At 42.0% G+C, this 72,089-nt stretch overlaps 1 protein-coding gene across 1 annotated transcript; it reads right to left on the bottom strand.

Moving 5' to 3' along the window:
• Nucleotides 1-13,643: 13,643 nt before the first annotated feature.
• Nucleotides 13,644-45,817, bottom strand: LOC307049971 (aromatase-like; the record flags this gene model as incomplete). The annotated part of the gene is made up of 9 exons (XM_079699712.1): nucleotides 45,641-45,817; nucleotides 39,447-39,597; nucleotides 28,852-29,006; nucleotides 26,031-26,207; nucleotides 22,141-22,255; nucleotides 18,341-18,455; nucleotides 17,739-17,901; nucleotides 15,068-15,309; nucleotides 13,644-13,892 (listed from the first exon to the last, which is right to left on the bottom strand). Exons 1-9 carry the CDS (start codon nucleotides 45,783-45,785, stop codon nucleotides 13,644-13,646), a joined length of 1,512 nt encoding a protein of 503 aa, XP_079555838.1. The 5' UTR covers nucleotides 45,786-45,817.
• Nucleotides 45,818-72,089: the final 26,272 nt, after the last annotated feature.

The following is a 72,089-nucleotide window of genomic DNA, read 5'->3' as shown; positions in this document are numbered from 1 at the left end:
GGGCTAAGGGACTTGTGTTCCGGTTATCCACTTTAAATATAGCATTGTGTACATGTCAATTCCAAATTCCCTGACTATCCCTTCCCCCCACCATTCCTTGCTGGTAACCGTAAGTTCGTTCTGAGTCCCTGAGTCTGTTTTTGTTTTGTAAATAAGTTAATTTGTATCATTTCTTTTTAGATTCTGCATTTAAGCGATATCATATGATATTTCTTTTTCTCTGTCTTACTTCACTTAGTATGACAGTCTCTAGGTCGATTCACGTTGCTGCAAATGGCATTATTTCATTCTTTTTAATGGCTCAGTAATATTCCATTGTATATATGTAAGACATCTTTATCCATTCCTCTCTCGCTGGACATTTAGGTTGCTTCCATGTCTTGGCTACTGTAAACAGTGCTGCAATGAACATTGGGGTGCATGTATCCTTTTGGACCATGTTTTTCTCCAGAAATATGCCCAAGAGTGGATTTTCAGGATTATATGGTAGCTCTATTTTTAGGTTTCTAAGGAACCTCCATACTGTTTTCCGTAGTGGCTGTACAAATTTACATTCTCACCAACTGTGTAGGAGGGTTCCCTTCTCTCCACACCCTCTCCAGCAGTTATTATTTGTGGATTTTTTGATGATAGCCATTTTGACTGGTGTGAGGTGATATCTCACTGTAGTTTTGATTTGTATTTCTCTAATAATTAGCGATATTGAATATCTTTTCATGTGCCTCTTGGCCATCTGTATGTCTTCTTTGGAGAAATATCTATTTAGGTCTTCTGCCCTTTTTTTTTTTTTTTTCCTGGTACGCTGGCCTCTCATTGTTGTGGCCTCTCCCGTTGCGGAGCACAGGCTCCGGACGCGCAGGCTCAGTGGCCGTGGCTCACGGGCCCAGCCGCTCCACGGCATGTAGGATCTTCCCGGACCGGGGCACGAACCCGTGTCCCCTGCATTGGCAGGCGGACTCTCAACCACTGCGCCACTAGGGAAGCCCCTGCCCATTTTTTGATTGGGTTGTTTGTTTTGATGATATTCAGCCTCATGAGCTGTTTGTAAATTTTGGAGACTAATCCCTTGTCAGTCACATCATTTGCAAATATTTTCTCCCAATCTGTGGGTTGTCTTTTTGTTTTGTTTATGGATTCCTTTGCTTTGCAAAAGCTTTTGAGTTTAATTAGGTCCCATTTGTTTGTGTTTTTTTGGCTGCATTGAGTCTTTGTTGCTGCGCGTGGGCTTTCTCTAGTTGCAGCGAGTGGGGGCTACTCTTCGTTGAGGTGCGCGCACTTCTCATTGTGGTGGCTTCTCTTGTTGGGGAGCATGGGCTGTAGGTGCTCAGGCTTCAGTAGTTGCAGTACGCAGGTTCAGTAGTTGCGGCATGCGGGCCCTAGAGCACATGGGTTTCAGTAGTTGCGGCGTGTGAGCTCAGTAGTTGCTGTGCGTGGGCTCTAGGGCATGTGGGCTTCAGTAGTTTTGGCATGCAGACTCAGTAGTTGTTGCTCATGGGCTCTAGAGCGGAGGCTCAGTACTTGTGGCACACGGGCCTAGTTGCTCCGCGGCATGTGGGATCTTCCTAGACTAGGGATCAAACCTGTGTCCCCAGCACTTACAGGCAGATTCCCAACCACTGCGCCACCAGGGAAGTCCCTCCATTTGTTTATTTTTGTTTTTATTTCCATTATTCTGGGAGACGGATCAAAAAGATGTTGCTGTGATTTATGTCAGAGAGTGTTCTGCCTCTCTGACAGTTTTATAGTGTCCAGTCTCACATTTAGGTCTTTAATCCTTTTTGAGCTTATTTTTGTGTATGGTGTTAAAGAATGATCTAATTTCATTTTTTTTACATGTACCTGTCCAGTTTTCCCAGCACCATTTGTTGAAGAGGCTGCCTTTCTACCATTGTGTAGTCTTGCCTCCTTTGTTGTAGATTAATTGACCATAGGTGTGTGGATTTATTTCTGGGCTTTCTATCCTGTTCCATTGATCTATGTGTTGGTTTTTGTGCCAGTACCATACTGTTTTGATGGCTATACCTTTGTAGTATAGTCTGAAGTCAGGTAGCCTGATTCCTCCAGCCCTGTTTTTCTTTCTCAAGATTGCTTTGGCTATTCGAGGTCTTTTGTGTCTCCATACAAATTTTAAGATTTTTTGTTCTAGTTCTGTGAAAAATGCCATTGGTAACTTGATAGGGATTGCATTGAATCTGTAGACTGCCTTGGGTACTATAGTCACTTTGAGAATATTGATTCTTCCTATCTGCAAACGTGGTATATCTTTCCATCTGTTGTGGGTTTTTTTGATTTCTTTCATCAGCATCTTACAGTTTTCTGAGTACAGGTTTTTTTACCTCCTTAGGTAGGTTTATTTGTAGGTATTTTATTCTTTTTCATGCAGTGGTAAATGTGATTGTTTTTTGAATTTCTCTTTCTGATCTTTAGTTGTTGGTGTATAGAAGTGCCACAGATTTCTGTGTATTAATTTTGTAACCTGCAACTTCACCAAATTCATTGATGACCTCTAGTAGTTTCCTGGTAGCATCTTTAGGATCTTCTACGTATAGTATCATGTCACCTGCAAACAGTGACAGGTTTACGTCTTCTTTTCCATTTTGGATTCCTTTTATTTCCTTTTCTTCTCTGATTGCCATAGCTAGGAATTCCAAAACTATGTTGAATAAAAGTGGCAAGAGTGGGCATCCTTGTCTTGTTCCTCATCTTAGAGGAAATGCTTTCAGCTTTTAATTTCTTCTTTTTTTATTTTACAGTTATATTTTATTTATTGATAGAATAATGAATATAATTGAAATGGGAAGATAAGAAAATCACACTAATGACATCAAAGAAGAAATTTATAGAATATTGGAAATTAGAAAGAAGTTGTAAAATTTATATTATTTTTTATAAACAGAAAGTAAAAAGTGTCAAGTGGCAGCACTGTCAATCCAATCATGTTCAGTTGTTCTTTGTTGTTCCTGATACCACATGTTATTCACTTTGACACTAAAACTCACCACTGGAGTTATAATGACTTGGCCCAACCAAAGTTCTTTTGTTAAGAGTGCAGAGTAACAGTAAGACAACTAGACAGTGATCAGTTAAATGGCATTTTTCTATATGCCAAGAGTTGTGAGACTTGGCACTTAAATCTTAGTTACAAAAAAAAATCATTGTCAGATACTACAGCTCTATAGGGAAATTGAATCACAGAAGAGAATCCCGGTCTTAGAAATGTGGTTCACATAAATTTAATTGATTCATATAATACAAACAGTCCAGAATTGACTCATATAATATAAATAGTCCAAGAGAAAATCATATCTGTAAGAGATTTCAACCATTCATTTGAAAGAAAAGGACTCTTCTATTGAAAAGAAAATATATTATAGATTGGGCAGGGAGAAAGGTGATCACTTAATAATAGAATACTTTGACTAAGAAGCTGAATTAAACAAAACTGTAGTTGTTGAGAGTTTCTTCAGTGTTGAGGATAATTAAGATATATGGCCAACTCTGAATTCCTCCACAAAATAAGATTATCTCAAATTTACAACTTATGTATATTTTGAAAAAGAAAACAAATAGTAAATGAAAGAATTAATTAGCTAAGGAAGTTGAAGAAGATATTACCACGTGAGAGGTTGATGATATTATTCCCTGTAGGGGCGCATCTGCCTGTCTCTCAGTGATGAACATCATTGCCGCGGTGAACAGTAATGGAAACGAGAAGCCAATTTACAGAGAAGCGTTTCCTTGTTAAATAGAGACCAATTTCAGATTTGGGAGAGCAATAAAATTTGTCACACATGATTGACATAACAAGCAGTGACAGTTTTCCTTTGTTACTTGCAAACTGTTCCAGCTGTACAGCACATGACTGATCTACTGGAGATAAGGGGTATCAGTAAAGGTGGTCAGAGACAAAAAAGGAAAACCAAGATATTTTGAACCCCTTGCATAAGTGAGTCTATTAAATTGTGAGTCTGTTGAACTCTCACATGACCAGTGGGGAAAAAATACATTATCTTAGAATATATGATTATGTGTGTTTGTGGGTATGTATATCCACACACCTCACCTCACTCAGTGGCCCTAGGAGAAAAATAACCGGCTTTATTTCATTTATCCCAAAATGATGGATTCTCCAGGAGACAGTGATGAACAATATGGGTTTTCTTGTTTTGTTTGTTTGTTGACAAAGACAACTCTAATAAGCCCAAATCAATAAAATGTGTCAAAATGTTTTATACAACTTACACCTATGGAATCAGAGTGTATGTTACTTGAATATCACAAGTTTTCTCCTGCTTTCTGACATCATCCTTCCCTTTACTAGTCAAATTAAACAGCTCAAATACTCATTCTATACATAAGAGGGTCATGACCCTCCCTCACCAATCCCTCCACTACCAGTGTCAGTGGCCACTTGTGATACTGGGTGTGGTTGGTTTAATGCTTACTTCTGATTCACTTCTCTCTGCATCTCACTTATCCATGATGGCTGATCTCGGAACCATGTCCCAGCTCTACCACAGGCCTCTCTGCTCCCTTTATCCCTGGCCGTTGCCTGGATCACCAGGATGCTCTTCCTTTTCCCTTCATTTGTTGAAGGACAGTGTACATAAAGTTAATGTGTAATAGACCTTTACCAATCATTTTATGTATAAAAGAGAGGGTTTAATAGTTAAACAATATTCAATCTAATCTCACACATCACTGTTCTTAGAAATATACAAGCCTTCTTCTCCATATGGAATCCCTCACCATTTCCACTTGAAGATCTAAGCCTCCTACTTGCATGTCTGCTTCTTATGAAATCCATAAAAAAAACCCAAACAAATCCCACAAAACAAAACAAAACCTAAAATAAAACAAGCAAACCAACCCTACAAGACAAAACAATGTCCCTGCTAATGCCATCAATATGTCACATACTTATCACTTTAGTATGTAGTCATTTAAATCTATGCCTAAAATATCTCTGATTTATGTTATACTTATCTTTTACAACTTTACAATCTATCAATTTTTTTCTCCCTTTTCAAAAGGAAATTCAGCTTTCCCTTTAGGCCCATAAGTTCATATAGCAACAGATTTTAATATATCATTTCTCCCTAAATAGATGTAAAATATAGAGGATAATGGAGATTTTTAAAAGTAAATTTTAGACTACATTAAAATTATAATAAAATATAATAATGCTAAGGCTACAAAAATGAAAACAGTAATCCAGAAAAAGAATTGTGTTTGCTATACTAATTCGGTGCTTATCAAGTACCTATTTTGAGATAAGCAGGGGATTCCCAATGGAAGAAATGTCATAAACAAGTTGAAAAGGGAAAATTTTGGATCATCCTTGATTTTTTCTGAATATCAATTAATTTCTTAAGGAATACCTACAAATGTGTTCCTTTGATTTTCACAGATCAGGCATAGCTCCTCCTTTTTTTTTTTTTTTTTAAACATCTTTACTGGAGTATAATTGCTTTACAGTGTTGTGTTAGTTTCTGCTGTATAACAAAGTGAATCAGCTATACATATACATATATCCCCTTATCCCCTCCTTCTTGCATCTTCCTCCCACCCTCCCTATCCCACCCCTCTAGGTGGTCACAGAACACTGAGCTGATCTTCCTGTGCTATGTGGCTGCTTCCCACTAGCTATTTGTTTTACATTTGGTAGTGTATATAGTCCATGCCACTCTCTCACTTCGTCCCAGCTTACCCTTCCCCCTCCCCATGTCCTCAAGTCCATTCTCTACATCTGCGTCTTTATTCCTGTCCTGCCCCTAGGTTCTTCAGAACCAGTTTTTTTTTTCTTTTTTTTTTTAGTTTCCATATATATGTGTTAGCATACAGTATTTGTTTTTCTCTTTCTGACTTACTTCACTCTGTGTGACAGACTCTAGGTCCATCCACCTCACTGCAGATAACTCAGTTTCGTTTCTTTTTATGGCTGAGTATTCCATTGTATATATGTGCCACATCTTCTTTATCCATTCATCTGTCGATGGACACTTAGGTTGCTTCCATGTCCTGGCTATTGTAAATAGAGCTGCAGTGAACATTGTGGTACATGACTCTTTTTGAATTATGGTTTTTTCAGGGTGTATGCCCAGTAGTGGGATTGCTGGGTCATATGGTAGTTCTAGTTTTAGTTTTTTTAAGGAACCTCCATACTCTTCTCCATAGTGGCTGTATCAATTTACATTCCCGCAAACAGTGCAAGAGGGTTCCCTCTTCTCCACACCCTCTCACATATTTATTGTTTGTAGACTTTTTGATGATGGCCATTCTGACTGGTGTGAGGTGATACCTCATTGTAGGTTTGATTTGCATTTCTCTAATTATTAGTGATATTGAGCATCCTTTCATGTGTTTGTTGGCAATCTCTATATGTTCTTTGGAGAAATGTCTCTTTAGGTCTTCTGCCCATTTTTGGATTGGGTTTTTTTTTTATATTGAGCTGCATGAGCTGCTTGTATATTTTGGAGAATAAATCCTTTGTTGTTTCATTTGCAAATATTTTCTGCCATTCTGAGGGTTGTCTTTTCATCTTGTTTATGGTTTCCTTTGCTGTGCAAAACCTTTTAAGTTTCATTAGGTCCCATTTTTTAATTTTTGTTTTTATTTCCATTTCTCTAGGAGGTGTGTCAAAAAGGATCTTGCTGTGATTTATGTCATAGAGTGTTCTGCCTATGTTTTCCTCTAAGAGTTTGATAGTGTCTGGCCTTACATTTAGATCTTTAATCCATTTTGAGTTTATTTTTGTGTATGGTGTTAGGGAGTGTTCTAATTTCATTGTTTTACATGTAGCTGTCCAGTTTTCCCAGCACCACTTATTGAAGAGGCTGTCTTTTCTTCACTGTATATTCTTCCCTCCTTTATCAAAGATAAGGTGACCATACGTGCATGGGTTTATCTCTCGGCTTTCTATCCTGTTCCATTGATCTATATTTCTGTTTTAGTGTCAGTACCATACTTTCTTGATTACTGTAGCTTTGTAGTATAGTCTGAAGTCCTGGAACCTGATTCTTCCAGCTCCATTTTTCTTTCTTAAGATTGCTTTGGCTATTCGGGGTCTTTTTTGTTTCCATACAGATTGTGAAATTTTTTGTTCTAGTTCTGTGAAAAACGCCATTGGTATTTTGATAGGGATTGCATTGAATCTGTAGATTGCTTTGGGTAGTGTAGTCATTTGCATAATAGTGATTCTTCCAATCCAAGAACATGGTATATCTCTCCATCTGTTGGTATCATCTTTAATTACTTTTATCAGTGTCTTACACTTTTCTGCCTACAGGTCTTTTGTCTCCTTAGGTAGATTTACTGCTAGGTATTTTATCTTTTTGTTGCAGTGGTAAATGAGAGTGTTTCCTTAATTTCTCTTTCAGATTTTTCATCATTAGTGTATAGGAATGCAAGAGATTTCTGTGCATTAATTTTGTATCCTGCTACTTTATCAAATTCATTGATTAGCTCTAGTAGTTTTCTGGTAGCATCTTTAGGATTCTCTGTGTTTAGTATCATGTCATCTGCATACAGTGACAGTTATACTTCTTCTTTTCCGGTTTGGATTCCTTTTATTTCTTTTTCTTCTATGATTGCTGTGGCTAAAACTTCCAAAACTATGTTGAATAGTAGTGGTGAGAGCATGCAACCTTGTCTTGTTCCTGATCTTAGTGGAAGTGGTTTCAGTTTTTCACCACTGAGAACGATGTTGGCTCTGCATTTGTTATAAATGGCCTCTATTATGTTGAGGTAAGTTCCCTGTATGTCTACTTTCTGAAGGGTTTTTATCATAAATGGGCGTTGAATTTTGTCAGAAGCTTTTTCTGCATTTATTGAGATGATCATACTATTTTTACCCTTCAGTTTGTTAATATGGTTTATCACATTGATTGATTTGCGTATACTGAAGAATCCTTGCATTTCTGGGATAAACCCTGTTTGATCATGGTGTATGGTCCTTTTTTTTTTTTTTTTTTGCGGTATGCGGGCCTCTCACTGTTGTGGTCTCTCCTGTTGCGGAGCACAGGCTCCAGATGCGCAGGCTCAGCAGCCATGGCTCACGGGCCTAGCAGCTCCGCAGCATGTGGGATCTTCCCGGACCGGGGCATGAACCCATGTCCCCTACATCGGCAGGTGGACTCTCAACCACTGCGCCACCAGGGAAGCCCTGGTCCTTTTAATGTGCTATTGGATTCTGTTTGCTAGTATTTTGTTGAGGATTTTTGCATGTATGTTCATCAGTGATATTGGCCTATAGTTTTCTTTTTTTGTGACATCTTTGTCTGGTTTTGGTATCAGGGTAATGGTGGCCTCGTAGAAAGAGTTTCGGAGTGTTCCTCCCTCTGCTATATTTTGGAAGAGTTTGCAAAGGATGGGTGTTAGCTCTTCTCTAAATGTTTGATAGAATTTGCCTGTGAGGCCATCTGGTCCTGGGCTTTTGTTTGTTGGAAGATTTTTTTTTTTTTTGTGGTACGCGGGCCTCTCACTGTTGTGGCCTCTCCCGTTGCGGAGCACAGGCTCCGGATGCCCAGGCTTATCGGCCATGGCTCACAGGCTCAGCCGCTCAGCAGTGTGTGGGATCCTCTCAGACCGGGGCATGAACCCGTGTCCCCTGCATCGGCAGGCGGACTCTCAACCACTGCGCCACCAGGGAAGCCCGGGTCATCATGTTTTTATTGTCATTTGTTTCTAGGTATTTTTTGATTTCCTCTTTGATTTCTTCAGTGATCCCTTGGTTCTTTCGTAGTATATTGTTTAGCCTCCATGTGTTTGTATTTTTTATAGTTTTTTCCAGTAATTGATATCTAGTCTTATAGTGTTGTGATCGGAAAAGATACTTGATTCAATTTCAGTTTTCTTAAATTTACCAAGGCTTGATTTGTGACCCAAGATATTATCTATCCTGGAGAATGTTCCATGAGTACTTGAGAAGAAAATATATTCTATTGTTTTTGGATGGAATGTCCTATAAGTATCAATGAAGTCCATCTTGTTTACTGTATCATTTAAAGCTTGTGTTTCCTTATTTACTTTCATTTTGGATGATCTGTCCATTGGTGAAAGTGGGGTGTTAAAGTCCTCTACTGTGATTGTGTTACTGTCAATTTCCCCTTTTATGGCTGTTAGCATTTGCCTTATGTATCGAGGTGCTCCTATGTTGGGTGCATAAATATTTACAATTGTTATATCTTCTTCTTGGGTGGATCCCTTGATGATTATGTAGTGTCCTTCCTTGTCTCTTGTAATAGTCTTTATTTTAAAGTCTGTTTTGTCTGATATGAGAATTGCTACTCCATCTTTCTTTTGATTTCCATTTGCATGGAATATCTTTTTTCATTTCCTTACTTTCAGGCTGTATGTGTCCCTAGGTCTGAAGTGGGTCTCTTGTAGACAGCATATGTATGGGTGTTATTTTTGTATCCATTCAGCCAGTCTATGTCTTTTGGTTGGAGCGTTTAAGCCATTTACATGTAAGGTATTTATTGATGTGTATGTTCCTATTACCATTTTCTTCATTGTTTTGGGTTTGTTATTTTAGCTCTTTTCCTTCTCTTGTGTTTCCTGCCTAGAGAAGTTTCTTTAGCATTTGTTGTAAAGCTGGTTTGGTGGTGCTGAGTTCTCTTAACTTTTGCTTATCTGTAAAAGTTTTAATTTCTCCATCGAATCTGAATGAGATCCTTGCTGGGTAGAGTAATCATGATTGTAGGTTTTTCCATTTCATCACTTTCAATATGTCCTGCCACTCCCTCTGGCTTGCAGAGTTTCTGCTGAAAGATCAGGTGTTAACCTTATGGGGATTTCCTTGTATGTTGTTTGTTGCTTTTCCCTTGCTGCTTTTAATATGTTTTCTTTGTATTTAATTTTTGACAGTTTGATTAATATCTGTCTTGGCGTATTCCTCCTTGGATTTATTCTGTATGGGACTCTCTGTGCCTCCTGGACTTGATTAACTATTTCCTTTCCCATATTAGGGAAGTTTTCAACTATAATCTCTTCAAATATTTTCTCAGTCCCTTTCTTTTTCTCTTCTTCTTCTGCAACCCCTATAATTCGAATTTTGGTGCGTTTAATGTTGTCCCAGAAGTCTCTGAGACTGTCCTCTGTTCTTTTCATTCTTTTTTCTTTATTCTGCTCTGCAGTAGTTATTTCCACTATTTTATCTTCCACGTCACTTATCCGTTCTTCTGCCTCAGTTTTTCTGCTATTGATCCCATCTAGAGTATTTTTAATTTCATTTATTGTGTTGTTCATCGTTACTTGTTTCATCTTTAGTTCTTCTAGGTCCTTGTTAAATATTTCTTGCATTTTGTCTATTCTATTTCCAAGATTTTGGATTATCTTTACTATCATTATTCTGAATTCTTTTTCAGGTAGACTGCCAATTTCCTCTTCCTTTGTTAGGTCTGGTGGGTTTTTATCTTGCTCCTTCACCTGCTGTGTGTTTCTCTGTCTTCTCATTTTGCTTAACTTACTGTGTTCGTGGTCTCCTATTCTCAGGTTGTAGGTTCATAGTTCCCCTTGTTTTTGGTGTCTTCCCCCAGTGGATAAGGATGGTTCAGTGGATTGTGTAGGCTTCCTGGTGTAGGGGACTGTTGCCTGTGTTCTGGTGTATGAGGCTGGATCTTGTCTCTCTGGTGGGCAGGACTGCGTCCAGTGTTGTGTTTGGGGGTGTCTGTGACCTTATTATGATTTTAGGCAGCCTCTCTGGTAACGGGTGTGGTTGTGTTCCTGTCTTGCTAGTTGTTTGGCATAGCGGGTCCAGCACTGTAGCTTACTGGTCGTTGAGTGGAGCTGGGTCTTAGTGTTGAGACGGAGATGTCTGGGAGAGCTCACACTGATTGAAATTATGAGGGGCCGGGAGGTCTCTGGTGGACCAATATCCTGAACTCGGCTCTCACACCTCAGAGGCGCAGGCCTGACACCTGGCTGGAGCACCAAGACCCTCTCGGCCCCAGTTCATGCCCTTCCCATCACTCTTCCAGCTCCTGCCTCCAGCCTCCCTCCCTTTGGGTTTGATCTTTACTTCCCACGCTGGGTGGGGGGGGGCAGAGGGCAGTGCAGAGGATGCCAACGGGCAGCTTCCCCACTGCGTCCTCATCCACACCCCACGCCAGGCTTGCTGCGTCTCTCCCAGTCACAGGACAGGGTCCTCAAAGACAGCCCGGCTGCCGGAGAGATCCACAGATCTGGCAAGGAACCTTGCCTGCATTCTTTTTCTGCGATCATGGACCATCTTCACTATCATTATTCTGATTTTTTTTTCTGGAAGGTTGCCTATCTCCACTTCACTTAGTGTTTTTCTGGGTTTTTTAATCTTGTTCCTTCATCTGGGACATAATCCTCTGCTGTTTCATTTTGTGTAACTTTCTGGGATTGTGGTTTTTGTTCTGCAGCCTGCAGGACTGTATTTCTTCCTGCTTCTGTCTGCCCTCTGGTGGATGAGGCTGTCTAAGAGGCTTTTGCAAGCTTCCTGATGGGAGGGACTGATGGTGGGTAGAGCTGGGTTTTTTCCCTCTGGTGGGCTGGGCTGTGCTCAGTAAAACTTCAATCTGCTTGTCTGCTGATGGGTGAGGCTCTTTTTCCTTGTGTTGTTGGTTTAGCCTGAGGCAACCAAGCACTGGAGTTTACAGGCTGTTTGGTGGGGTTAATGGTGGCCTCTGGGAAGCCTCACACCAATGAGTACTTCCCAGGACTGCTGCTTCCAGTGTCTGTGTCCCCACAGCAAGCCACAGCTGCTCCCTGCCTCTGCAGGAGATCCTCCAATACTAGCAGGTAAGTCTGGCCCAGTCTCTTACGGGGTCACTGCTTTTTTCCCCTGTGTCTTGGTACACAAAAAGTTTTGAGAGTGCCCTCTCAGAGTGGAGTTTCTGTTTCCCCCAGTCCTGTGGAAGTCCTGCAGTCAAATCCCACTGACCTTCAAAGCCAGATTCTCTGGAGACTCCTCCTCCCATTGCTGGACCCACCAGCTGGGAAGCCAGACATGGGCCTCAGAACTTTCACTCCAGTGGGAGAGCTTCTGCTGTATAATTGTTTTCTAGTTTGTGGGTCACCCACCTTGCAGGTATGGGATTTGATTTTATCGTGATTGCGCTCCTCCTACTGTCTCGTTGTGGCTTCTCCTTTGTCTTTGGATGTAGGGTGTCTTTTTTGGTAGGATCCAGCGTTTTTTTTGGTCAGTGGTTGTTTAGCAGTTAGTTGTGATTTTGGTTTTCTCTTAAGAAGAGATGAGTGCCTGTCCTTCTACTCTGCTATCTTGAGGTAATCCTCAGTACTGATCTTGAAAGTAAGAATGGGGGACAGGCATGGATTCCAAAAGAAAGAAAAGAGCTCCCACTTGGAGGAGCTTACACTCTCATTTTACACTCAGCTGTTGCCCTATTGCCAAGCAGCAGGATGAGAAGAATATTCAGATTGACATACTGGCAAACATTTACATGTTTTTAAGTGAATTTAATTTTTCAGTTTTTAACTGGCCTTCAGTAGATACGTTCCTATTGGTGACATAACACAAGGAAGCTGGTATTTGGAAAATTCACTCATCTATTTCAGTTCCTCTCAAGAGCTAATTCCGAGGTATACATTTTACTCATGGCTACATGTAGTGATTAGATAAACTAGATAAGTGTTAAATCTCTAAGGTAACTGTTAAATCTGAGTTAGTTTAAAATGTGATTGCAGGGGTTCTATCCTAGCCACGTTCTCTACTGATCTGTTGCTCTTTGGTTTTGGGATCATGGAAAGAAAGAGAGGGGGAGAAATGTTGAGGGAGAAGGATAATGGTATATGAGGAGCACTCCTTAGAAGTTTGAACTCACTGGGTTGTAGAATTAGATACAGATTCAGAGACTTCCCTTCCCCCAAATCATTGAAGCTGCGGTAAGAGCTAATAGGTGCTACTACCTAAAGTATTCTCTTTCTTAGTCCACTCATGGAGCTAAGCAAAAATGTAGACATGAAAAAAGATCTATTATTTGAATTTGAAGCACATCGTATGAATTTTTTTCCTATAGCACATATATGGTCTGGCTGAGGCATAAATTGAGAGATTCGGAAAGGATAGTCTTTGATTTAACTTTTGCCACCAACAAATCACATGTGAATAAACAAGAGTTAATTGAATACAATACATAGCAAAAGTCAAATGCTGAATTTGTAAGCATTTCTCCAAAGGTGTGAATATTGCAGTCCCCAACCCACCGAAAACAAAATCAAAAGCCCTTTATTCACACTAGTGAGTGTGTTTAGCCCTAGGTACCCAGTGTTGGCCTGGCCTTTGTAATTGATTTGAGTGCTTCTGCCCCAGTCATTACAAAGCTCCCATCTCAGGGCAGGACAGTGAGGAGTCGGGCGTGAGTCTTGCTGATGGCTTGTCTTTTCCAAAGCATGTTTTGGGGAACTGGGCCTTTAGGGCTGCCGTTTCCTGCACAAATCTTGGCCTCTCTATTTTCTCTTGCAGTCTGGTTTCTGGTTTGGATGCGCTCAGATGACTGGCATCTCCCGGCTCGCTGACACCCCACAGGAGGTAAGTGTATAAAAGGCCAGAGGCCATGGTTGTTCATGGGAGGAGGATTACGTGGCAAAGGTGGGTGGTTTCCATGTGAAATACTGTTGAGAAGTGCTCCAGGGCAGGGACTGACCAAACTTTTTTAGTGGTCGAGGCACTTATCAGAATTTCTTGGGATGAAAATCATTCCCAGCAGGTCGCTGGTCTCATCCGGGTGCAAGGATAAGTCATGTTTCTTCTGCATCTTTTCAACACATCGACCTTGCAATGTCTGCACGTGGAAGCGTCTCAGAAGTGTGACCAGGGTGACCTTCATCATCACCATGGCAATGTATTTTCCCGCACAGGCCCGGGGCCCAAAGCCAAATGGCTGAAAGTACCTGTAAGGAACCTAGGAAAATGATCAGACAATTAGCCAGAGAAGTAAAGGCTAGAGTCATGCATATCTGTTTGATTCACCCTGAAAACACTGTGAATCAGAATGCTCGGTTTCGGCGAGTTGACCATACTGCTCCTTCACGGAGAGAAATGACTGTAACTCAGATAAGCCTCTTCTTCCTGTTTGATTCACGCTTTGTGATACAGGCACAACTTCAAACAATCCCCAGTGTTGCTTTTCATGTAAATACTCAACTAGCTCTGTGGGAAGGCCATGGCTTTACTGCTGTTCTGCCAGTCATTGAGGCAAAGATTTTTTTTGTGCCAGGCCATATAACATGATGAAAAGGACTAATTTAGGCAAACTTGTGGATTCCCCACCTATTGATGCCAAGGATCTAAATATTTTTAGTCCCTTTTGGACTCATATCGTGCCTGGCACTTAATAGATGCTCAGTAAATTATTTTTGACCAATTACCAACATGGCATGGGTTGCTTATATAGAAATGGAATGAATTAGAGAACTGGTTTAACTAAGACCATATCTCTTCCCCATATGCAAATGGAAAAAGGGGGCACAGAGGGAACTATTTGGATAATTCAGGTAAAAAAAAATCATTGCCTAGAATTTGACATAATGGAGGCAGAATCACCAGTACACTTCAATTATAGAAAAAGAACAATATGAGGCTCTTCTAATTACCAAGTCCTATTTAGAATGGGGCCTAGTGCTTGTGGGGCCATTTGGGAAACCAAAGGCCCACTGCAAAAACCAAATCTTTTCTTCTCATTTGATTTCCATCTGAAGCGGAAGTGGATTTCCTTGACTTAGATGATGCTACGGCTGAATCTACATGATGACAAGGTGATAACTTTAAATGGAAATATGGGTTGGTTAAACAAAATTCGCCTCATTTTAGGCAAATTAAGGGCCTGAATTTTTCACCTTTTGACCTATTTTGTGGCCTCCATGAAGACATTTCTGAGAGCTGGAGTACCAGCCTCCTTGGCTTGAGGACAGACATGGTGGTCGTGTTCCAAGCTAGGTGAAATGTGTTTTCCTGGTGAGGTATGAAGAGAATGAGTAAATAGAATGAAATATACATGGTGCAAACACAGAAACAGAGAGGATTTAACAGTTGACATTTTCAAGAGTGGCACACTCAGTTTTAAGGAAGGGTTCTTACATTCTTGGCAGAGTTCTCAAGAGTAAATTCATTGGGCTTGGGGAGAAACTCGAGTCTATGCATTCTTCCAATATTCAGGATAATGTTAGTCCCCTTCTTCACTGGGTAGCCGTCGATGACATCATCCTCTAAGGCTTTGCGCATGACCAGGTCCATGACAGGCTGGTACCGCATGCTCTCATAAATAAAGTTCTCTATCACTTTTAGTTTTTGAATACCATCATTCCTTATGTCTCTTTCACCTGTAGAAGAAGATAAAATAGTCAAAGCTCATGTTAGTTTCAGTATACGATTGGTATTAAAAATCCTGCACTTTCCATAGAACAGTTTGCTCTTGGTTGAAAAAAATGTATATCTATAATTCTAATGTAAACCAGCAACCTGGGTAAAATATCTTATGTTTGGTCCACAAAGTATCTTATGAAAATTCAGATTTGAAGTCGATTTTCTTAATACCTGGGGTTTTCATATTAAAGTCTAAATTTCTAGAAAAAAAAAAAAACAGGTAAAATTGGACCCACATCCCCACATGGCAACAGTGAGCTGAGGTTGAATGGCTGATGAGCCCTTTAGAGGGACACCCTCTCTGCAGCATCATGTAGACCTACCCAAACTGCTTCAAACATTTACTTGCTGCCTTTGGGGTTCTTGAGTTTTGTCCCCTACTCTAAATTCTAGAAGACATTCATTCCTTCTCTAGTCAAAGTGAGATGGTAAGTTTAATCAGGTTCAAAGAAATTTTCTCTTCTGGTATCCTGTGCAGTCATTTGTCAGAAAATATCACTGATAGTCTCTCCTCCTCATCTCATCAAGAACAACCTGGTGTGGTAGTGTGGCAAGAACCCCCTCTCCCCACCACAACAAAAGGGGTGCCTCAGATCAGCCCTGGGTGAACTGGGGATTGACGGATCCCCCGATGTCTCAGCTTGGCCTCACACTCGTCAGAGAGGTTCAGATTACTCTCAGAATTGGCAAAACTTCAAAGCATCCTCAAATGGGGTACCACTTCTGCAGAATCAAAATCAACCCAGGGTCCTGAGGCAGCTCTGTCTCCTGTGCAACTATGTTATTCAGGAGTGGTCTTACTTAGAGAACTCTAACCACCCAGCCCCTCACATACTGCTCTGTGTACACTTAAGAGTTTAATGGGCTGTGTTTATCTCGGGTGGGGGGAGGTAGAGGGTAGATGATGGAGTAGGTAACCAAAGGTGTACCCTTGGAAGTAATTACCAGGCATGCAGGTCTAGAGGGAACATGTACACATGTGCTAGTGGTTGTTTGGGCTTTCCATCTGTGCAGAGGTCTGTTGAAGCATCAAGGGAACATCATGGGGCACAAGCACTTTTCACCTCTCAAGGAAATTGTATTAAAGGTTTATGATCTCAAGAGCAATTTCCCCTGTGTTGCCTGTACCCTCATCATTCTGTGACTCTCTCTCTCACTCCACTGAGCTGTTTCTTGAATTCTGTTTTTCTCACGAGATTGAGAGCCCCAGGACTTCAGGAATGGCACTGGCTTGTTCACCGTGATGCCCCTGCACCTGGCACAAGATCCATAACCTGAAAAGGGTGCTTGAGAAAACATTTCAGAATTTGAAACCCGGATGTCATTCTGGCTCCTTGGTATCTACCTTCCTAGGCAGTGGCCGTCCTACGGCAACGCGTCTGCAGAACCCTTTCACATATTTAATCCTTGTATGAAACTTCCGCTATTTCAAGCAGCACTCAAATGGTTTTAAAGATTAATAAGATAAAAAGTTTAAAAAATGCATAGTGCCTTTTAACAACAAAATAGGTTGTTTCACAGAGACCTGTAAAGTCAAGAAAGAAAAATCTGTATCATTCCTGATACCCCTTCGCATGTGTCTGAAATGTGTCCTAAAGAGATTACTTATGTGAAGCACATTCCAAATAAGGGATTCTGTTTTCTCCAGAAAGCAATTCTGACTTCTTCTCAACGTGGCAGTGTCTCCAGGGAAGGGTGGGGATATCCGAAGCAGTGGCAGAGTGATGCTGAAGCGGAGGCAGAGCAGGGAGGGGGCAGAGTTGGGAAGAGCTGAGCAGGGACCTGGAGGCTCTCCTGCAGAGGAGGAGGAGAGGGTGAGGGAGGGAAACTGATCGCTCCCCTGCCTCTGCTATCATCACCCTTTCCTCCTCCCTCTGCCACCACCTGGAAGAACGGGCTGCTTGAAACCCAGAAACACTGCAAAAAATGATAGCCATTTCCCTGGGTGGACCCTCAAAAGCCTTTTGTCACTGATAAGGTAGTAAATCCTTGTGGATGATCCCGTGTTTTTTTAAACACAGACAAATAGAACCGCATATATGTGTTTATGTGCCCATCAAAAAAGACCTTGAAGAATATACATCAAAATATTAACAGTGATTCCCCCTGGGGAATGGGAAGGAGAGTGGAAGGGATCAGGAAATAATACTTTCTGCTTTATACATGTCTCTAGTATTTGGATTTTTTCCAATGAGCGTGTATTTTTTTATATTAGGAAAACACAGAAACCTGTTTAGCATAATGAAAATATGACACAATGACTTGGTTCATTGTTCTCTGCGTGGATTCCAGAAAAGATTTTTGACATAAGAATTTTAGGACTTAGTAGCAGATATTCAAAAGGAATTATTTTCTAATCTCTACTATTTGTTTGATAAATTCTTACCAACAACAGTCTGGATTTCCTTCAGTATTGCTTTTTCAACGTGGGGGTGCTTTGCAATGAGAAGCAGCATGAAGAATACAGAGACGGACATGGTGTCTGGCGCTGCGGTCAGCATTTCCAGTATGCACTGGTTCACATTCTCTCTTGTCAGGTCACCACGTTTCTGAACAATTGAAAGTGGGGAGAAACTTTGGAAAAGTGAATGAACGGTTCAGAACAGGAGGGGAGGTGGCACTCAAGGATTAATAACCTCAACAAAATGAAATCATGGAAATTATGTGTCTCTGGGACTGATGATGGACATTTGCATTAACAATCTTCAGCTCAAAGCTGAAGAACTTAACCAAATGCCTATGTGTTTAGTGTCTTTGATCTCCCCAGTTTTCAGATTTTGTATTGTGCAGAAACACAGAAGTTTCAGTCTTAAAGGTCAATTTTACCTGATGTCTAATTGGGGGCTATTGGATTAGGCATTATAGAAATACTGGAGCATAAAGTCAGAAGCAGAAACATGCAACTATTAACAAGAGAGAATTTTTAGACACTGATAAACAGTCATACACATATGTTGTATGGGAACTATGGGTAGTTCAGGTCTGTACCTCAGCCAAAATCAACTCAGTGGCGAAATCCATAGAGCCTTCCAGCTTCTCTGCTGTGAAAATCCTGTGTCTTTTTTTTTCTACCAGAATTTCCATTTCATCTTTCAGCTCCTTGCTGGAAAAAGCAGTGTAAATATTATCTACTTGTACACAGATATGCCATCTAGATAAATGGATTTGTTTGCCATGCTTAAAAATGAAATGATCTGCTTTAGTGGAATCCATTAGTGCTCATGAATAACTGAATTTATATTTAATTCTTCACAGATATCTTTAAATTACATATACATTATATCATGTTAAGGAACCAGAGTTAGCCCAGATATCTCATTAGTGGTAGCAAAATCAAGGCTGTAACTGTAGTTAAGGGTTGAAAACTGGTACCAAATGGCTAAATCCAATTATGTTTTCTGCTATTTGATTGGGCCAGCACAGTGCTTAAATTAAACATCAAAAACCAAAGCCAGTGAATGCCTTTAGTGGGAGCATGCACTCTGTAGTCTGCCATGGGCACCTCCATTTCCTGTGTCTTATATCCACCCAGCCTACTTTTATCTGCATAGTCCCGAAGACTATTGAGTTTGAGGTTCCTCTTCTACACAGGAAGTATTCTTCCTGGTATTTATCTCATACCTTGCAGTTTCTGCCTCATAGTAACACTAAGTAAATATTTGTTGAACGAATGACTGGCTGCATCAATATGCATATGCATTTTGACAGTGTGGAGAAGGGAAAAGCACCTTGGATAAAGGGTCAGGTTCTGGTCTGGGTTGTTGTCGTTCCACATAACCTAGATTAAGCCTCTGAGTCTTATGTCTCTTTTAAAGTGAAGGGATCAGGCTAGATGAACAATAAGGCCACCTTGAGATCTCAGTTCTGTTGTCTTTGACTTAGACTTTAAGTGTATGCATTCACATATAATTGTATTGTTCCCACCAATCTCAGGGAACAGTATTCTGTATTATGTTAAATGTACAATAAATCTTTCTTTCAAATTCTTGTTGGCACGGTTGCCTACATGCTTAAACACTCTGTTGACCTAAATAGCCTCTATGTTTACTCTAGTTCAGCAGGAAAAGTAAGGGAGGATTCTTTAAGATTCCTCCTATTTTTAAAAGTTTTTTGGGGCATCTCAAGGAAGATGTTTAAACATTCTGAGAGATATTCTTCAGGGTAGTATTTTCATTGTGTCATTCTAAATAAGGATGCCTACTGTTGTGTATCTCTGTGAGTATGCTTATAGGCCCACACACACACCATTCCAAATATACAGCAGGGATATATTCACATTCATTCATTCATCTACCCATCCATTTGTTCTGCAAATATTTGTTGAGTATCTCCTACACTTATTCAGTTGGGGGCTAGAATGCTCATAGCATTTCTACCTGAGCAGTGGCCCCCAAATGGTCTGGGATGTATTGAAATGCCCCTAGACTTTGAATTCATAGGGAATTTCTTGATAGAGCTGCATCCATTTCTAAGCATCTACTTCCTCCCTGGGCCAGATTCAGGGCCTGTGAATATCCACTGGGTCCTCCTATTCAGGTTAAAAGTTGCTTCTGCTTAAATGTATGCATTTGAATATGTATGCCATTAAAAACTAGGAGAATTGAGATCAAGGGCAGTTTCTACAAAATAGGAAGTCTCTGACTTACAAACTTATATTACATGAATGTCTCTGTGAGTCTGTTGTTTGGAACTCTGAATGTACTTTATACCAAAATAATGGTGGCTAGGTTACTAGTCCAGGCCACAAACACCTATTTAATGTATTCTGAGGCCGAAAAGCCTTACACTTGACAAAATAAAAAGTAGAAAATAATACTGCTCTAATATTGGGAATTCAAAGAGGCATAAATATACAATTGAATAAATAAGGAAGGAAGCTGATGTCACATAATCCTTTCCATAACTATATTTTTAAAAAGTATTGGTATGATAGAGAAAGACAAATACTCCATGATCTCACTTATATGTGGAATCTTATAAAAACAATAACAAAAACAAAAGCAAAAATCCCAACCTCATTGTTACAGGGGACAGATTGGTGGTTACCATGGGGGTTGGGGGTTGGGGTGGATATGAAATGGGTGAAGGGGGTCAAAGGTACAAACTTCCTTCTAGTTATATGCTCAGTAAGTCATGGGGATGTAATGTACAGCATGGTGACTACAGTTAATAATACTGTGTTGCATATTTAAACGTTGCTAAGAGAGTAGATCTTAAAAGTTCTCATCACAAGGAACAAATTTTGTAACTATGTATGGTGAAAGATGTTAACTAGAGTTAATGTGATGATCATTTCTCAGTATATTCAAATATTGAATCATTATGCTGTACACCTGAAACTACCATAATGTTATATGTCAATTATGCCTCAGTGAAGAAAGAATTGACGTTATTGCAGGAAAGAGATTTTTCCGTTTTCTGCGGAAAGAGATTAAAAGCTTTCTCTAGGTCTTTACCGTACTAGGAGATAGAAGATACAAACTAGTTCACTAACCATGGGCAAATATTATGTAGAGATGGAATGTTGCTGAGCTAAATTTAAAGAAATCAAAGAGAAACTGTTTTACAGTTAAACTGTTACACATAAATTTATATGGGCCTTCTGACCATAACAAAGCTAAACTAACTTCCAAGAACTATACAGTGAGACTCTTCAGACTACCACCAAACCTGACCACAGTGAAGGGATGAATCGTTTATCTTATTGATTCAGATCACAATAAGCTAAGTGAAATGTATTCAATATAAAGAACCAAGTGTCTAAATCATCCACTTGATACTCACCAACCACTTGAGAATATATAAAGCAAAATCAAGTTGACGTCCTCCCTGGAGACTAATATTACTGAATTTCAAAATACACAAACAGGATAAAGTTGGGCCTTTAAACAAGTTTGGGAAATTTTAGAAATGGAGAATTTAAGATAGTCGGGTACATCTGGAGAAGATATGAACTGTGGGATGGGGAAAGCTACCATATTTATTGCCTATTATATGTCATGCTCTTTGCTAATTGCCCTACATATAGGATCTCATTAACCTATATCCCCACCCCAGAAGGTGGGTTATATTTTACTTTAAATAATTTCCCAAGGCCATATGGTTACTAAGTGGGAGAGACAGGATGCAAACCAGGTCTGTCTACCTCTAGATCCCTTGGACTTTACACTGGTGTTTAGAGGTGGCACGTATAGTGGCCGGCTACTTACAGTCTAAAAACCCATTGATTATCCAATAGGCCATTAGACATTTGTCCGGTCTTCTGCTAGACTAGTCTGAGACCAAAGCAAAGCCACTCATTGACAATTTTAGGGTCCCCGAAGATACATAACTAAATAAACAACACATCTCGTGAACGTTAATCATGAAAAAATTCTTTTGCAACTACTGTCAGTTCCTACAAGTTGAATTAAGTTAAATTCATTCAGAAGCAGCACAACAATATGATTTCATGTTTCAATTTTTCTAGACATGTAGAGAGAATTTTGACAAATAATAATGATAGATACAGCCAACCTTTCTCTTCAACTCAAAAAACACTGCAGTTTCCTAGTTCCAGAGATGGAGCTCTCAGCCTCCTAGGGGAAAACTACCCTGGGCCAAAGGCTTCCTTTCCTCTGTGGTCTGGCCACATGCTGCCAAATTGCTGTAAGAAGTGTTTCATCAGCAACTTAATCAACAGCTCCCTGTGGTTCTGGAGAGGAGAAAGCTTGCCGAAGGGGCCAGCAATAGCTAAGACACCACACAAATCAATCTCACCAATAAATTTTCCAAAATGTGTTACTTACACAGACTTTTCATACTTTCTGCATAGCCAAGAAATCTTAAAGAAGATCTCTGGTTTGAGAAGGAGAGCTTGCCATGCATCAAAATAACCCTGGATTTTAACCACGATGGCTCTTTCTGGAAAAACAGAAAAAGATCAGAACAGATGAGCAAAAATGTGAGCCCAAGAACTGTACACTGATCAGAGAAAATCCCCTGTAGACTCTTCTACCATCTGGGACTCTAAGCAAGGCAAGGTTCCACCTTCACTGGGTGTTTCAGCCACATGAATGCCACCAAACAAATCAAGACCAATTTATTCTGCTTGGCATCTAAATTGGCCAAGTTAGAGATTTGCCAGTTTTCAAGTCTGTTAGAGACACAGCCTAGAATCTCACATGCTTCTCCTTGGCTGAGCCTCCAACTCCCTCCTATTTTCCTGACCATAGGAAATAAGAAGGGTACTAGTAATTATGGCCATTATGTCCTCAATTCTGGTACCTGGAAAGGCAAAATGCCTCACCACTCTGCTATTTATATTTCAGTCCAGAGTGTAGAATTCTTCTTGAAATCTTCAGTACCTTGTCCTGAGTCTCGGGCACAGTCAGCTCTTAATGGATGTTCTTGAACTAAATTGAATACTAGAGAAAAGAAACCCCCTGCTTTTTTCAAATTATAAACAAGGGAAGGGAAGAGGCATTTATTTTCAACTGCTAAATACCATGATCAGGGTAAGGTGCTTTACAAAAGAGATTTCATTTAATCCTTACAGTCTTGCTAGGGGAGTGAGAATGTTATCATTGTGCAGCTGCAGAAGCTGCAGTTCATAGAAATAAAACAGCTTGCCCTACACCATAGAGCCAGTGTGGCCGGAAGTCCCTAGGCTGGAGCCTGGTTCTATCTGACCTCAGGGCCATGTCCTTTTCTCTTTGGTGCACTGGGTCCCTCAGGCCAAATGAGAGTTTAACAAGGACCTGGTGAGCAGAGGGAAATACACATAAGTCTGTATGGGTTATTCAGGTTCTTAGACTGTAGTCCATAAGTTAACAGAGAGCTGTACAATTCCCTTTACTTGATCCCTCCTAAGAATCAAGGCCAGTGGGGAACCAAAGAGCAGGGACGTCTAAAATAGGTACCTGCCATATCTTAGGAGAGATGTATGTGGAACAGGCAAACAGGACTTTCAGAGTCCCTGTGTGAAAGGGGATGAGGCAAGAGGCTGTGACTAATGTCCTCAGAGTGAATGGGGCTCCCATCCTAATGTCAATCAGATGGGGTTCCTATGACTCTGGTAAGGAATCATTAAAGAGCCGGGGAGATGAGGCGAGGAGAGTGGAGCAGAGAAAGGGAGGGCTTGTCGCTTGTCTGCTTGTCCAGACGTGGTCAATCAGGGAGCAGGTGTGATAGCTCAGTTGGTCTGGGCAAGTGTGAAACTCGTGCCTTGTTCTTATGCCTGTGATGTTCTTCCCTCAGATCTGCACGTGGCTCATGGTCACACTTCATTTAGGGCTATTTTCAGACATCCTCTCCACAGAGGCCTTCCTGACCACCCTTCCTCTCCACAAGAGCTTCGGCCTCCCTCTGACTTCCCCCTTTACTTTTTAGACTTTTGCCCTGCTTTGTTTTTTCTTCAAGGCACTTATTATTGCCTAAAATATTACTAGATAGTTACTTGTTTACCATACATATCTCTACTGGGATGTAAACTCTTTGAAGGCAAGGACGTTGTCTTGTCCACTGCTCTGTCCCCAGAACTTAAGCCTAGCAGAAAATAGGCAATCAGTTAAGCATTAGTTGAAAACAGCCCAATCAAAAAGTGGGCAGAAGGGCTTCCCTGGTGGCGCAGTGGTTAAGAGTCTGCCTACCGATGCAGGGGACACGGGTTCGTGCCCCGGTCCGGGAAGATCCCACATGCTGTGGAGTGGCTGGGCCCGTGAGCCATGGCCGCTGAGCCTGCGCGTCCGGAGCCTGTGCTCCAGAATGGGAGAGGCCACAACAGTGAGAGGCCCGCATACCGCAAAGAAAAAAAAAAAAAAGTGGGCAGAACACCTAAACAGACATTTCTCCAAAGAAGACATACAGATGGCCAATAGGCACATGAAAAGATGCTCATCATTGCTAATTATTAGAGAAATGCAAATCAAAACAACAGTGAGGTACCACCTCAGATCAGTCAGAATGGACATCATTAAAAAGTCTACAGGGACTTCCCTGGTGGTCCAGTGTTTAGGACTCTGTTCTTCCACTGTAGGGGGCATGGGTTCGATCTCTGGTCAGGGAAATAAGATCCCACATGCTGTGCAGCGTGGCCAAAAAAAAAAAAAAAACTACAACTAATAAATGCTGGAGAGGGTGTGGAGAAAAGGGAACCCTCTTACACTGTTGGTGGAAATGTAAATTGGTGGAGGCACTATGAAAAACAGTATGGAGATTCCTCACAAAACTAAAAAAAAGAGTGGCCATGTGATCCAGCAGTCCCACTCCTGGGCATATACCCAAACAAAGCTATCAATGTAATTCGAAAAGATACATCCACCCCTATGTTCATAGCAGCACTATTCACAATAGCGAAGACATAGAAACAACCTAAATGTCCATCGACATAGGAATAAAGAAGATGTGGCATCTACACACAATGGAATATTACTCACCCATTAAAAATAATGAACTAATGCCATTTGCAGCAATATGGATGGACCTAGAGATTATCATATTAAGCTAAGTAAGTCAGAAGGAGAAAGGCAAATACCATATGATATCACTTACGTGTGGAATCTATAATATGACAAAGTGAACGTATCAGCGAAACAAAAACAGACTCAGACATAGAGAACAGACTGGTGGTTGTCAAGGGGGATGGCAGTGGGGGAGAGAAGGATTAGGAGTTTGGGATTAGCAGATGCAGATAATTATTTATAGGATGTATAAACAACAAGCTTCTACTGTATAGCACAGGGAACTATATTCAATATCCTGTGATAAACCATAATGGAAAAGAATATGAAAAAGAATATATATATGTATGACTGAATCACTTTGCTGTACAGCAGAAATTAACACAACATTGTAAATCAACCACACTTCAGGAAAATTAAAAAATATTAGTTGAATGAATGTATGAATCAATGAACACTGCTTGAAATCAAGTCAGGAGAAATTACATTAAGCTGACAGCAGCAGAATGGAATGAATCCACATGATTAATGTTTGTTCTTTTGTTGGTGGTAGAGTTGCATGTATGTGTTTAATATTTATTTCCGTAGTATAGTGAGGAAAGCAGTTTCTTGAGTGAGACATCTTGCCAGGATTGTTATAAATGCTAAGTGACAAACTTTATGTGAAGCAACTTTTTATACTGCTTGGCACATAGTAGATACTAAATTAATGTTAGTTATCATCATTTCCAGCAGCAGCAGTACCCTTATCATCATATAGATAGAGTCAAAGTTTTCATACTTACTGGCTTTGTGAGAGAGGTGTGTATGTGTATTCATATATATATATAGTATGTATATGTGTGTATGTGTGTGTATATATACGTATACTGTACATATTTATACATTGTGGCAAAAAGAATGGTTGGAAATGGTTAAATACGTAGGTTTGGTGGTAGGATATATTTATGAATAAATCAAATGTTCACACCTGTTAAGTTTCACTGTGGGTAGAATCTTATTTCCTAGTGCAACAAGGAGAGATACAAAAGAAATAGAAGATGGCCCCTGCTATGGATATTTATTATCTTGTAAGTGAACAAGGCAGACATACCAGGAAAAATTGGGGGGAATACTTAGAGAAGTTGAAAGAAGAGCAGTGTACGAAAGAGCATATCTTTACTTGAGTTCGTTATCCTTCTCATGCCCTGTTTAATAAAGGGCTGAATGTCAAGTCACAAGAATGAAAATTTCAGTACCGTCCAAGGGGATCCCCAGGAAGAGCTTGTTAGAGGTGTCCAGCATGATGCACCACATGAGGGTCAACACATCCACATAACCCAACTCACTGTGGACCTCCTCCAGCCTGTCCAGATGCTTGGTGATAGAATCAGCACAGATGGTCACCATGTGCACCAGGCCGGGGCCAGACAAAGCTGAAGGGTACACGTCAGAGTGAGCCGCCTCCAACTCCAGGGCACACAAACTATCAGGCAATTTTGGCGTTTTGTGTTTGGAGCTTACTTGTCCACATTTTTATTATGGGTGGAGATTTTCATATTCTTCTTTATACTTTTTCTGTATTCTCTTAATTTTCTCCATAGCAGGTTATCACATTTATGGTTTAAAATGAGTGACTGAATGAATAAATAAATATTTTTAAAACAAACTATTCAAAATTAAACTTTTCTTCATATGATGACATTTGTGAGACAGCAAATGAAACAGTACTTGTCATAAATCACAAATCAGTGATTTTCCGTATTTATTATATACATTTTCCTCTAAAGAAGGTTTGAATTTGGCCAGGGTGATGATGTATTATGTTTCAGTGGGTGGCAGAATATTGCTATAGAACTATTCAAATTGGATCTTACCTTTTAGATCTAAGGTGTTTCCTGCTTAATTGTAGTTCATATGTGTAAAATGCTAGTCTTCTAAATTACCAAATGTACCCTTCTCTTAATTTCGGTTACTTTTCAAACAAATCCAGATTTATTGTACTTAGTCAATGTCATAACAGCAAAACAAATCTTTGTTGTTTGAGCAGTCTTCCTCACAGGACTGGGAACTATTTTAGGGCAGTGACAACCTACTAACATTGTACTTCAAGTCCATAGTATATGGTGGCCCTTGATTTATATTTGTCAAATTGAGGAATGAATGAATGAAATGAATGAAACCAGGTAGACTGAACTGGCTCTGATTTCTCCCTTTGCTTGGCTCCTAACCATCTGAGCAGCTAGTGGTCCTGAAGGTAGGTGGTCTAACCTGAGAGTTTAACTCTTAAAAATTTTCTCTCCTTGTTCTAAGTTTCTTTAAGATTTCTTTAGGAGTAATCACTTTTTTTTAACTTTTTTTTTTTTTGGCCACCTCTTGTGGCATGCAGGATCCTAGTTCCCCGACCAAGGATCAAACCCACGCCCCCTTCACTGGAAGCATGGAGTCATAACCACTGGACCACCAGGGAAGTCCCTTTTATGTCTTTTTTATTCAGACTTGCTGTTAAAGTCAGAGTCCTCAGACAAAACAAATCAGCTGTGCTGCAGAAGCCCCTGAAGGCACACTTCGCAAATAAGAAAGGAGACCTAGTGAGTGGTCCTCGACTATAAGCATTTCCACCCATGTATAAAAGGGAAGTTTGGGTTGTCAGCATACTTTCTGACTTTAGGAGGGACCTGGAGATATGAAAGGCCAGGATGCTGTTTCCTGGGTGACTGTCACATCCACAAGTAGGACAGATGATTCCTTAATGACTCAGTACTTTGCATGGAAGGGTCGGCTTTATCACTCCCAGGCTGATGTATGATTTGCCTCTATGTTCAAGAGCTTGAAGCCACATTTCAAACATATAAACAGAATGTAATATCCCTGAAAGGGTCACAGGCCAAGGAATGTGGGCAGCCTCTAGAAGCTGGAAAAGCCAAGGAAACACTTTCTCCCTAGAGCCTCCAGAAAGGAACACAGCCTTATCAGTGCCTTGATTTTAGCCCCGTGAGGCCTATGCCAGACTTTTGACCCATCAGACTGTAAGGTAATGAATGTGTGGTTTGAAACCACCAAGTCTGTATCAATTTGTTAAGCAGCAATAGGAAACTAAGGTAGTGGAATCTGTGCTAGAGTTGTGCTGAATCTTGGTGATGGGCAGCTCTGTGGAGGGGGATCACCACTAGACTGGGACAGGCATAGTTTTTCCCTGTCTCGGCAGCCACACAGGAGGCATCTAGGTTCACTGCAGAGGCTGTCTGGAGGGAAGAATATCCATGGTCCCTGGTCAGACCTACAACCCATCTAGCGCCAGATTCCATCAATGATAAGGTTTCTAGTACATGACCATCTTCTCTGATGTTAATGTCAAAGGTTGGTCATGATTATTTCCCAAAGGCTTCCATTCCAGCAGCATATAGTAAAGAGGGAAATCACTAGATAGGGAGGTTCGGGATCTGGTCTCTGCTCATTGATTCCTTGCTGTGTTGCCTGGGGGGAAATCAGAAGCGCTCTAGAAATGTATTTACTTAAGTATGAAACTCAGAGGCTAGACAAGATACAGCCCTTCTCAGTACTAAAATTCTCTAATTTGCAAATTTCTTTCTGTTAAAACATCTGGGATGTCAGTCAGTGATTCAGCAAACGTGTTGGCATTGTTAAATCAACTATATGGCTGATACACTAAATTCTTAACTGAAGTGACCTTAAGTATATAGGGTGCCAATTCCCCTTCACATTCGTGAAATTGTTTGTGTGTTAACAAGAAAAACAGAGTTTGTGGTGGTTAAATATGTAGGATCTGGGGTTGTATCCTATGCTGCCATTTATTAATGGTGGAAACTTGGGCAAGATACTTACTGTTTATGCCTCAGTTGTCTCATTTGTAAAATGTAAGTGATAAGAGTATTTACCACATGGGGTTGCTGTGGGATTAAAATAACAAGTGCTTAAAACACTGCCTACCGTATAGTACATGTATAATGAATGTTAGCTCTTACTATTTCAAAACTGTGAAGCAGCAGAAGTTAAAATTTATTTCAAGAAGGCATATTCATAAACAAAAGAGCAGAATGTAGCTGGACATCTGAATACCTTTCATAAAGTAAGTTCTAACAGCTTTCCAGAGGACTGGATTATTGTTAAATATGATGCCTTTCTCATGCATGCCAATGCACTGCAACCCAAGTTTGCTGCCGAATCGGGATGTGTAGTGATTGTGCTTCATTACGTGGAACACACTTGAGGACCTGCAGAGAAAGCAAACCTTGGGGTTACTTGTTGAGGGTCAGGAGAACTCAGTGTGATGAGTTTGCCTACCAGGTGGCTCTCATACCAAATGCCTGTTGATCTAAATGCAATGCATAATTTCTAGTATTCAGATTAACTAAGCACTTGTGTTAGCACAAGAACCTCCTTCTCCAGTTGAAACATTTCTACATACTAGCTCTCTGTTTGAGCATCCCTAAAGATCGAACACACACACACAGTTATTCGTTATTTCACCTTGTCTAACTCCAAGTCACTAAAATACGACCCTCTAACGTTATCAAAGCTGCAAGCCTGTAAGAAACTGAACCCTCCACACCACCATATTCCTGAGAGCCTCCAGCACCCAAGCAGTCCCTCTCTAGACAGTGCTCCCCATGCAGAAGTGAGCCTCATAATCAGAAGTTGCTGGAATAACTGAAATCTTATCTCTTTAGTTTGGAAGCAGCAGTTCTGCCTTGTACCACCCATCCCCCAGAGGCTCTAATCAGGCCTGGACCCTCCAGGGGAATATCATTCTAGGACTGAAGGACATCTCCTGGGCACCTCTGGCCCTGGACTTGGCTGGCTGGGCTGGCCTGGAATGCTCTCTGTGGTGGTGACAGAAGCTGTCTTGGGGCTCTGCATCCATCATGATTCATCAAGGTCTCCAGGGTCACAGAGTTCTCCCAGGACATAGGACATGCTGAGCCATTAGATAGCCCTTGCTGTGTGAACCCTGGGACCTTGCCAGGAACCCAGGCTTCCTTGAACTTCCTGGTTCCTCTTCCACTGCTCTGCCTTCTACTCCCACCCCCAGGCCTGGCTCTTAAGGCCTGAGCTGGGCCTTCAGAGCAAGTAGGAAGGAGCAGGCAGCCCCTCCCCACCCATGTCCTCCTTCAGGACTTGCTTCCTGCCCCAAATCCTACTCTAATTGGGGCACGATAAGGCAATGAGCATTATAACATGTTGTTAAATCCTAGCTGAAGACGTCATGGGACCTCTGTGTGTGAGGAGAATATTGTCTTCTTAGGACAGTGGTACAGAATTCTTCTGCAGAGACTCACTTCGTTGAGAAAATGTTTTGTTTTATTTATTTATTTATTTGGTTGGTTGCACCAGGTATTAGTTGTGGCAGGCGGTCTCCTTAGTGTGGCATGTGGGCTCCTTAGTTGGGGCATTCATGTGGGATATACTTCCCTGACCAGGGATCGAACACAGGCCCCTTGCATTGGGAGCGTGGAGTCTTAACCACTGCACCACCAGGGAAGTCCCGAGAAAATGTTCTATTAAGATTGCTTATAAATTAGGCTTTGGCATTGGAAGGATAAATGGATCATTTAAATAATTTGAGGGCTTCCCTGGTGGCGCAGTGGTTGAGAGTCCGCCTGCCAATGCAGGGGACACGGGTTCGTGCCCCGGTCTGGGAAAATCCCACATGCCGCGGAGCGGCTAGGCCCGTGAGCCATGGCCGCTGACCGTGCGCGTCTGGAGCCTGTGCTCCGCAACGGGAGAGGCCACAACAGTGAGAGGCCCGCATACCACAAAAAAAAAAAATAAATAAATAAAAAAATAAATAATTTGATGATTGAGGATAAAGGTTAAGTGGATAGTTATTCTCTTCAGGATAAAAGGTGGCATGGGTTTATTAGATAGTGGATGCAAGCAGCACAGGGAAGGCTTGAGAGGAAACAGCTGAGATGAGCCTATATTTATGAGGATTTGGGGAGGAGAGGGACTCCTCATTCACTGCTCAGTAAAAGAGGGACTTTAGAAGAAGAGAATGTCTGTTGGGAACTCATGAAGTTAAGAATCAGGTGTGGGTGGTATGAACTAATTTTCATCTACCAAGAGAAAAGTTAAGAAATTCTGCAGGTGACTGCATTTCCTGTGGAAAGGGGCTGAGGTTGGAAAAGGTTCATGCAGGGCCTAGACAGAAGCAGGCTACCTGGGTGAGGGCTAAGTGGTGTCTGTGACCATGATGAGCACGGCTCAGGAAGCTGGAAGTCCAAAATGTCCTCGTTAATAAGCTATGTGGTTGATCCTCCTTATGAGGAGTGAGATGGAGGGGGTATGAACAGAGACGGGATGGAGTTTATCAGAGCATAGGAAGATATAAGCAGGACATGTGGTGTTTGTATGTCCATTGTTTTCATAAGTGCCAGTTGTTTGTATTATAGGCGAAGACTGAACACCAAACACCCCTTGGAGAAATCAAATGAGATTATCTCAAGGTAATGAGGAAAGTCAGTTCAGTGAGGATACACGGCAGACAGACCAGGGCAGAAGGAGGTGCAGACAGCCACCCCAAAATCCTTACCCACAGGGGCACCTAGATATGGTGAGGGAGGGAGGAAAGAGAAGCCATGTCTCAGCCACATCCCTCCAAGTTCCAGCCTTTTACGCCACATCCCTCCAAGTTCCAGCCTTTCTACCTGTGACCCTGGTAATGCCACCTCTGAGGTGTGGGGCCCTCGACTGACTCTGCTGCTGGGTAGACAGTAGGACCACAGGGTTTGTGCTCAGGCACAGACAAGGTCTCATGTATCACCCTCCACCTCCCCGTGCTGGCAAAGCCGTTCCAAGCACGTTATCCAGACTCCTCTGTGGGGCAGGACAACAGGCTCTTCAGATTACAGGTTTTATGTCACAGCGTTTATACATGGACCACACGGCCAAGTGCAAATTCCCCTTAGTAACAAGTAAGCATGGCAGTTCTGCAACTTCAAAAAATTTCCAGTCAAGTAGCTTTAAATTGATAGGCATTTTTCTTGGAGATAATCAGAAAAAGGTAGTGGAGTTTGGGAATTAAAAAGAGTGGAGGGCAGAGAAGGAGTAGAGGTTTTCTGCAGTGCAGCTACAGGAGCCATGAAGAAAGCCAATGCATTAGTCTGTGTTTTGGCCATGTTTACAGAGCAGGAGCCAGAACGTATATAAAAGTTGCCCATCCTGTGTGCTCTGGTGAGGAGCTGCCATAGGCAGAGCTAACGTGATAGAACCCTTAACTTCGGGGCTCGAGAGCTAACCTGCTGAGGTCTGCTAGGGAACTTAAAATAGATCTTCCAGAACTTTCCCACATGAGGATTACGCATTATCCCATGTCTCCAAGGCCAGAGTGGAGTTCAGAGACACAGATCATGACATCAGAAAGGAACCAAACATTTGGGCAGAGGAATAAAAAGAAAATATGCACATTATTACAGGAAAGTAAAATATATTTATGAACATCTTTTTTTTTTTTTTTGCGGTACGCAGGCCTCTCACTGTTGTGGCCTCTCCCATTGCGGAGCACAGGCTCCGGACGCGCAGGCTCAGCGGCCATGGCTCACGGGCCCAGCCGCTCCGTGGCATGTGGGATCTTCCCGGACCGGGGCACGAACCTATATCCCCTGCATTGGCAGGTGGACTCTCAACCACTGCACCACCAGGGAAGCCCATGAACATCTTTTTGATACTGCAGATGAGGGAGAATCTGGTGTGCAGGGGATAGAAGATGGAAAGAATTGCACAGTGCTCAATTGTGCAAATTCAAGATGCATAACATTTCTGGTGTTAGCTTTATTTTAGATGTTATCTTTTCTTATTTTGGTGAACTTAATATTGTTGAAGTTTTTAAGTTCAACACGAGTGAACAGGTGTTCACTGCAGCTTTGCTATTTTGTCCCCACTTCTCCACTGAAATTTTGTTTCTCAACTGCAAATTCTCCTACTATGGGTGTTTTCTGAACACAATCCTCAAAGATGGGGAGTGGCTACTATAGCCTATGTAAGTGTTCTTACACTGGGCTAGAGTGGCCATCTACTCACTAGTTCCTCTCTCTCCGGGTTGACATTTGGCTCCTAAAAGGATGATTTCGTCTCAGTGAGGTTGTTCAGTAAATGTCTGTGAGGACATATTCCCATAGAAGACAGTGGGCCAAAGAGCTCAGCTCTGGCTGAGTAGATTAGGCTGTAGGCTAAGTATTTAATCCATCTCATTTGTGATGTATTCCAAGAGCTTTAAAAGGAAGCCCCTGAAATAATGGCAATGGGGAGAAATGAAAACAGGATTGGTGCCCGAATGAATTGTTTACTTGATATCTGTTTCAGGAAGAAAAATCGATTTTTAATCAAAATGCTCTCTACTAAGTCAAATATATTCTTGTATTGATGCCAGATAATATTCATCACATTATCCTGAGTTTTGGACAAGTTTTTCTCTTGCTCGCAACTGTAAAAACAAAAACAAAAATGCAGATGCTTCTTATGTACATTCCAGGGAATTAATTTGACTGACACACAGATAAATTTTTCTCCTGTGTAGAAACATCATGCTATAGTAAGGACTAAAATTCTTATTAATTAATTAATAGATTTCAGAACTTTAGCTATTCTTATCTTCCCCTACTCTATAATCAAAGCAGAAAGTAATTTGTATACTCTTTATTCACAAACTCATATCTACAAATTTTAAGTGCTTAGATGACAAGCAGAATACTATTTTTCTGGCCTGACCTTTAGAGCTTTTGCGTATATCGTGAAACACATTGGTCTGTTCGTATGTTTTGAGGTATTACTGGTCAATTAAAAACTTCAACCCAAACTTCAACCCAATTAAATGTTAGTTAATAAAGAGCGAATGTTAAATCAGTTGTCCTTTAGGGGGCGCCAACATCTCAGTTATCCTGAGACAGAGCCTTTGACTTGGCAAAGAACGAAGTAGGCAAGACAGAAGTGATACACACAGCAAGCAAAGTGTCACCAAGGATGAGCAGTTTAAAATAAGGTCACTTATCAAATGTAGGCTGGCTTTATCTAACTGGAGTAAATCAGGAAAGTGAAGAAGGGAAGGTTGGTGACGAACTAGGGATGTCAGCCCAGAGCTTCCCTGATATTCAGGAGAACACTAGAGATGTCCTTCCCACAGTGTGGACTGGCCTGTAACACCAGGTGAGGGAGATGTTACATTGACTGACTGACTGCCTGGCTGGCTGGGAGAGTGAGGACTTCTTACCACTGGGGAGAGACAGAGTGAGTCCCCAAGCTCAGAAGGGACAGTGGGTAGTGTAAGATGCCTGATCCCTGGGGTCATTATTATTCTTGAAATGTGACTGAAGTCAAAAGACATCCCCAAAGATGGCAAACCTAACGTCTCTTCAAGATGAAAAGTAGCCAGGAAGTAAGTCCTTAGGTGGTAAAGAAGAAGCCGCCCTCCCGTTCTGAGTTTAAAGAACTCACACACCTGTGGTCAGGTTCAAGATTGATGAGTCCTAGGAATACAAGGGAGACAATCAATGGAATATTTGGTACCAAACATTTAAAAACACGTGCCTTGTGTAGACCTGTTCTGTGCCTGTGACTTATACTCCATCAATCGTATCACATTTTCCCTGTCCTTTGCCCTCTAATATCCTTACCCAGGTTTGATACTGAGGTCACGGCAAGAGAAAAAGAATCTTTGTAACAAAGAGATCTGACTGTAACCACCCTAAGCTGACCAAATTTACTATCCCTAATATGGGACCACCTTCCCTGGTCTCTTGATGTAATGCAATGGGAAGTGCCTAGGACTAACAGGGAAGTATTATTACACAACAATTAACCTGAATCGAATAGAGCCTATAGACCTAGTGTTCAGTTTATAAGCAATACCAGGAATAGAAGAATATGTTCAATGACACCATAATGAGATACTGAGAGAGATTTGGAATGTGGGACATCCTGTAAGACAACTGATGTGGTCTCTTCAGAAGGTCAAGGTCATGGGGAAAAAGGGCGGAGGACTGCTCTTCTAATTTTCCTGTTCATTTGAACTTTTCTAACTAGAACGTTGGAAAAATATTTTCTTGCCGATCTTTAGAGTCTCTCCTTTTCATGCATCCTCAAGTCCCTTGACCCTCTGCTTACTTTGTCCTAGTTGCCTGGTAAAACCTCAACCCTGGCTAAATCCAACTCTCAGTTTAGCTTACTCTGTGCTTGCACCTGGCAGCTGAATGGGGCCAGGGAAAAAACTATACATGCACATGGACACACACACACACACACACACACACACCGAGGCAGGTCTCAGTTAAATTCAAGTGGGCCCTTAGTGCAGCTTCCAGTTCTACTAAATTTCCCAAGTTCCGTCACTCTCGCTTCCCTGGATGACTGTTATATCCGGTCTCCTCTGTCCCCCAGTGTTGTACTTCCTCACCTTTAATTTCAGCTACAGACTTTATTTCCTATTTTACTGAGAAAACAGAAGCAACTGGAACCTCTGCAAGTCCAGCCACCAGTATCAGTGCCCATATATTCAACCTTCCCTCCTGTTACTGTGGATGAACTTGCGTGTCCCTTTTCAAGGCCACGTCCAGTTGTTACCTGGACCCCCTTGTCATCTCACCTGGCACACTCCTTCTGTGTGCTGCATCAACAATTTCCTCTGTAAGTCATCATTCCCATCAAAACACACATGTCCTAATATCTTGTATCTTAACAAATAAAAACTCCTTGGACCAAACATCCCTTTCAGCTCTGTTCTATTTCTCTGCCTCCTTTATGGCAAACTCCTGGAAAGAGTGTCTATACCTGCTGCCTCCAATTCTTCTCTCCCCATTCTCTACAGTGGTCAGACTTTTGCCCCCAGCACTCCATTGGAACTGCCCTTGTCAAGGTCACCCATGACCTCCCTGGTGCTAAATGCAATGCTCACATCTCTGTCCAGTCATGTTGCACTATCTGGAGAGTTGACTATTCCATCCTCCCTGACATGCATTCTCACCTGGCTTTCAGACCACCACACTCTCCTGGCTTTCCCTTCTCTGTGTGGCTGTCCTTCTCAGCCTCCTTTGCTAGTTTCTGACTACAGTGGAAGGTCTGAATGGTTTGATACTGAGATCACTGCAAGAGAAAAAGATATCCTAGATATCCTAGATATCTTAATATCCTATTCAGCGGTACTAGGCAAGTCAAGTCAAAATATCTGAAATAGAATCCTGATTTCTCCCCATCCCAAAGTTGCTCCACCCACCTCATCTTCTTATAGCCCATATCTACCTGATAATGGTGTGGACAACCATCCTGGTTTCCCCAGCTTAAAAATCCTCTGGTTCCAAGTAAACCAAGACAGTTGTTCACCCTATTGATAATACTATGTTTTAGCCTTTTATTGTTGGTATATTAATACTGCAACAATATATTCCTCTACAAGGGTAGGGATTTGGGAGTGATTTTTTCATGATACCTGTCGTACATAATAAAGTTCTCAATAAATATTTATTTAATGAATGAATGGAGAGCCAATAATGACTATGATAGATTAGGATCATCCAGTGCTTAATATAATTCTCAATAGTGGATGCTTACAAAATAAATGAATGAATTCCCTATAAATTTATGCACAATTAATACAGGTATACAAATACTATAACAATAATTAGTATTTAAATGACTAACAGATGTGCAAATATGACCCCAATTAGCATGTTAAGTTCTATCTCCCCTTTATGGATGCTACCCACATTCTCCTTTTTGATACTATTACAAACACTAATACATACACACGACATAAAGTGCCATGCGTAACGTCTGTGGACCCTCAGTAATTTAGAGCATCCCCACCTGGGAATCGTGCACACTTTACGCACTTTAAGATGATCAGATGGAGCTCCCCCCAGAGCCCCCAGTTGCTCAGGCAGAATCCCGGCAGCACTTGTGCCTGACGTCCCGCCCCCAGAAGTTCTGCAGCTCCCCTGACTTCAGAACTCGGCTGACTTGAAAGTTGGGGCATAATCTCAGCACAGTTGTAATGACTACAGATGTCAAACTTTTCAAAAGAGAAAAAATCTGGCAAACTATTCAAAGAAAAAGAAAAAGCTTTCTGAGGTCCAATGGGGTCTTTTCAAGAGGTACTGGTAGTTCTGGAAGGACCTGAAGAGCAGACAAGGGAAGGAGATGGGGACAAACATGTCCTATTCCTACGGGGAGCTCAGCCCTTAACAACAAAATTGAGCAGCTCAGAGGCAATTATAGAGAACACAGAGACTCCAACCAGAGAAAAGCCTATGAGGACAGAACAGGGAAAGAACTGGGAGAGCTGAGGGAAGGGCAGAGTGGGTTGTTGTCCAGGTCCTCAGGGTGAATCAGCACCTGACCCTGTCAGGGTGGCTAAGGTCACTTTCCTAACTAAGATAGCAGAGTGATCAGATGCCACCTGTGCTGTAACAAGGGTCCTGTTTCAGGAATTGCCTTTGGGGTTCCTGGGAATTTATCTGGTGATCTAAGTATCTAGTGTCTAAGAGCAATTTCTGTCCTGGGCCTCTGGTCCTTTCTCACGTGCTTCATTCTTCCCTCCAGGTCTAGTCTTGCACTCCCACCACCTGAGCTACACTTAAGGGTAAGAAAATTAGAACCCCTCCAACCTGCTTAGGTGTTTCCCCAACCCCAGGGAAAGGCCCCCTGCCCCAGAAGCTTCTTACCTTCTCTCCTCCCTCAAGCTCTGCAGCACATTGGAATCACCTGGGGCTCTAAACACTACCAATGCCTGGGTCCACCCCATCAAGAGACTGTAACAGTTGGGTTGTGGCCTGGGCAGTGGGGTTTTGAATAGCTCCCTGGGTGACTTTAATGTGCAGCCCGGGTGAGAAGCACTGCTCTAGATCCTGAGCTGCAGGTGTTATCCTTTTGGATGAATATCCTGCAGGTCCCTTTGCCTGTACCTGAGGGAAGGGGGTGACAGGGAAGGCAGACACTGACTTGAGGAGGGCTGGAAGGCAACTTGCTGTGCTGGGGGATCAAAGAGCAGAAGGCAGTGTCCCAGTCCTCCAAGCCCAATTGCCATCTGCTCCAGGACATTTTTGAGGCTCTAGTCAGTTAAACAAGTGAGTAAAGTGTTGATTTTGAAAATGAGAGCATATCAAATTCACTTAAATTTGACTAGGCAGAGCTCCATAGACCCAGAGAAGTAAAATCCAAGAGTAACTCTGGCCTCGCCATTAGAGCAGTGGATCTGAAACTGGAGTGTGCCTCAGAATCACCTGGAGGGCTCGTGGAAACAGATCGCTGGGCCCCGCCCCCAGATTTTCTTATTTAGTGGGTCAGGGTGGGACCCAAGGATGGGCATTTCTCACAAGTTCCCAGATATGTGGATGCTGCTGGTTGGGGGCCACCATCTGAGAACCGCTGCACTGGGGTGTTTCACTGTGAACCCAATGAAATGACATTTCCACCTGAAGCTATTTATGGTTAGATGTGTAACATGGTCTGCCTTAGCTACTCTTCAAACTTTTACAACACCATACTGAGTGAAATGAAAAAAAAAAAAGGCAAAAACCGAGATATTAGTTTGGTTGAAAATAACATTTTAAGATAGTAAGAAATATTTGGAAGAATAACATTTTTCTCCCCTGGCCCCTTCTTTCATGTATTTGGTTCAAGGAATTAGGCTTTGAGTTCATCATGGTGTTTTATGAAATGATGTTCATTATCTTGGCCTGAAAACAATCAATGTAGTTTCTAGAATTGCTTTACTTACTTTTGGGCAATAGTGTGTATCTGAACAATTCTGATAAATCAGTAAAACCTTCTGGTCAGTCTTAGTTTGTATGTAAATCCTGTCAGGGATTATAAGTATAAAAAAGTCATGAATGAGACAGTTTGAAGCTAGCTTTGCTGACAATCTAAGAAAGAGAGCTGAATGTTTAGAACATCTAGTGAGGTGTGCTCTCTTTTAAACTCTCCATTTTCTATGACCAATCAATAAGAAAACTAATATTTCACAAGCCTAGTTTTTCACAGTGGATGCACATTTTGTTAACCCTGGAGTGAATTCAATCTGCTAGTTATCCAGAAAATATAACAGAGCAGGGGGAATTGGGGGAACACCATTTCTTTTAACCGGCAATATTCTTTCTGATTTATGTAAAATCACTCAGCAAGGACACTGGCACAGAGTCACCAATGGGATAGCAGTGTTATGAATGGCGCCTTCTTCACTGTCTACCCTCCTAGAATTTCTTGGTAGCCTGGCATTAGAAACACGACAGCAAATTGATAGTCAGATTTTTCTGTCTCAGGCTTTTGCTTCTGTTACTGTTCTTTTTTGTTTGTTTGTTTTATGCTTATGGTAGAGATAAGACTAACAACTTAGGAAAGCAAAAAGTTAATACCTCTCTCTAAGTATGTTTTGTCAAAGCCAAATGACCTGGATCTAAGTTTCTACATTCACTGCTTAGGGAGATTTTGAATGATTTCTCAACTTTCCAGAGTTCTTTATCTATGTACCTTTGGCTTCAAGCAAAGCCCAGTTATTCCACTTGTCTACAGTTTTAGATTTTTACCTGGAAATCACTCACGTTCCTTTAAGTAGTAAAAACATAGTCTTCGAAACAAAGACAGCAAGATATCAAAATCAGTTTGTTTTTTAAAAGGAAAAATCCCAGCCTTGATATTAAAAATATGTCTTTGATTATTAACAGGCTTACTTGCTAATAATGACAGTTTCCTCTCCATATATCCAGACTCTCATGAATTCTCCATACGTCTTATTGTAGTAATTGCAGGCACCACCGATCCCCATCCAGAAGAACCTGCAGTAGGAAATGAGGGGCCCAATTCCCAGAAAATAGCCAGGACCTAGGAAAGTCATCAGATTACAATCAGTATTTCCTCAACACCAAAAGGAGCAATTGCTTTAAATTACTGCTGTTCTTGTTCTTTTTTATCTAAATGTTCTTTTAATCTTCTGACATATAGGTGAATTACTTAGAAAGAAAAAAGGAAAATGATTTAAAAAACAACATAAGCATAACATGAGGCTCTTCACTGCTCCAAGTAAGAAGTATTCCAGAATACACAGTACTCCAGTTCCACTTGATCTCAGTCATTTCATTCTAAATGGACTGGAGTAGTTGTCTATTCTTGCTGTGTTAAACGGTGTCAGTGAGTTTCAAATACAAGTCAATCAGTCCCTCTGGTAGCAGGCATGAAAACCAGGACAGGTGACAAGCTGATAGATCTGTCTGGCTGCCTAGTTTTGTCTGAAAACTTTGGGTTTGAAAGCACCAGTCAACGGAATGGGTGGGTTTGAATTAGTTTGTGGTTTTGGTGTCATCTGTTTAACTGTGAGAAACATGGTCTGCAAAGGCAATGTCCAAACAAAAAACATCCATTCCTCTTTTTTTTCCTTCAAAAGGATTTGGTTTAAGAAGAGAATCTTAAGCTAAATCTCATGAGACAAAATAAAGCTAAGCATTGAGGAATGACCAGTGGGTCTGATCAGTGTCTAGACCAGAGTCTGAGTCCAGTGACGTGGTTTTAGTGAAGAGCCATGGCCCTTACACCCTTGCTGATGCAGACGATGACAGAATTGTGAAGACTGTGCATCTGGTGAGCAGCCAGGGGAGTTGCTGTTGCTTGTATCAGAGAACGAACTTGGTAGCTTGATTTTAGTGGTGGTGGTGAAAAGTTCGTCAAAAGCTTGTTGGAGTGGTTTTAGGAGTTTTATTGTAAAGTTATACCATTTCTATATCTTACTACTTTAATTCCGTTCTGTCAGTGAAATAGTTGTGGAGCCAAAACTCACACAACTGTCTGAGACAGTACAGTACTCTCACTGCCTGGTCTGGAGCTCTGTAATAATCTACATAACCTAAGTTTTTGCATGAATCATCTAAATTGGAAGTTTAACCCCAAATTTGACAAACAAGGATTACTCCTTAATCTGAAGTAGCTGGGTTAATGTGGACAAGACTGCTTTTTTGTCTCTAAAGTGAAGGTCTTTGTTAATGTCTACAGAACCAAAACGAATTTTAGTTTCTTTGGTCAGGGGGTCTTAATCTTAGGATTGTTCTAATAGTACTATGAATAGATGACTGACTTTATATTAAAATAATTTCATTAAGTTCTTAAAAGAATTAAACAAGCTGATTTGATTGTATACATATTTCCTTAAAAGATCATCAGATATACTGACCTCTTATCAACTGACATATTATGCATAATAACAAAGTACTTTGCTGAATGTTTACAGCTTGAAACATTGTAGACTGTCAATAAATATTTCCTGAATGAATTTTAAAAGTTAATTAGACTTGTGTAAAGCATGAAATTTTAAATATTATCCTTATTTAGAATATTTTAGGTGTATTTACATTTTGATAAAAATGGAAAAATATATTATTTTTCATACATTTAGTCCACGTGAAGTCAAACGTCTGTCTATTTGGGAATAGACTTATTCAACAAACATTTACTTCATATGCTAGGGCCATGAGGAACAAAGACATACAAATCAAGGCTTCACTTTTCAGTTTTTATGTAAAAGTTTAGTGCCATGTAGAAAGTCTTAGTATTTGGGAACCACCATTCTAATTTAAAATATGAAAGTGGAGAGCTGTATCTCCTGAACAAGGGAGATTGTGATTGTGTTGAACTCCCTTAGGGGTTGAGAACCTGAGTGTTCTAACCAGAGAGAATTAGAGTTTTGAGTCCTTAGCGATCCATCTTATGTCAGCTTAATTCATCCAACAAACACTGAGACCCTTCTAGGTATAGATATAGCTCCAAGTTAGACCTGTGATGGTATGATAAGTATAACTAGGTCCCTATCAGATCCTGGGCAGGGAAAAAGGAATGTGAAAAAAAGCACAAAATGAAATAGTTATCATACAGTATCATCCTTTCAGTTACATGTATATCTTATACCTTCCAGTTGGAGAGAAGAATGCTCTAGGAAGGGAGAAATTTTGTTAGAATATTAGGGAAATACTCTGGTTGTGTCCACATTACACTGCTCTCTGCTCAGATTTGGGAATGCTCATCTAGGCATGTGTGAGTGCAGGAGTCTCTTGCACACCTCAGAGGAGCAGTAAATACTTCACTGCATTTTTGTGCAGAGATGGCCTCCATGAAGCCAACAGCTGGGGCCTCCCACCCTCTGTCCTAATCAAGAAGCTGTTACGTTCCATGCCGGGTGTACACCCTAGAGAACCCTGTGCACACGAATGTTCATAGCAGTACTGTTCACAGTAACCCCAAGCTAGAGACACCCTAAATGTCCATCAACAGTAGAATGGGAGATTAAAGCATGGGGTGTTCATATAACTGCATACCATATGAACTGCAGCTGCATGCCACAACCTGGATGAAACCCACAGGCAAAAAAGTGAGCAAAAAAGCAAGACAGAAGAATAATGTAGGATTCTATTGCTAAAGCATGTAAAACCAGGCAAAACTAAAGTACGTTGTTTGGAATATGAAATTAGGTGAAAAATCTATAAAAAAGCAGGGGAGCGATCATTAAGAAATAGAAGATTGTTTATTTCTGGGGATGAGAGAGGGTATGATTGAAAAGGCACAAGAGGAGTTTCTAGGATGCTGCTAACATCCTACTTCTTGTCCTGGTCTGTGATGACATGTTTATTTGTGCATTTTCTGTATTTTTAATGGGCAAAAGGAGACTATTGCCATGTCCTTTTTTTTCCAGTGCTCCCATAAAGAATGTGGTGCCCAGGGCAGAGAGGGCCTCTGGGGTAGAGGACCCATGTGCAAGGTTGGGCATCGCCCTGTATCCTTGGGGGAGGGAGAGCTGCCAGGTGCCAGGTAACTGTAATCCTGGCAGAGATCAGTGAACTGGGGCAGTTTCCCCAAGTTGAAGCTTACAGAACCCCCAAATAGGAACGATTCTTTCCTCTCCGAACCCTCACGGCCCTCGCTGGCACTAAGTCCTCTGCCTATGTGTGTCACCTTTGCACACTCCTCGACCCCCCTGTCCCCATCACCTGATAATGCAGGGCCTCTCAGTAAGTGTGGGTTTAAGAAACTTAGATTTGAGTCCCAGTTTCATCACTTACTAGTTATGGACACCTAGCCTCTTAAGTCTCAGTTTCTTCATCTGTAAAATAGGCATCAACACACTCAACTCACCAGAGTGCCCAGAGGTTCACAAGAGAAAGTGGGTGTGAAACTGCTTTGAAAACTGTAACTTACTAGAGGGCTTTGGCTCATTGTACCCTCTCAACTCTTTGGCTTCACTGACCCTGAGATTCCCCATATGTATAAAGTTAAGAACCCAGAGAGCCAGTGATTGGAGGGATCTGGCCAAAGGAGTTCAGAAGTATTGGTCAGCAAGACCCATCCAACAAGGCCAGTGTCCTCACCTTCCCTTCCCCAACCAGGAGTCGCGGGATGTCAGCCTGGGCCAGAGGTTTCTAGAACTAGAAGGTTCTGACCAGACCTCACCTTTTCCCAAGGAAAGCATGGAACTAGAAGCTCCCTGGGAGCAAAATGATCATCTACCTGGGATTTAGGTCTTCCTGGTGGTCCCCCTGCTCCCCCTATTGCCACTTTCCTTCCAGTTGAGATGCTGGTAAGCCGTCTCCCTTCTGTGGCTTTAACCCCTCCCCCGTGAAATGAGGAGTTTGAACTCCACAGTTACTCATACTTGTCACAACGGTTTGCCTGGACAAGGCAGAGCCCTTCTCTGAGGCTCAGTTTCCCCTTGTGTCAAATGAACGGGTCGGGCTCCATTCCGTGGCTCTCAACCCTGACTGCTCAGGAAAGCCACCTGGGAAGATGTTAAAAAACCAAAAACCCACATGGGGACCGTCCTCAGGCAGGGCTGAGAACCACAGGACTATGTGATAGTGTCCTAGACTCTCAGTGTATGACAGCATGATGTCCCCAGCCCAGAGGTGGTAGACAGAGTGAGCTACCACCTAGGCTCCTGGTCCAGGGCTTCAAGGATGCCAGTTCTTGTGTTTGCCCCTCCCCAAAGGTCCAAGGGAGTTCTACCATCACCTGCAACATAAACATCTGGGGGGAGTTGTTAAAAAATACCTCCTCCCTCACCTCCACCTTTCACGGACCCTGACTTGGGTGCCCACTGGGGGAGGAAAAATCCAGTGAGGAAGGAGCAGTGGTGGGGAAGGGGTTCAAGTTAAAAGACTGTGGAACAGTCTTCCTTCAGACCCCCATCAGGAGTAGAGAACAAAACAAACTAAACATTCCATTCCATTGAGCCTTAAAGTAAACTAAAATATCAGGCTGAATTGAGCAGAGAGACAGACAGTTCTCTGGAAAACGATAGAGAATCCAGACCCAGGGCACTTTGCAGCAGCGCCACACTCCCACTTGACATCACTCTGTGAAGAGGCCCACGATGCTTGAAAGTGTGTAATGACTCTGCTCTTGAAATAAAGCCTTATCGGATATCTTATGGAACTGAGGACAGATGCCTGCTATGAGGAGTTTTCCCTGAAAACTAAAAAAAGTCTGATATTTCTGAGAATTCTGAGTTAATCTGGTAGTGTGGAGTGATGGGGTTTCTACTGGAATTATCTGGATAATTATATTATACTCTACTTTTGATTGATCCACAGAGCCTTGTGGAAGTTTTTTTTAGGTTTTCAAGGGAACTATAATGATCCCAATTTTTCTTCCACTGTCCAGGTCCCATCCACCCCTTGTGGTGGCACCATCATCACCACCATGCCCCAAAATAAAAGAAAATAAAGAATGGGATAAAGAGAAGGAATAGGTTCAAGAAAGGGAGAGGACAGAGGACATGGATGAGGCAAAGTGGGAGGGAGACAGAAAGGAGTACAGAAGGCATTCCAGAGACATTATCACCTTTAGAGCAAAATTGGAATGAATTTGAATGAAAAAAAAAAAAAAACCCTGGAATTGTACCTTGCTCCACTCCATCTTAAACTTACTTTAAAGGATACTTGTGCCAATTCCATCTTCCAACAGCACATTAAAAGGATCATACACCATGATCAAGTGGGGTTTATTCCAGGAATGCAAGGATTCTTCAATATATGCAAATCAATCAACGTGATACACCATATTAACAAATTGAAGGAGAAAAACCATATGATCATCTCACTAGATACAGAGAAAGCTTTCGACAAAATTCAACACCCATTTATAATAAAACCCTCCAAAAAGTAGGCATAGAGGGAACTTTCCTCAACATAAAAAAGGCCATATATAACAAACCCACAGCCAACATCATCCTCAGTGGTGAAAAACTGAAACCTTTTCCACTAAGATCAGGAACAAGACAAGGTTGCCCACTCTCACCACTCTTATTCAACATAGTTTTGGAAGTTTTAGCCACAGCAATCAGAGAAGAAAAAAAATAAAAGGAATCCAAATTGGAAAAGAAGAAGTAAAGCTGTCACTGTTGGCAGATGACATGATACTATACATAGAGAATCCTAAAGATGCTACCAGAAACCCACTAGAGCTAATCATTGAATTTGGTAAAGTAGCAGGCTACAAAAGTAACACACAGAAATCTCTGGCATTCCTATACACTAGTGATGAAAAATCTGGAAGTGAAATTAAGAAAACACTCCCATTTACCATTGCAACAAAAAGAATAAAATATCTAGGAATAAACCTACCTAAGGAGACAAAAGACCTGTATGCATCTTACCAAAACAAACTGCTGACTGGAAGGGGTTATCTGATATATTTTTTAGTGCTTTCATTTAACATGTACAGATAATTGGTAGAAAAATATTCACCTGAATTCATTTGCTAATATGCTGTGGGCTTCAGCCATCTCCTCAGGTTTACTCTTCGCTGTTTTGCATATTTCCTTTACCCTCATGGACGAAAAGCCCAAGGAAACAGTCTCCGGAGATACAGAACTAAATGACTGTGTTACCTGGTAATGAGGATGTGTTTTTATAATTCCAAACCAAGAGAAGAAAGCCAGTGAGCAGCAGGATTGAAACGCTGGCAACAGGTGCAACTTCGGTCACCATGCTGGTGATGTTATAATGCGCTGAGTTCAGCACTTCCAAAACCATCTTGTGTTGCTTGATCTCAGGGGAAGCAATTTAAAGTCCTGTGGAAATCAGAGTGGCAGAAAAATTAGAGAATCGCCAAAGGTACATCTAGGACTCCTGTTGCTTCAGAGGATGCTGTACTGTAGGGATGGGTGCTTTGTTTGATAACATAATTGGACATTTAGACAAATTTATAGTTACAAGTCAAAACAATAAAGCCCAAGAGAGATCTTTTGGCTTGAAGTGCAGCATTTCTGACCTTGGTAGAATCTCATGTTTGTTTAGACTCTTGGTCTGATAGAACCATATCATCTTTTTTTTTTTTTTTTGGTGTATTAGCCTTTTAATATATGACTAGATTGTGCTTCTTATTATTTTCTTTTTTTAAACATCTTTATTGGAGTATAATTGCTTTACAATGGTGTGTTAGTTTCTGCTTTATAACAAAGTGAATCAGTTATACGTATACATATGTTCCCATATCTCTTCCCTCTTGCGTCTCCCTCCTCCCACCCTCCCTATCCCACCCCTCTAGGTGGTCACAAACCACTGAGCTGATCTCCCTGTGCTATGTGGCTGCTTCCTTCCCACTAGCTATCTATTTGACGTTTGGTAGTGTATATATGTCCATGCCACTCTCTCACTTTGTCACAGCTTACCCTTCCCCCTCCCCATGTCCTCAAGTCCATGCTCTAGTAGGTCTGTGTCTTTATTCCCGTCTTACCCCAGGTACTTAAAAAAAAAAAAAAAAAAGAACCATATCATCTTGCCGTTAAGTAGGTAGAGTGACTGAATTCTCAACTGAGAGCTAAATTTCTTACAAAATACATGAAAATGAAGCTCATTCCAGAGGTGGAGTCATTCTGTGACTTCATCAGCAGATTTTGTTTAGGCAGTCTTTTTCCCTGGTGGACAAATCAACTAAAAAAAAAAAAAAAGCATCCCCCAACTCCTTTCCTTGCTCAAAATTACTTCCCCAAAAGGGTAAGGTTCTCCAGTAAGAAGGTGTTTTATGGGCATCATTGAGGCAATCTCAGAGCCTCCCATAAAGTTGTCTGTTGAATTCAACGTAACTCACTCAGGACAGTCTTTTTCTGTTGGCTTTGGTGAGGCCTAAAATCCCTTGCACCATGCTAGATGAAGCAGTGTACATGGGGGCCAATGTCAGAGCGAGTAGGAAGGAAGAATAGAAGAGGAAGGAAAAAGGGAGAGGAGAAAGAGAAGGAATAGGGAAGCCGGAAGGAAAGAGAGGACAGACATAGTAGTTGCCACCAGAAATAGGCTCAGGTGCTGTTCAGCAACCAAGCTCCCCACAGCAGCCAGTCTCCTGTGGAGGACAATTTTCAGTTTGATTTGATGATTCTGTTTCTTTGTTTTTAAATCAGAGTGCAGATATATTTTTTTCTAGTTTTACTGAGATTTAATTGACATACAGCAGGTGTACAGCATAATGATTTGACTTATATACATCCTGAAATGATTATGAAAATAGGTTTATTGAGCATCCCTCATCTTGTAGAGATACAACATGAAAGAAATAGAAAAAATATATTTTTTCCTTTTGCTGAGAACGCTTAGGATTTACTGTCTTAACAACTTTTATATATAATGTACAGAAGTATTAATTATCTTTATCATGTTGCACATTACATCCCTAGTCCTTATTATCATACAGCTGGAAGTTTGTACCTGTTTACCACCTTCATCTAATTCACCCCTTTCCCAAACCCCCACCTCTGGTAGCCACAAATCTGATCTCTTTTGTGTGAGTTTGTTTCTTTGTTTGTGAAGTATAATTGATCTAAAACAGTATGTTGGTATCAAGACATAACATAGTAATTCAATATTTCTGTACAGTTAGAAATGATCACCATGATAAATCTAGCTGTCATTTGTCACCATACAAAGATACTACATAATTACTGACTATATACCCCAAGTGTACATTTCATAATCATGTCTCATGTATTTTGTGACTGAAAGTTTGTACCTTTTAATCTGCCTCACTTCTTTCTTTTTTCCCCCCAACCTCCTCCCCTCTGACAACTATTTGTTTGTTCTCCGTATCTACAACTCTATTTCTGTTTGACTAAGTTTGTTCATTTGTTTTGCTGTTTAGATTCCACATATGAGTGAAATCATGAGTATTTCTCTTTCTCTGTCCAACTTATTTTCACTTAGCGTAATACCCTCTAGGTCCATCCCCATTCTGCTGCAAGTGGTAAGATTTCATTCTTTTTTATGGCTTAACAATATTCCATTAAACACACACACACACACACACACACACACACACCTTTTTTATCCTCATCTATTGATGGGCACTTAGGTTGCTTCCATAATTTGGCTGCAATGAACATAGGGGTGCATATATCTTTTCTAATTAGTTTTTTGTTTTCTTCAATAAATACCCAGAAGTGGAATCGCTGGATCATATGGTAGCTCTATTTTTAATTTTTTGAGGAATCCCCATACTATTCTCCATAGTGGCTGTACCAGTTTACATTCCCACCGACAGTGCATGAGGGTTCCCTCTTTCCCACATCCTTGCCAACACTTGTTATTTGTTTTTTTTTTGATAATAGCCATTCTGACAGATGTGAGGTGATATTGCGGTTTTTATTTGCATTTCCCTGATGGTTAGTGATGTTGAGCATCTTTTCAAGTGCCTGTTGGTCATCTATGTATCTTCTTTGGCAAAATGTCTTTGCCCTTTTTTTTTTTTTGCGGTACGCAGGCCTCTCACTGTTGTGGCCTCTCCTGTTGCGGCGCACAGGCTCCGGACGTGCAGGCTCAGCGGCCATGGCTCATGGGCCTAGCTGCTCCGCAGCATGTGGGATCTTCCCAGACCGGGGCACGAACCCGTGTGCCCTGCATCGGCAGGCGGACTCTCAACCACTGCACCACCAGGGAAGCCCTGCCCATTTTTAAGTAGGTTTTTTTTTTTTTTTAAGTTATATGAGTTCTTTGTATATTTTGGATATTAACCCCTTGTCAGATATGTCATTTGAAAATATCTTCTCCCATTCAGTAGTCTTTTTGTTTTGTTGATAGTTCCCTTTGCTGCACAAGAGATTTTTAGTTTGCTATGGTCCCTATTCTTTATTTTTGCTTTTGTATCCCTTGCCTGAGGTGAGATATCCAAAAGAATATTACTAAGACTGAACTCAAAGAGCATACTGCTTATGTTTTATTCTAGAAGTTTTATAGTTTCAGGTCTTAGATTTAAGTCTTTAATCAATTTTGAATTTATTTTTGTATGTGGTGCAGAAAGTAGTCCAGTTTGATTCTTTCGTATGTAGCTGTCTAGTTTTCCCAACACTATTTATTGAAGAGGCTGTCTTTTCCCCATTGTACATTTTTGCCTCTTCTGTGGTAGATTTTTAAAATATTTATTTATTTATTTATTTGGTTGCGCCAGGTCTTAGTTGTACACGTGGGCTCCTTAGTTGTGGCTCCAGGGATCCTTTAGTTGGGGCTCGCCCGCTCCTTAATTTCAGCACACAGCCTCCTCAGTTGTGGCATATGAACTGTTAGCTGTGGCATGCACGTGGGATATAGTTCCCTGACCAGGGATCGAGCCCAGGTCCCCTGCATTGGGAGCATGGAGTCTTATCCACTGCACAACCAGGGAAGTCCCCTTATTTTGTAGATTAATCGCCCTTTATGTCTGTTAATATTTGCTTTGTATATTTAGGTCCTCCTTTTTACGTGCATATGTATTTACAATTGTTACATCGTCTCATTGTATGGATCCATTTATCATTAAGTAATGTCCTTCTTTGTCTCTTGTTGCAGTCTTTGTTGTAAAGTCTATTCTGTCTGATATAAATATTGCTACCCCACCTTTCTTTTCATTTCCATGTGTATGGAATATCTTTTCCATCCCCTTACTTTCAAGCTGCATGTGTCTTTAGAGCTGAAATGAATCTGTTGTAGGCTGCATATATGGGGGTCTTGTTTTTGGATCCATTTAGCCAATCTGTGTCTTTTGATTGGAGCATTTAGTCCATTTATGTTTAAAGTAATTATTGATAGGTATGTCCTTGTTACCATCTTGTGCATTGTTTGGGGGTTGTTTTTATGGCTCTCTTTTGTTCCTTTCTTCTTCTTTTGCTCTCTTCTCTTCTTATCTGATGATTATATGTAGTATTATGTTTGGATTCCTGTATCTTTGAGTGTGTGTATCTATTATAGATTTTTTGGTTTGTGGTTACCATGAGGTTTAAATATAGCAATCTATGTAAAATACATGATTATTTTAAGTTACTGATCTCTTGTATTTGAACACATTTTAACAAGCCTGCATTCCCCCCCACCACCACCCCACTTACTGTTTTTGAAGTACATTTTAGATCCTTTTGTTTTTCATATCCTTTAACTACTTATTGTAGATATAGGAGATTTTACTACTTTTGTCTTTGAAATTCCCACTAGCTTTATAAGTGGTTTATCTACTACCTTTACTGTATATTTGCCTTTACTAATGAGATTTTTTTTCTTTGCTAATGAAATTTTCATATTTCTAGCTATTGGGAGTCTTATCCATTTAGAGAAGTCTTTTAAACATCTCTTTTAAAGCTGGTTTTGTGGTGCTGAACTCATTTTTAGCTTTTTCCTGTCTGTAAAACTTTTGCTCTCTTTTTTTTTAATGTGAAGAAAACGCTTGTTGGGTATTCTTGGTTGTAGGTTTTCCTCTTTTAACACTTTAAATGTATCCTGCCACTCCTTGAGCATGCATAATTTTGCTGAAAAGTCAGCTCATAGTCTATGGGATTTGCCTTGTACGTAACTTGTTGTTTGTTTTTTCCCTTGCTGCTTTTAAATTTCTCTCTTTATCTTTAATTTTTGCCATTTTAATTACAATATTCCTTGGTGTGGTCCTTTTTGGGTTGATTCTATTTGGGACTTTCTGTGCTTCCTGAACCTGGATGTCTCTTTTCTTTCCCAAGGCAGGGAATTTGTCAGTTATTATGTCTTCAAATGTGTTCTCTGCCCCTTCTCCTTCTGGGACCCCTATAATGTGAATGCTAGTATGCTTAATGTTTTGCCAAACCTCTCTTAAACTGGTAGGTTGGTTTTGTTTCCCAGTCTTGGAGAAGTGGCCTTATGTAGGAAATGTCCAGCAGTGCACACCCCTCTGGGCCCAGCAGTGCACACCCTTCTGGTCACCTGAGCAATATGCTTTAGGGGTATCTGCAGGGCCCAGCAGTGCACACCCTTCTGGTCACCTGAGCAATATGCTTTAGGGGTATCTGCAGGGCCCAGCAGTGCACACCCTTCTGGTCACCTGAGCAATATGCTTTAGGGGTATCCTCTATGTGGACTGCGTGTGTCTGTCTGTTGTGGCAGGCTGACTACTGTGGGTGTGGTGGTTGATGTGGCTGCACCCATGTCAGTTTGTTGCCAGGCCCTGCCTTGTGCATAGGCTGCCACCTGTAGGTGGGCAGGGCTGGGAGTGCCTGTCTATGGAGCCCTGGGAAAGGGGGTCCTTGTGCTAATGCTGGTCTGGTGGTGGGCAGAGCTTGGTCCTGGGGTGGCTGGCTGTGGGTCCAGGGCTCCCAGAGTTGGATCAGCCTGTTGATGATAGGGCCATGGCTCAGAAGGAGATGGGCCTGGTGTCCTCCTACTGGTGGGCAGGGCCAATTCCTGACTTGGGTGACTGTGGGGTCTGGCTAGTGACAGCATGCTGGTGTTGGGGTCAGATTCTGTCATTGCTGGCTGAGGGGCCCAAGGTGTCCTGGAGCTGGTTCAGTCCTGCTGTTGCACAAAGCTGGGGCCCGGGGCATGGTTGGGAGGTGATACTGGGCTCCTAGTGGGTAAGTTGAGTCTTGACACATTGACTGCAAGGCTATGGTGGCTCTAGGGCCACTGTCATCCCACTGGTGGTTGGAGCTGGGGCCCAGGGCTTTCTAGGGATTGTTTCCACCCACAGGTGGGTGAGACCAAGGTCTGGCGCTTGTGCTTGCAAACTAATGGGTAGAGCCGAGTCCTGGCTTCTCTGGCTATGGGTCTGGTATTCCTGGACCTGGTGTTGGCTTACTGGTGGGTGGTGCCGGGGCCCAGAGTGTCCTGGGGGTGGTGCTGGCCCACTGGTGAGTGCCCCAGATCCTAACATAGCTGGCTGCATTTCATGGTGGTCCCAAGGCTGGTGTCCACCCATGGGTGAGGCCAGGTCCCAGGCCTGGGGTGGCTCATTGGTGGCTGGAGTTGTGTGCTGGGGTCTCTGGCTGCAAGGTCTGGAGTTTCTGGAACAGGTGTTGGCCTGCTTGTGGGCAGTGCCAGGGCCAATGGAGTCACAGGGCTGGTGCCAGCCCCCTAGTGGGTAGAGCTGGATCCTGGCTCTCTGGCAGCAGGGCCCTGGGGGTCCCAGAATTGGTGTCAGCCTGCAAGGGCTGGGACCTAACCCCTCGTGGGTGAGGCCAGGTTTAGGGCTAATGTAGGCCTTCTGGTGGGTGGGCTTGGGTCTGATGGCTAGCGCCAGGGTCTTGGAGGTCCTGGAGCTTTGCTGACCTCTTGGTGGGTAGGACCAGTCCTGGGGCTGCTGGGTTCCCAGGGTGTCCTTCGGCAGCAGGCCTGCTGGTAAGTGGGGCAGTATCCCTGCCCAGCTAATTGCCTGGACTGGGGCTTCCCAGAACTGGCACAGACTCGCAAGTGGGCGAGGGCAAGTCCCTGTGCTAATAATCTAAATAGAAAATTCCACAGTGGTGATTACCAGCACCAGTGTTCTCTTGGTGGGATGTGCTGTCATTAAAGACTGCTGCCAGTGTCTAAGTCCCTAGGCTGACTTTCAGTTGCCTCCTGCCTCTCTGGGAGGCTCTCCAAGATGAAAAAGTAGGTCTGACCCAGGCTCCTTTCAAAGTACTGTTTTAGCCCTTGGTCCTGGAGCATGTGAGATTTTATGTGTGCTCTTTAAGACTGGAGTTTCTCTTCCCGCAGCACACTGGTTCTCTGGAAAATAGCCCCACTAGCCTTAAAGCCAAACGTTCTGGGAGCTCCTCTTCCTGATGTAGGATGCCCAGCTGGGGAGCCCAATGTGGGGTTCAGATGTCTGACTCATTGGGGAGCACATCTGCAATCATAATTATTCTCCCATTAGTGAGTTGCCCACCTGGGGTGTAGGGATCTTAACCATGTCTCCCGTCCCTCCTACCTGTCTCGTTGTGGTTCCTTCTTTATATCCTTAGTTGTAGAAGATCCTTTCTGCTAGTCTTCAGACGTTTCTCATCAGTAGTTGCTCTGTAAATAGTCGTAATTTTGGTGTGACCCTGGAGGAAAGGAGTTCAGGATCTTCTTGGCCACACTCTCCTTCCTATGAGATTGAAGGAATGTGTGAGGATTCTGTAGGCATTCCTTTTGTTAATTTCAATGTGGGCTCTGTGGCTGGCAGCCCTAAGCAGCCTGAGGGCCACTGGGAAGAAGGTAAGAATGTGCAGAATGGGGGAGAATTTGGGAGCTGGTTGGGCCAGGCTTGGTCTTGGAAGCAGAGATGATTGGGCCCCAGGAAGAAAGGGGTGCAGGCCAGCCACAGGCAGGAGGGAAGAAGGAGCAGGGGCCCAGGGTTAGCTAGGGAAGAGGAGAGGAGGGAGGTCCCTCAGGAGAGCTGATTTGGGGAGCAGACTGAGGCCAAAATTATTCCAATGCCTAAGAATGAACAGAAGGTCTAGGAGAGTCCTACTGTTGTCATATGTTTCTGAAGTATGTTGTACTTATAGCCTCAAGTGCTTTTGTTCTTTTTAAAAAATTTAAATTATGAAATATGCGTGCACACACACACAGAGTATTTTGCCAACCATGGACACCCCTTCTCTTTGCCACATTGGCTTTAGAACTTCTGCCCGTTGCCTTAGAGAACTAGAACTGTACAACTAAGTCCAAGTCCTCACCCCCTCTTTTCTCCGCAGAAGTGCCTGTGCTCCAGAACTCAGTCCTCCATCCTTGTGTGCATGGTTTTAAATGTGCCCCCGTCCCCTGCAGGAACTCTGATGGGAGTGTCTGTAATCAGAGTCCATGGCACTGCAGAGAGAGCCAAGGCTGGATACACAGGATCAGAGACAGGTGTTTCTGGGTAGGAGGGGTTGCTCAGGACATGGAAGCCTTGGGGAGCTCCAAGTGCCTGAGGACATGCAGAAGCAAGGGTTCTTGAGGGCTGGCACTTGGGAGACCAGGGCTGTGGAAAACCTGTAGGTGGTGGGTCTGTAGGGGTGGATTTCCCCAGTGAATTGCAGGGAGATTGTGGTGTAAACCCTCCCAGTGACCTCATGTGTGACCCCTTTCTGTGACCCATAGGCCATGGGAAACATGACAAAGATAATGAAATGCCCGGAAACCAGTGAAGGCTCTGCAGTGTGCATGTGCTGGTTGGTGTGTGTGGTGCAGGAGGTGGGGAAGGGTACCGTGGGCTTCTGCTTACTCTCCCAATGCTGCTCTCAGCACAGGAAGGGATGCATCTGGGCCTTTTGCCCTGCTTTTCTGTTTTTCTCAAATGCTGGGACTGAAGTGTAGAGGGCAGACACTTGCACATGTGTGGAATAATTAGTGACCCAATTATCCCATTTTATTGAACCAAAGACACTCACCAACACTGTGTCAGGCACTGAGCAGTGTACAGAGGTGACCAGTTCAAAGTTTCTTGCCCCAGGAGGTTCACAGTGTCTGGGGACAAAGGCCTGGGTCCCAGCCCCAGGTAGAGGCTGCCACGGGAGAGAGATCCAGGCCAGTGTGAAGGACCACAAATGTGTAGGAGGTTCCTGCTGATGGGGTGAGAAGAGCTTCCCCAAGGAGAGGCGCTGAGACAGGAGAAGACTTCGTTGGGTACAAAGGGGTTTTTAAGCTGAGAGTCAGCAGGAGTGAAGGCAGGAGGGGATGAAAGGTACATGGAGGTGGGCGCATGAGTGGTGAGCTGGAAAGGAGCAGCTTTGGTGACAGAAATGGCCAATGGGCAATCCTTGGAGTCCCCCACCCATAGGGACCCCTGTAGGCTTCTTCATGGCATTGTGTGGGGTGGAGGCAGTTGCAGGCCTCAGCAGCCTGAGTAACCAGGAGACCCCCTTAATGGGAACTCATGGATTTTACTACTTATTAGCTTCCCCTGCTGGCGCACAGGGTCTTAGCAGCTATTTCAAGGTCCCCTCTTCCCTCAAAGATTTCTGGGGATTCTGGGTGTGTCTGATGTGACGCCAGGCCTTTGCTGATCCATAATGAGGATCCCTGTGCTTCTCCCTATGGCTTCCCACTGAACCCTAGTTTGCCAGTGAGTCAGAACCCCAGTTGTATACATGGTTAAAGTCTTTTCTCATAAGGTCTTCAGGTCCATATCTTTCAGGAGATGCAACTAGATGCTGGGATGCTTCACCTCACACCACCCATGAAAGGTTTCCAAATCTGCTTTTGGCCCCAGCTGGAACTCCTGATGCAGAGGAAGAGAGGGAGGGTGGGCAGGACACAACCTTGGTTGAGCACATGCTCTAATGGCAGGGTCAGGGCCTCTTAGGCCATCTCATTGCATCCAATGTGTGGGATACATTCTATGCTCATTTTTTAGATGGGGAAAGTGAGACTTAGTATTTCCATGATAGGAAAACTTGTACAGCTGGAAAGCAGCAGAACTGGCCAGGTCTATCTGTCTCCGGAGCCCCTTCCATCACACCTTCTTGTCTTTCTTCTCCGCTTACCTCCCAATGTTGTAGAGAAGGAAGTACAGCTGGCAATATGGTCACACACAGTTTCTGAGCCAAGACTGGCATTTGGGGAGCTCTCTACTAGCAGACCTTTGTGCTCCTCCCAGCTCTCCACAGCCCTTCTCTGGGCCTCAGGTCTCTGATCTATAGAATGGAAGTGTTATTCTGCTCATCTCCGTGGTCCTTTCAGCGGTGACAGGTCGTGATTTGTGCTCTGCCCCGCCTCACCCTCATCAAGGATGGTCAGGAGACCCTTGAAAGATGCCAGTCACGTGGTGGAGTGCCATGTGCCATGCCTGAGCATCTGGACAGTGGAGAGACTTCCTGGGTGGACCTGGGCTGCTTCCCCAGAAGGAGGAGCCAGCAATGGTGGCTGGAGAATCTGGGGCAGATAAAGTGTTCTGCCTTCAGGTTTGGGGGGCCTTATTTTATGTTCAAACGAGCATATTTTCTTCTTTTTATCCTATACCTAGCCAGCTTTACAGTAGGAAGTAAACAAGCAGGTAGACAAATCTATAGGATATAATTCTGATTGGCAAAAGCAGGGTGTAGCTGTTTTCTAAGGAGACCTGGCTGCCAGTAACCAGCTGTGAGACCGTGGACAAGTCACTTCATTTCTCTGGGCCTCTGCTTCCTTTTTTGCTCAGGAGTTGCCTGGATTAGGTACTGGGTGGTCTGACATTGCTTGGCTTTGTGAATGAAATGGTAAATATGAGTAGCATCAGGGCCAGCTCCATGGGCATGTGAAGTGTGCCATTACATGGGGTCCTGTACTTAGAAGAGCCCCACGCTTGGGTTAATGTTCTGCTCTTACTGTCTTGATTTTAATACTTTTTTTTATTGTTGTTGTTGTTTGAGCAAAGGGCCTCAGATTTTAATTTTGCTCTGGATCCCACAGATTGTGAAGCCGGTCCTGGCTGGCAGTGCCTGTCCTCTGTTTCAAGGGCCTGGAGCCCTCTACCAAGTTGTGAGGTGGGGATGTTTCCCCTGGCCATTCATATGACCTTTCGAATCCTCTTCTGTCACCGGGGAGCTAAGGCCCCCTGCGGGCACGGGCTGCTACTTCAGGGTCTACATCGTGTCCTGCATGTGCCCATCTATGGCTCCCCCCACCAGCACCCACACTTCTTCCCACTCCTTTTAGTGACCCAGGCTCTGTGCTTTCCCATGGTAGGGGCTTAGTGAACATTTGTGGACTAAGTAGTTGTCTAAAGGTGTGATTGGTTAGTGTGTTAGTGAAACAGCTCAGCAAATGTCCTGGTGGAAGGCACCCTGGTCTAGGAATCAGTTCTGGGCTCTGCTCACAACACTCCCTGAGCCTCCTTTGCCTAAGGAGCAAGAGAGGGGCTTGGGGAGATAGTTGGAGCTCTCCACCAGCACTGCCACTCTGAGACAGGCCTTCCCGGCACCTCTACCATCATGTCACCAGGTCCAACTCGCACAGACACCTGTCCAGGAGAAAGTCACCTCAACTGACCAAATGACAAGAGGTCATACATGTTCTCCTCCGGTAAACCTCTGGGGACCCACACGTCAAAGAGGAGCAGGATGTAATGCGGTGTTGAGGAGAGAGATTAGGGAGGAGATAGAGGTGGTGTATAGATGAGAGTGATTTCCTAAATTCCATTTTGAAGTCAGTTTTCAAAAGCAGAGACTTGGAGGATACCCCTCTCCCCACCAAGACACACCAGATGGTGAGAGACAGGAAATGTCTATCCAGAATTCCATTTTTCAAAGACAGAATCTGGAAGGTAATTTCCTGGCCTCCTGCTCTCAGGGACTGGAAGCTGAGTGGATGTTCTTTAGGCATCAAGCAGCTGGGCAGACACAATTTTGACTGGTTATTTACTTACAATATGGCCAATGGAAAAATTAAAGAATAATCAATCTAAGCAATTTGGAAACTTTTATTTGAGCCAACTGAGGTTTATAACCAAGGAGACAGCCTCTGCAAGAGTTCTGAGCACTCTTTCAAAGAGTCACGGTGGGGAAGTCAGCGTATATGTGATTTTGGTGAAGGGGTATGTGCAATGAAGCACTCATTTCAGTACAAGCTTGCTACTATTCATGAGAAACAAACAGTTAATGGCTTCAGTGCTTTTCTGACTATTTAAAGATGCAAGAAACTGGGTTCATAAAAAAATTTCTTTGGAAAATATCCAATTATCTGAAGGTCTGTGCCTGAATTCCATTCAGTGGGTACTGTAGGTGAGTGACTGCAGTGGCTAATTACCTGATTCTTGTTGAACTGGATGGTGGGCAACCCTCTTTATTTTACAATCACTTTCCTTTTGGTCTTAATTTCAACCAAGTTTTGGTAGGCATTTCATGACCAATTTGTCCCAAGGTGCCAGGAAGCTTCATTCCCATGTCATGTGAGGATTTTATTACTTATTACTAGACTAGGCTCTGTTAACAGTAACCAAGTCTCTGGACTGCCTGTTTTACTAGTCTGTTATGGTGAAGGAAATGGTTCCCTCTTGTGCTCTTCACATATCTAGAGTTACAGTATTGAGATCATTGATCTTGTAGGACTATATATTTGGTGAATGGTTTCAGATTGCCTAATCATCATTCATTTTATCTGAGGCTCAGTCACATGTTCAGTAATGCAAGAAAGAATAATCTTGTAAATAGGCAGATACAAGTAATATAGCTAATAACATTGGTGAGATCATAAGTAAGTATTTAAGCTAAGGACTTCCATTAAGTTTGGTCCAGTATCTCCCCAGGTTGTCTGACCAGTCTGACCTGCACCAAGCACTATCATTAAGGAAAATGATATATTGGCATTGTACATAAAGTATTCCAAAGATGTTTACATGTACAAGGTGAATGGTGGGTTATTATAACCATTACAGGAATGAGAAAGAAATGTCTTCTAAGTAGTTACCTGATTGGCATCAGAAGAAGAAAAAGTGATCTTTATGGTTAAGCAGGTATTTCTGCCATTGGGGAGGTCTGGTTAATGCATAATGCAGATGCACAGTGAACACTAGAGAGGAGGAAAGGAGCCAAAGGGCAGAGAAAAAGCTTTATGTTGAAATTTTTCTGGTCTTGCCTTAAAATGTGAATTTTTATTTTACCAACTTCAATCAATTTACTGTTGAGGTATTAAAGTGAACTCAGAAAGCAGTTAACAGCAAAATCATCTCCTTTATTTCAAGGGGATTACTTACAGAAATCTTGCTTTAATATGCCAACTATATCTCTCACAGGAGGGCCTTAGTCGTATTTCACTCCAGGGGAAGCTCTCAATTCCTTTCCTTTCCTTTGCTTGTGAGAAAGCTCTTTAGCCTCCCAATAGTCATCTCCCCCTGACATCTGAAGGAAAAGAGGTTTGTTTCCTAGTGAGTTTGGTCTGAGAAGGGGCTACAGTGGGGCAAGCATAACTGTTTCTGTGTTGCCTCTGAGCTAAGTCTATAAACATTTGAAAGTCTAGGCTGAGATACCATACGAAGAAGTGGACTGTCTGTGCACCAAGAGACCCCAGAAGGGCATTACCATGGAGGATTGACTATCATCAAAGTTTTGAACTCTGCCTTGTGGACTTGTGCATATGTCTTCCCCACTCTCAGCACCCGTCAGTCCACTCAGGCTGATGGAGTTTGCAGAGACAAACTCCAAGCCTAAATGTCAATCTGCTGATTGATAATAAGAAAGTGTAACTGCCAGATGGACTGCACATTCAGGCACTCTCTGTGTGCAGGTACACAGAAAGGCAGATGAGAATCACACTGTCTCTTGATGAGCATGAGAGAGGGGAAAAGAGGATTTAGTTTCAGGATGTGGGTTCATTTAATGGCACCAGATTTCAGCAGCCCTACAGACCCATCTTCCCAGGAGGGACTTGTTCTCCCAGGTGGAACAGAGCTTGTGAGGCCCTGACATGTCCCCTTCTTCCATCACATGCATGAGTGAGCACTGCCAGTAACTACCTTACCTAGTTTCCATGGCTGACCAGCTTCCTTCAGATTGATACAGTCTTTCTGAAACTATGTTAATACTATCTGGTCTTGTTTGAATGGGAACCAGGCTGCCTAGGGTATCTATTGTAGATCAGGTTCTCTGGAGAGCAGACTCTGAGACAGAGTGTGTGCATTGGGAGTGCTCTTGGGATGAACACCTATGGTGGAGTGAAGGAAGCAGGATTAGGAAGAGGGAGCTGAACTGCCATGCAGAGTGACAAGGTCAGCCAGTCCCATGGGAGGCCCTGGAGCTGGAGTGGTCCCTTAGAGTTGTCCTGTATCAAGGTAAGGGGCCCAGGCTTTGTTCCCTGCATCCATCACTGGCTGTGGATTATCACTAGACAGGAGTTATGGGAAGGGGTCATGGCTTTGGGTTAGTTCACTCTCTTCAAATGAGAGCAAGTCCTAGAGGAAAATTCATCTGAGCCATAAGATGCCAACACTCCTGCAGCTAGGGCAATAGGTGCCTCAGTTCTACAACTTATACTCCTTCAGTCCACACTGTGACTTGTGAATATAAGCCCTGATCCCAGAGCCTGATTCACAGTGACTGTTGAGCCCCGTACAAGCCCAGCCATGTCTGTGCAGTGGCATGTGAGTTCAGAGTCAGAAGTGGCTGCATGAGATTTCATTCATTTGAAACCTTATTAGTAGTTGTTATGGCCTCAGACATCCTCAGGGATGATAAATCCACATGGTGGAGGGAACATATGGCCATCACATCCAGTGGTGTGGTTGGAATCTGGGTCATTACCACGCTAACCATACACCTCCTCCCCCACCGTGCAGAGGGACTACTATCCCTGAGCCCTCCGTTCATTCTTCTGTGTCTTTCCACCTGCAGCTCCCTGTGCCTGGGATGCTCTCTGCCTAACCTTAGCCCACCTCTGGCTGATAAACTTCTTCAGGGTCATCTTTCAGGCCAGCTCTTTCCATTGCCAAGCAGAGTTTCTCATGCCCCCTCTGAGACCCCGGAGCACCTGTTATTCCTGCTTCAGGCTGCTCTCTCCATAATTGTGGTTCTGCTGGTTTTTCTTTTGCTGAGCTCCTTAAGGCCAGGGGCTGGATCTCACCCCGTATGCATCTCTGAGCACAGAGCCATACAGACTCGGTGCATGAGCTGAATGGATGAAGGAAGGAACTTGAAAGCTTTGAGTCAGGAATGAAGGAGAGCAGTCAGGCTGAAGAGAAGGCATGGTGGATTGAACTAGAAAGAGTCAGGAAGCTCAGCAGGGAAGCTCCTCATCCTTCTTGACCTGAGCTGCACAGTTTCACCTGAAACCTTCTGTCAATACGCCCTTTCCTGTGTCCACAGGTGGTACCACCCTCATTTCTTTACCCTGTGCCCAGTGCTGTGGCTGAATATACCAGCAGTAGTACCCAGTCAAAATGTGTTTAATAAATGAGAGAATCCAGAATTCAGGGATAAAAGGCAAGATTGGGATCTAGCTGGAGGAGAAAGGTTTAATTGATTTTGAAAGCAAAAATGATAGGCTTGGATGACAGGCTGTAGTAGCTGGAGAACAAGGAGGGCACGTGTCACAGGCGAAGGCAGGTTTGAAGGTGGAAGAATCAAGTAAATCAGGTTTGAACATAGAGTACAGTCAGCTCACAGGGTCCGTACACTGAATACGGATATTTAGGTCAACAAAGCAGCACTCTAGTTAGGAGAAAATGTGGAAATCATATTGCAGAGCAGAAGAGAAGCATGGCACATAGATCAGGTGAGAGCTCTGGTTCTATTTGTGTTGCTTCACCTTAAATACTGCAAGCAAGTTTTCAAGATCTTTCAAATACCATGCGCTTCTATTCAGAAATGACGACTATGAGTTTCCTGCCCAGACTGCCCTGGCCTCTCAGTGGCTGTCACTCGGAACCTTCCTTTGCTATTTCCCATTTAGAAATGTTCACTAAGTGTCCACAGAGGCTCACTTGCCTCCCTGCAGAGCACCTGCTTTTTGATAAGCTACAAAATTAGCCTCACCATATTCTAGCTCCATAAAAATAGGTTTCTCTTTGTAAAACGCCGCACAAAACTTCATTATAGGACTTCCTGGTGGTGCAGTGGTTGAGAATCTGCCTGCGCGTCTGGAGCCTGTGCTCCGCAACAAGAGAGGCCGTAATAGTGAGAGGCCCGCGCACCGCGATGAAGAGTGGCCCCCACTTGCCGCAACTAGAGAAAGCCCTCACACAGAAACGAAGAGCCAACACAGCCATAAAAAAAAAACCTTTATTATATAAAACAGTTGAAAATTTACCAAAGATATATATTTTATATATATATATATATATATATATACCTTATATATACTTCATTATATAAAACAGTTGAAAATTTACCAAAGATATATATATATATATATGGAGTGGAAAAACCATTCAGAAAAAACATACAGACAAATGTAGCGACTTTTTTTCTCTAACCAGGCACTATCCTGCCTGACTTTTCCTGAGAAACTCATCCCTCCAGGGGTTCTAGCTGGCTCTCTTTCTGAGTTCTGTCCATCTGCCTCAGCTTCTGTTCTAGGATTTTGTGAAGTTTATTTCTGCCTTTTCTGAGGTTTGAAAGAAACTGCACTGTTTTCCTCTTTCTTCCTACACAGATTTTCACACAAAACACAGGGACGAAAGCCTTGTGGTAGGGGTGACTTCTTGAACCAGTTGAAGATGGACCGAGAAGGTTGTGTAAGCTGCCTGAACAGAATCCTTGATTTTGTGGTGCTTGGGTGAGCCATCAAACTGCACTGATCTCATATTTCTTGTAAAATGAGGATTATCATAACATCTCTCTCATGAGGTTGTTTTAAGATTGGATAAGAAGAGGGCACAAAATGTTCTTTAGCTTTTGTATGTAGACCTAGATTCATTTTCTACTACTGTGTGTTGGTGACTGATATAGAAAGAAATAAAATTTTCTTCCTTCCATTAAGTGATATAAACTTAGGGAGCTTATGAACTATTTAACTATTTATAAACATTTAACTATATACGAGCAGCAATCAGAAGATGGGAGAAAATAATTCATTTGAAATAGTGACAAAACAGATAAAATACCCCCCCCAAATAAATGTAATCATCTAAATAGACATATATCAAAAACACATTTAATACAGTGGAGAAAAGACAGCCTCTTCAATAAGTGGTGCTGGGAAAACTGGACATCTACATGTAAAAGAATGAAATTAGAACACTCCCTAACACCATACACAAAAATCAACTCAAAATGGATTAACAACCTAAAGGTAAGGCCAGACACTATCAAACTCTTACAGGAAAACATAGGCAGAACACTCTATGACATAAATCACAGCAAGATCCTTTTTGACCCACCTCCTAGAGAAATGGATATAAAAACAAAAATAAACAAATGGGACCTACTGAAACTTAAAAGCTTTTGCACAGGAAAGGAAACCATAACAAGACGAAAAGACAGCCCTCAGAATGGCAGAAAATATTTGCAAATTGAAGCAACTGACAAAGGATTAATCTCCAAAATTTATAAGCAGCTCATGCAGCTCAATGTCAAAAAAGCAAACAACCCAATCCAAAAATGGGCAGAAGACCTAAATAGACATTTTTCCAAAGAAGATATACAGATTGCCAACAAACACATGAAAGAATGCTCAACATCATTAATCATTAGAGAAATGCAAATCAAAACTACAATGAGGTATCACCTCACACCAGTCAGAATGGCCATCATGAAAAAATCTAGAAACAGTAAATGCTGGAGAGGGTGTGGAGAAAAGGGAACCCTCTTGCACTGTTGGTGGGAATGTAAATTGATACAGCCACTATGGAGAACAGTATGGAGGTCCTTAAAATATTAAAATTAGAATTACCCTATGACCCAGGAATCCCACTACTGGGCATATACCCTGAGAAAACCACAATTCAAAAAGAGTCATGCACCACAATGTTCACTGCAGCTCTATTTACAATAGCCAGGACATGGAAGCAACCTAGATGTTCACTGACAGATTAATGGATAAAGAAGATGTGGAATGTATATACACTGGAATATTACTCAGCCATAAAAAAGAAACAAAATTGAGTTATTTGTAGTGAGGTGGATGGACGTAGAATCTGTCATACAGAGTGAAGTAAGTTAGAAAGTGAAAAAGAAAAACCATAAGCTAACGTATATATATGGAATCTTAAAAAAAATGGTTCTGATGAACCTAAGGGCAGGACAGGAATAAGGATACAGACGTAGTGAATGGACTTGAGGACACGGGGAGGGGCAAGGGTAAGCTGGGATGAAGTGAGAGAGTGGCATGGACATATATACACGACCAAATGTAAAATAGCTAGTGGGAAGCAACCGCATAGCACAGGGAGATCAGCTCGGTGCTTTGTGACCACCTAGAGGGGTGGGATAGGGAGGGTGGGAGATGCAAGAAGGAGGGGATATAGGGATATATGTATACATATAGCTGATTCACTTTGTTATACAGCAGAAACTAACACACCATTGTAAAGCAATTATACTCCAATAAATATGTGAAAAAACAAAGAAAAGGGAGATAGCAGAGGTTCAGGAAGATGAGTGAAATATGGGAGGTGGATTTGCAGAGGAAGAAGAAAGAGAACTAAAAGCAAATACAAACACATGGCATATTTGAGGGGAGAGGACAGCAGACCTGGGACCAGCAGCCAGGGCAGGGGTTCCCTGACCTGAGACAGGCTGAGGGGCACTACAGAAGGCAGGGGCTACCAAGAGAACTCCTGTGGAAGTAGCTGCAAAAGATCTACCAGAAGTAGGAGCACAGGTTACTGTAGAGAATAGAATGAGATCTAAGATGGAGAACCAGCAATAATTGCATTGAAATATGACAAAATGTGTTCTTCTAGTTGATTTGCAAATGAGTTATACTTACAAATACACATAGTGTTACCTCTCCTGGTAACCAGTATGATCAAATGTGATCGTTGTGCCCAAAATAGCACATACTTGGGATCCTTGTGGCCAGGACTGATGATGAAGCTAAGAGAGATTCTTCTGGAAGATGGCCTCTTGAGACTGTATATTCCACAGGACCAGTTCTTTGGCTTCCTTTAGAAAATGTTCAAGTGCTGACCACTTCATTTTAGAACTGGTACCAACTCACAGACTTGTGGAATCTCAGTGGCAGAGGAGGTCCTAAGGTTCATGTAGTGTAACTCCCTAATGAACAGGAACCCCTTCCCTAGTAGCCCTGATGGAGAGGTATCCAGCTCCCCCTGCTTGACCATGTTTCTTTTGTTTTAAATGTGTAGCCAGATCTTGTTCACTGTCCATGTCAGGCTGGTTCATTGGCATTTAGTGGCCTTAAGTGCAAAGGACACAGTTTAGAATATGTACATGTGACACCAGTTATTTTTGTGAATCTAGTAGAACTTGCTTTTCTTGTTGACTCAAAGATTCTTTCCTCATTCATCCACCAAAAATGTATTGAATTCAGGCTTTGTGTCAGATAGTGAGATGAATAAAACATAAATAACTAGAGAAAACATTTCAGTTAATTTCCTTTGATTCCTTAATATAGAGAAATTGATATAACTGGTTTGACCCACCTTTGGCTGGTGGTTGGAGAAACAGGCTAAAGTCCCACGTCATTGTTGTTGGGCTCATTTCCATGGTGGAGTGGCTAATCAGAGCTAAAATAGCAGCAAAAATTTATCACTTTCTCAGTACCTGAATTTCTGCCACTCTATCCCACAATTTTAACATCTATACCAATGAAAAATTACAGGTATATATATTTATACTATATTTGATTTTGCAAGGAACCAAATCCTACTTTTTGTTGTAGCATTCCAGAAAGATCATAGACTTTAGGGTAAGTCAGGGGTTCAATTTTCTAACTAAAGGAGTTTGGGCAAGTTACTCATTGAGAAACAGTTTTGTCATTTGTAAAATGGTGAATAATTTCTACCTTTCATGATTGTTGTGAGGTTTAAATGAGATAACCTGGTCCATGGTAAGCACTTGGAGATGGAGAGCTATTAGTTTTGGCTCATTAACAATTTATAACAATTCTTTCATCTTCCACTTGCCTCAAGGACAACACACAAAGAAATGTCATCCACACCTGCTATATCACAGGCAGGGATCTCTCCAAAGTGACAACTGATTTCTCTTTTCCAGTTTTTGGTTGTTTCTAAATCTCTATGAGTAGTAAAAGTAGCAAGCTGCATTTGGGGAAGGTGGTAAGCTTGTCAGAGGGAAGGTGTTGATGGCCAGGGAAGGTGTTAATTTCCCCTGGTGAGGGAGGTACTAGTGAGCCTGATCCAGCTCATGGATGACTTCGGTTTGTCCAACACTGAATTTTAGAACACCGAACCTATGTTCAATGCCTATAAGTGAGACGTGCTCCTTTTCTCCCACAAGCTCTGCTTACAATTGGCCTGATCATAGGTGTCTCACTCCTCTAGACATTCTGATTGGGGAACCCTTACTACATAGACGCCACTCTATAGGTAGGACCAGCTTCATGTGTAGGTAAAGTAGGTGCTATTATTTTAGGGGTATCTGGAAGGCAGCACCTCCTTTCTTCCCTCCTTTACTTACACGAGACCTGCTTGCTGATGCTTATAATTCTTTTAGACAATTCCTTAGAAAAACAAAAGCCTATGTTGGAAGGGAGGAAAACATTTTGAATATTAGCTGTGCTTTATAACATGAGTAGATAAGTTTAGCAGACCAAGAAAAAATTGGTGGGGGGCAGGTTTTGTTAAGAGAACTTGAGACACTGAGCCTGTGTGTTGGGGTTTGTGTGGGTAGATTTGAGAAACTCTATGAAGCAGGTAGCAAAGGAATATAAATGGATTGGAAGGGCAGAATTTATCTGTAAAATGGGGATGTACCTGCCTCACAGTATTGTTCGGAGAATTAAATGAAATGATTATGTAAAGGACTTAATATAATAAGAAAGTAAGTACAGTTACTATTGTTTTTCTTGGTCTGAAAGAATGAACACATGTCACAATAAACTGGAATGGGAAAGAGGCAGAAGAGTGAAGTGTTCTCACCTCCTCATCCATCCAGGCTGCACTAGGCTAGAAGAGGAAGCCTCCGTGCCTGTGTCTGGCTGGGTCTCCTCCATGCCAAACACCTGGCCATTTGGAAATAACTAGATGAGGGACTGACTATTTCTTTCATAGCTGACATCCTTGCCAAAAGAAGAGATTGCCTAACAGCTGTCTCATCATAATGGGCTTCTTAGAACTTGTCAGTTTGGCCTAAATGGAGAGAATTTTATGGCCACCATAAGGTCTGGTTTGCCCCCTCTGCGTTTATAGTAAATTACTACTTTTTTCTCCACTGTCTATTTTTTTTCATGCAGTACCACATCTGAAATGAATTGAAATTGTGCAAAACTAGAAGTGTTCCTAGTGGGTCGGGTAATAGCTTAATGGAATCTGATAATTTCCAGTTGAGGCAGCTGATGGAATCCACACGTTAATACTACCACCTTACACTAAGTGAAGTTTTACAGCACTTTCCCGTGTACTACCTCTCTTGAGAAAGAGCCTCCAAACACGCATGGAAGTGGGTAAGGCAGGTAATTTTCTGGATGAAGGAATTAAAATATTTCCTGACTTAGATTCCTTGGGTAAATGAGGCACGGAATGAGCAAAGCTTGAAAGGAGTTTACCCAGCACCACATGGGGGAGAGCCAGGAGCCTGGGACTGCACTCAGCCTTCCAGCAGTGAGTCCTGCTGCAAAGAGGTGGCATGATGGAGGGGCCAAGACTTTGGGATGAGAAATGGACTAGAATCCAGCTCCTTTACTGGCTGGGTCCTTGAGAGCAAGTCTCCCCAAATCCCTGGGCCTCTGTCTTGTCATCAATAATGTGGGGCTTCCTGGGGCAATCATACTAATGTGAGAGTTGTCATGAAGCTTAAAATGAGATCATAATGTTGAATCATCTGGCACATCTTCAGCCCCCTCCACTGCATGAAAAGAGGTTTCAGGGTGTCATGATCAGCCTAATTACTGAGCATCATCATTTTCAGGCCCAAGGCTTATTGAGAACTTGCCCTATACCAGACACTGTGCTGAGAGCTCACATAAATTATCCCTTGTAATCACAACATCAACCTTATGAGGAATTTATTATCCCCATTGGATTGATGAGAAAAGTGAGGTATGAAAGACTAAAGAGTTTGACCAAAGCATACATTTAAGAAATGGCTGAGCCCAGATTCTCGCCTTCATTGCCTCCTTTTTTTATAGATTCGTGGAGCTGAAAGGAACTTTAAAAATCACCTGGGCCACAGGCTCAACTTCCGTGTCTCATAACTTAAGAACTTAAGACTTTGACATATCCAGCTGAAAGTACACAAATTCCATTCGACTCGTCAGTTTGAAAAAGTTTAATTTATCACGACTTTCTACAAGTACAGGTGAGAGTTTCAGTCCCAGAGACCAAATAATACAGGAGATTGAGGAGGGTCCAGGTATCATTCTTTCCGTGAGCCAATGCCACACACTACTGTGGAATATTAGCACCATGAATGGTGAGCCATGAATGGTGAGCCATTCATTAGCCATGAATGGCTGCTGCTTAGAAATAAAAAGTGACAACTCCCAGCTGGCATTTTTGAATACGTGGAGCCTTTCTGAATGAGATGATTTTCCATTTGGGGGAGGGAAGAGTAAGATGTCAGTGAAGGCAGAGGCAGTTGTCTGGAACATCCAAAGACAGGAAACTACAGTTTTCCTCACAATTTGAAAATGATTATATGAAAGAAACCTTATATGCATGCATTTCACTAATAATCTATACATCCCAGTTTGTTTGTTTTTTTAAATATCTTTACTGGAGTATAATTGCTTTACAATGTTGTGTTAGGTATAACAAAGTGAATCAGCTATATGTATACCTATATCCCCATATCTCCTTCCTCTTGTGTCTCCCTCCCACCCTCCCTATCCCACCCCTCTAGGTGGACACAGATCACCGAGGTGATCTTCCTGTGCTATGTGGCTGCTTTCCACTAGCTATCTATTTTACATTTGGTAGTGTATATATGTCCATGCCACTCTCTCACTTTATCCCAGCTCACCCTTCCCCATCTCCGTGTCCTCAAGTCCATTCTCTACGTCTGCGTCTTTATTCTTCTGCCCCTATGTCCTTCAGACCTTTTTTTTTTTTTTTTTAGATTCCATATATATGTGTTAGCATATGGTATTTGTTTTTCTCTTTTGGACTTACTTCACTCTGTATGACAGATTCTAGGTCCATCCACTTCACTACAAATATATTTTTTTCTTTTAATGGATGAGTAATATTCCACTGTATATATGTACCACATCTTCTTTATCCATTCATCTGTCGATAGACATTTTGGTTGCTTCCATGTCCTGGCTATTGTAAATAGATCTGCAGTGAACATTGTGGTACATGACTCTTCTTGAATTATGGTTTTCTCCAGGTATATGCCCAGTAGTGGGATTCCTGGGTCATATGGTACTTCTATTTTTATTTTTCTAAGGAACCTCCATAAGGTTCTCCATAGTGGTTGTATCAATTTACATTTCCACGAACAGTGCAAGAGGGTTCCCTTTTCTCCACACCCTCTCCAGCATTTATTGTTTGTAGACTTTTTTTTTTTTTAATTTTTTTTATTTTTTTATTTTTTTATTTTTATTTTTTGCTTTATCACAAATTTAATCAGTTATATGTATACATATGTTCCCATATCCCCTCCCTTTTGCGTCTCCCTCCCACCCTCCCTATCCCACCCCTCCAGGCGGTCACAAAGCACCGAGCTGATCTCCCTGTGCTATGCGGCTGCTTCCCACTAGCTATCTACCTTACGTTTGGTAGTGTATATATGTCCATGCCGCTCTTTCACTTTGTCACAGCTTACCCTTCCCCCTCCCCATATCCTCAAGTCCATTCTCTAGTAGGTCTGTGTCTTTATTCCTGTCTTACCCCTATGTTCTTCATGACCTTTTTTTTTCTTAAATTCCATATATATGTGTCAGCATACAGTATTTGTCTTTCTCTTTCTGACTTACTTCACTCTGTATGACAGACTCTAGGTCCATCCACCTCATTACAAATAGTTCAATTTCATTTCTTTTTATGGCTGAGTAATATTCCATTGTATGTATGTGCCACATCTTCTTTACCCATTCATCCGATGATGGACACTTAGGTTGTTTCCATCTCCGGGCTATTGTAAATAGGGCTGCTATGAACATTTTGGTACATGTCTCTTTTTGAATTATGGTTTTCTCAGGGTATATGCCCAGTAGTGGGATTGCAGGGTCATATGGTAGTTCTATTTGTAGTTTTTTAAGGAACCTCCATACCGTTCTCCATAGTGGCTGTACCAATTCACATTCCCACCAGCAGTGCAAGAGTGTTCCCTTTTTTCCACACCCTCTCCAGCATTTATTGTTTCTAGATTTTTTGATGATGGCCATTCTGACTGGCGTGAGATGATATCTCATTGTAGTTTTGATTTGCATTTCTCTAATTAGTAAAGATGTTGAGCATCCTTTCATGTGTTTGTTGGCAGTCTGTATATCTTCTGTGGAGAAATGTCTATTTAGGTCTTCTGCCCATTTTTGGATTGGGTTGTTTGTTTTTTTGTTATTGAGCTGCATGAGCTGCTTATAAATTTTGGAGATTAATCCTTTGTCAGTTGCTTCATTTGCAAATATTTTCTCCCATTCTGAGGGTTGTCTTTTGGTCTTGTTTATGGTTTCCTTTGCTGTGCAAAAGCTTTTAAGTTTCATTAGGTCCCATGTGTTTATTTTTGTCTTTATTTCCATTTCTCTAGGAGGTGGGTCAAAAAGGATCTTGCTGTGATTTATGTCATAGAGTGTTCTGCCTATGTTGTCCTCTAAGAGTTTGATAGTGTCTGGCCTTACATTTAGGTCTTTAATCCATTTTGAGCTTATTTTTGTGTATGGTGTTAGGGAGTGATCGAATCTCATACTTTTACATGTCCCTGTCCAGTTTTCCCAACACCACTTATTGAAGAGACTGTCCTTTCTCCACTGTACATTCCTGCCTCCTTTATCAAAGATAAGGTGACCATATGTCCGTGGGTTTATCTCTGGGCTTTCTATCCTGTTCCATTGATCTATCTTTCTGTTTCTGTGCCAGTACCATACTGTCTTGATTACTGCAGCTTTGTAGTATAGTCTGAAGTCAGGGAGCCTGATTCCTCCAGCTCCATTTTTCGTTCTCAAGATTGCTTTGGCTATTCGGGGTCTTTTGTGTTTCCATACAAATTGTGAAATTTTTTGTTCTAGTTCTGTGAAAAATGCCAGTGGTATTTTGATAGGGATTGCATTGAATCTGTAGATTGCTTTGGGTAGTAGAGTCATTTTCACAATGTTGATTCTTCCAATCCAAGAACATGGTACATCTCTCCATCTATTTGTATCATCTTTAATTTCTTTCATCAGTGTCTTATAATTTTCTGCATACAGGTCTTTTGTCTCCTTAGGTAGGTTTATTCCTAGATATTTTATTCTTTTTGTTGCAATGGTAAATGGGAGTGTTTCCTTGATTTCACTTTCAGATTTTTCATCATTAGTATATAGGAATGCCAGAGATTTCTGTGCATTAATTTTGTATCCTGCAACTTTACCAAATTCATTGATGAGCTCTAGTAGTTTTCTGGTAGCATCTTTAGGATTCTCTATGTATAGTATCATGTCATCTGCAAACAGTGACAGCTTTACTTCTTCTTTTCCAATTTGGATTCCTTTTATTTGCTTTTCTTCTCTGATTGCTGTGGCTAAAACTTCCAAAACTATGTTGAATAAGAGTGGTGAGAGTGGGCAACCTTGTCTTGTTCCTGATCTTAGTGGAAATGGTTTCAGTTTTTCACCATTGAGGACGATGCTGGCTGTGGGTTTGTCATATATGGCCTTTATTATGTTGAGGAAAGTTCCCTCTATGCCTACTTTCTGCAGGGTTTTTATCATGAATGGGTGTTGAATTTTGTCGAAAGCTTTCTCTGCATCTATTGAGATGATCATATGGTTTTTCTCCTTCAATTTGTTAATATGGTGTATCACGTTGATTGATTTGCGTATATTGAAGAATCCTTGCATTCCTGGGATAAACCCCACTTGATCATGGTGTATGATCCTTTTAATGTGCTGTTGGATTCTGTTTGCTAGTATTTTGTTGAGGATTTTTGCATCTATGTTCATCAGTGATATTGGCCTGTAGTTTTCTTTCTTTGTGACATCCTTGTCTGGTTTTGGTATCAAGGTGATGGTGGCCTCGTAGAATGAGTTTGGGAGTGTTCCTCCCTCTGCTATATTTTGGAAGAGTTTGAGAAGGATAGGTGTTAGCTCTTCTCTAAATGCTTGATAGAATTCGCCTGTGAAGCCATCTGGTCCTGGGCTTTTGTTTGTTGGAAGATTTTTTATCACAGTTTCAGTTTCAGTGCTTGTGATTGGTCTGTTCATATGTTCTATTTCTTCCTGATTCAGTCTTGGCAGGTTGTGCATTTCTAAGAATTTGTCCATTTCTTCCAGGTTGTCCATTTTATTGGCATAGAGTTGCTTATAGTAATCTCTCACGATCTTTTGTATTTCTGCAGTGTCAGTTGTTACTTCTCCTTTTTCATTTCTAATTCTATTGATTTGAGTCTTCTCCCTTTTTTTCTTGATGAGTCTGGCTAATGGTTTATCAATTTTGTTTATCTTCTC

The sequence above is a fragment of the Hyperoodon ampullatus genome (assembly GCF_949752795.1).
Source record: "Hyperoodon ampullatus genome assembly, chromosome: 3".
Taxonomy (NCBI): domain Eukaryota; kingdom Metazoa; phylum Chordata; class Mammalia; order Artiodactyla; family Ziphiidae; genus Hyperoodon; species Hyperoodon ampullatus.
This window is presented reverse-complemented; position numbering and strand designations above follow the sequence as displayed.